Source organism: Lepisma saccharinum, unplaced genomic scaffold, assembly GCF_977018435.1.
Source record: "Lepisma saccharinum unplaced genomic scaffold, izLepSacc3.1 HAP1_SCAFFOLD_183, whole genome shotgun sequence".
In the NCBI taxonomy this organism is placed as follows: domain Eukaryota; kingdom Metazoa; phylum Arthropoda; class Insecta; order Zygentoma; family Lepismatidae; genus Lepisma; species Lepisma saccharinum.
In genome coordinates this window covers 291,427-363,515 of record NW_028142980.1, presented here as the reverse complement: position 1 = coordinate 363,515, position 72,089 = coordinate 291,427, and positions in this window count along the sequence as shown.

Here is a 72,089-nt window from a genome sequence, read left to right as displayed (position 1 = left end):
AATTTGACCAAAATCTTGATGTCCCCAATCCTATGTTTTGTATGTTTTTTCCACGTGTCTTGACATCCAATGTATCCCTGCAGAGTTTGGTGAAGATTTGAGTATGTCGTTTTTGACCTTATCTGGAACATCCTTTCTGAAAATTTGAAAATTCTTAAAAAATTCGTCCAAAATCTTGATGTCTCCAATCTCTTGTTTTGTACGTTTTTTCCACGTGTCTTGACATCCAATGTATCCCTGCAAAGTTTGGTGAAGATCTGAGTATGTAGTTTTTGACCTTATCTGGAACCTCCTATCTGAAAATTTGAAAATTCTTAAAAAATTCGTCCAAAATCTTGATGTCTCCAATCTCTTGTTTTGTACGTTTTTTCCACGTGTCTTGACATCCAATGTATACCTGCAAAGTTTGGTGAAGATCTGAGTATGTAGTTTTTGACGTTATATGGAACCTCCTATCTGAAAATTTGAAAATTCTTATAAAATTCGTCCAAATTCTTGATGTCTCCAATCTCTTGTTTTGTACGTTTTTTCCACGTGTCTTGACATCCAATGTATCCCTGCAATGTTTGGTGAAGATCTGAGTATGTAGTTTTTGACCTCATATGGAACCTCCTATCTGAAAATTTGAAAATTCTTAAAAAATTCGTCCAAAATCTTGATGTCTCCAATCTCTTGTTTTGTACGTTTTTTCCACGTGTCTTGACATCCAATGTATCCCTGCAATGTTTGGTGAAGATCTGAGTATGTAGTTTTTGACCTTATATGGAACCTCCTATCTGAAAATTTGAAAATTCTTAAAAAATTCGTCCAAAATCTTGATGTCTCCAATCTCTTGTTTTGTACGTTTTTCCACGTGTCTTGTTTTCCAATGTATCCCTGCAATGTTTGGTGAAGATCTGAGTATGTAGTTTTTGATCTTATATGGAACCCCCTATCTGAAAATTTGAAAATTCTTAAAAAATTTGACCAAAATCTTGATGTCCCCAATCCTATGTTTTGTATGTTTTTTCCACGTGTCTTGACATCCAATGTATCCCTGCAAAGTTTGGTGAAGATCTGAGTATGTCGTTTTTGACCTTATCTGGAACATCCTTTCTGAAAATTTGAAAATTCATAAAAAATTCGTCCAAAATCTTGATGTCTCCAATCTCTTGTTTTGTACGTTTTTTCCACGTGTCTTGACATCCAATGTATCCCTGCAAAGTTTGGTGAAGATCTGAGTATGTAGTTTTTGACCTTATCTGGAACCTCTCATCTGAAAATTTGAAAATTCCTAAAAAATCCGTCCAAAATCTTGATGAAACCAATCTCTTGTTTTGTACGTTTTTTCCACGTGTCTTGACATCCAATGTATCCCTGCAAAGTTTGGTGAAGATCTGAGTATGTAGTTTTTGACCTTATCTGGAACCTCATTTCTGAAAATTCGAAAATTCCTCAAAAATTCGTCCAAAATCTTGATGACTCCAATCTCTTGTTTTGTACGTTTTTTCCACGTGTCTTGACATCCAATGTATCCCTGCAAAGTTTGGTGAAGATCTGAGTATGTAGTTTTTGACCTTATATGGAACCTCCTATCTGAAAATTTGAAAATTCTTAAAATATTCGTCCAAAATCTTGATGTCTCCAATCTCTTGTTTTGTACGTTTTTCCCACGTGTCTTGACATCCAATGCATCCCTGCAAATTTTGGTGAAGATCTGAGTATGTCGTTTTTGACCTTATCTGGAACATCCTTTCTCAAAATTTGAAAATTCTTAAAAAATTCGTCCGAAATCTTGACGTCTCCAATCTCTTGTTTTGTACGTTTTTTCCACGTGTCTTGACATCCAATGTATCCCTGCAAAGTTTGGTGAAGATCCGAGTATGTAGTTTTTGACCTTATCTGGAACCTCCCATCTGAAAATTTGAAAATTCCTAAAAAATCCGTCCAAAATCTTGATGACCCCAATCTCTTGTTTTGTACGTCTTTTCCCCGTGTCTTGACATCCAATGTATCCCTGCAAAGTTTGGTGAAGATCTGAGTATGTAGTTTTTGACCTTATCTGGAACCTCCTATCTGAAAATTTGAAAATTCTTAAAAAATTCGTCCAAAACCTTGATGTCTCCAATCTCTTGTTTTGTACGTTTTTCCCACGTGTCTTGACATCCAATGTATCCCTGCAAAGTTTGGTGAAGATATGAGTATGTAGTTTTTGACCTTATCTGGAACCTCATTTCTGAAAATTTGAAAATTCCTCAAAAATTCGTCCAAAATCTTGATGTCTCCAATCTCTTGTTTTGTACGTTTTTCCCACGTGTCTTGACATCCAATGTATCCCTGCAAAGTTTGGTGAAGATCTGAGTATGTCGTTTTTGACCTTATCTGGAACCTCCTATCTGAAAATTTGAAAATTCTTAAAAAATTCGTCCAAAATCTTGATGTCTCCAATCTCTTGTTTTGTACGTTTTTCCCACGTGTCTTGACATCCAATGTATCCCTGCAAAGTTTGGTGAAGATCTGAGTATGTAGTTTTTGACCTTATCTGGAACCTCATTTCTGAAAATTTGAAAATTCCTCAAAAATTCGTCCAAAATCTTGATGTCTCCAATCTCTTGTTTTGTACGTTTTTTCCACGTGTCTTGACATCCAATGTATCCCTGCAAAGTTTGGTGAAGATCTGAGTATGTAGTTTTTGACCTTATCTGGAACCTCCTATCTGAAAATTTGAAAATTCTTAAAAAATTCGTCCAAAATCTTGATGTCTCCAATCTCTTGTTTTGTACGTTTTTTCCACGTGTCTTGACATTCAATGTATCCCTGCATAGTTTGGTGAAGATCTGAGTATGTAGTTTTTGACCTTATCTGGAACCTCCCATCTGAAAATTTGAAAATTCTTAAAAAATTCGTGGAAAATCTTGATGTCTCCAATCTCTTGTTTTGTACGTTTTTTCCACGTGTCTTGACATCCAATGTATCTATGCAATGTTTGGTGAAGGTCTGAGTATGTAGTTTTTGACCTTATATGGAACCTCCTATCTGAAAATTTGAAAATTCTTAAAAAATTTGACCAAAATCTTGATGTCCCCAATCCTATGTTTTGTATGTTTTTTCCACGTGTCTTGACATCCAATGTATCTCTGCAAAGTTTGGTGAAGATCTGAGTATGTCGCTTTTGACCTTATCTGGAACATCCTATCTGAAAATTTGAAAATTCTTAAAAAATTCGTCCAAAATCTTGATGTCTCCAATCTCTTGTTTTGTACGTTTTTCCACGTGTCTTGTTATCCAATGTATCCCTGCAATGTTTGGTGAAGATCTGAGTATGTAGTTTTTGACCTTATATGGAACCCCCTATCTGAAAATTTGAAAATTCTTAAAAAATTTGACCAAAATCTTGATGTCCCCAATCCTATGTTTTGTATGTTTTTTCCACGTGTCTTGACATCCAATGTATCCCTGCAAAGTTTGGTGAAGATCTGAGTATGTCGTTTTTGACCTTATCTGGAACATCCTTTCTGAAAATTTGAAAATTCATAAAAAATTCGTCCAAAATCTTGATGTCTCCAATCTCTTGTTTTGTACGTTTTTTCCACGTGTCTTGACATCCAATGTATCCCTGCAAAGTTTGGTGAAGATCTGAGTATGTAGTTTTTGACCTTATCTGGAACCTCTCATCTGAAAATTTGAAAATTCCTAAAAAATCCGTCCAAAATCTTGATGAAACCAATCTCTTGTTTTGTACGTTTTTTCCACGTGTCTTGACATCCAATGTATCCCTGCAAAGTTTTGTGAAGATCTGAGTATGTAGTTTTTGACCTTATCTGGAACCTACTTTCTGAAAATTTGAAAATTGTTAAAAAATTCGTCCAAAATCTTGATGTCTCCAATCTCTTGTTTTGTACGTTTTTCCCACGTGTCTTGAGATCCAATGTATCCCTGCAAAGTTTGGTGAAGACCTGAGTATGTAGTTTTTAACCTTATCTGGAACCTCATTTCTGAAAATTCGAAAATTCCTCAAAAATTCGTCCAAAATCTTGATGTCTCCAATCTCTTGTTTTGTACGTTTTTTCCACGTGTCTTGACATCCAATGTATCCCTGCAAAGTTTGGTGAAGATCTGAGTATGTAGTTTTTGACCTTATCTGGAACCTCCTATCTGAAAATTTGAAAATTCTTAAAATATTCGTCCAAAATCTTGATGTCTCCAATCTCTTCTTTTGTACGTTTTCTCCACGTGTCTAGACATCCAATGTATGCCTGCAAAGTTTGGTGAAGATCTGAGTATGTCGTTTTTGACCTTATCTGGATCCTCCTTTCTGAAAATTTGAAAATTCTTAAAAAATTCGTCCAAAATCTTGATGTCCCCAATCCTAAGTTTTGTATGTTTTTTCCACGTGTCTTGACATCCAATGTATCCCTGCAAAGTTTGGTGAAGATCTGAGTATGTAGTTTTTGACCTTTTCTGGAACCTCCTATCTGAAAATTTGAAAATTGTTAAAAAATTCGTCCAAAATCTTGATGTCTCCAATCTCTTGTTTTGTACGTTTTTCCCACGTGTCTTGACATCCAATGTATCCCTGCAATGTTTGGTGAAGATCTGAGTATGTAGTTTTTGACCTTATCTGGAACCTCATTTCTGAAAATTTGAAAATTCCTCAAAAATTCGTCCAAAATCATGATGTCTCCAATCTCTTGTTTTGTACGTTTTTCCCACGTGTCTTGACATCCAATGCATCCCTGCAAATTTTGGTGAAGATCTGAGTATGTCGTTTTTGACCTTATCTGGAACATCCTTTCTCAAAATTTGAAAATTCTTAAAAAATTCGTCCGAAATCTTGACGTCTCCAATCTCTTGTTTTGTACGTTTTTTCCACGTGTCTTGACATCCAATGTATCCCTGCAAAGTTTGGTGAAGATCCGAGTATGTAGTTTTTGACCTTATCTGGAACCTCCCATCTGAAAATTTGAAAATTCCTAAAAAATCCGTCCAAAATCTTGATGACCCCAATCTCTTGTTTTGTACGTCTTTTCCCCGTGTCTTGACATCCAATGTATCCCTGCAAAGTTTGGTGATGATCTGAGTATGTAGTTTTTGACCTTATCTGGAACCTCCTATCTGAAAATTTGAAAATTCTTAAAAAATTTGACCAAAATCTTGATGTCCCCAATCCTGTTTTGTATGTTTTTTCCACGTGTCTTGACATCCAATGTATCCCTGCAGAGTTTGGTGAAGATCTGAGTATGTCGTTTTTGACATTATCTGGAACATCCTTTCTGAAAATTTGAAAATTCTTAAAAAATTCGTCCAAAATCTTGATGTCTCCAATCTCTTGTTTTGTACGTTTTTTCCACGTGTCTTGACATCCAATGAATCCCTGCAAAGTTTGGTGAAGATCTGAGTATGTAGTTTTTGACCTTATCTGGAACCTCCTATCTGAAAATTTGAAAATTGTTAAAAAATTCGTCCAAAATCTTGATGTCTCCAATCTCTTGTTTTGAACGTTTTTCCCACGTGTCTTGACATCCAATGTATCCCTGCAAAGTTTGGTGAAGATCTGAGTATGTAGTTTTTGACCTTATCTGGAACCTCATTTCTGAAAATTTGAAAATTCCTCAAAAATTCGTCCAAAATCGTGATGTCTCCAATCTCTTGTTTTGTACGTTTTTTCCACGTGTCTTGACATCTAATGTATCCCTGCAAAGTTTGGTGAAGATCTGAGTATGTAGTTTTTGACCTTATCTGGAACCTCCTATCTGAAAATTTGAAAATTCTTAAAAAATTCGTCCAAAATCTTGATGTCTCCAATCTCTTGTTTTGTACGTTTTTTCCACGTGTCTTGACATGCAAAGTATCCCTGCAACGTTTGGTGAAGATCTGAGTATGTAGTTTTTGACCTTATCTGGAGCCTCCCATCTGAAAATTTGAAAATTCTTCAAAAATTCGTCCAAAATCTTGATGTCTCCAATCTCTTGGTTTGTACGTTTTTTCCACGTGTCTTGACATCCAATGTATCCCTGCAATGTTTGGTGAAGATCTGAGTATGTAGTTTTTGACTTTATATGGAACCTCCTATCTGAAAATTTGAAAATTCTTAAAAAATTTGACCAAAATCTTGATGTCCCCAATCCTATGTTTTGTATGTTTTTTCCACGTGTCGTGACATCCTATGTATCCCTGCAGAGTTTGGTGAAGATCTGAGTATGTCGTTTTTGACCTTATCTGGAACATCCTTTCTGAAAATTTGAAAATTGTTAAAAAATTCGTCCAAAATCTTCATGTCTCCAATCTCTTGTTTTGTACGTTTTTCCCACGTGTCTTGACATCCAATGCATCCCTGCAAATTTTGGTGAAGATCTGAGTATGTCGTTTTTGACCTTATCTGGAACATCCTTTCTCAAAATTTGAAAATTCTTAAAAAATTCGTCCGAAATCTTGACGTCTCCAATCTCTTGTTTTGTACGTTTTTTCCACGTGTCTTGACATCCAATGTATCCCTGCAAAGTTTGGTGAAGATCCGAGTATGTAGTTTTTGACCTTATCTGGAACCTCCCATCTGAAAATTTGAAAATTCCTAAAAAATCCGTCCAAAATCTTGATGACCCCAATCTCTTGTTTTGTACGTCTTTTCCCCGTGTCTTGACATCCAATGTATCCCTGCAAAGTTTGGTGAAGATCTGAGTATGTAGTTTTTGACCTTATCTGGAACCTCCTATCTGAAAATTTGAAAATTCTTAAAAAATTCGTCCAAAACCTTGATGTCTCCAATCTCTTGTTTTGTACGTTTTTCCCACGTGTCTTGACATCCAATGTATCCCTGCAAAGTTTGGTGAAGATATGAGTATGTAGTTTTTGACCTTATCTGGAACCTCATTTCTGAAAATTTGAAAATTCCTCAAAAATTCGTCCAAAATCTTGATGTCTCCAATCTCTTGTTTTGTACGTTTTTCCCACGTGTCTTGACATCCAATGTATCCCTGCAAAGTTTGGTGAAGATCTGAGTATGTCGTTTTTGACCTTATCTGGAACATCCTTTCTCAAAATTTGAAAATTCTTAAAAAATTCGTCCGAAATCTTGACGTCTCCAATCTCTTGTTTTGTACGTTTTTTCCACGTGTCTTGACATCCAATGTATCCCTGCAAAGTTTGGTGAAGATCCGAGTATGTAGTTTTTGACCTTATCTGGAACCTCCCATCTGAAAATTTGAAAATTCCTAAAAAATCCGTCCAAAATCTTGATGACCCCAATCTCTTGATTTGTACGTCTTTTCCCCGTGTCTTGACATCCAATGTATCCCTGCAAAGTTTGGTGAAGATCTGAGTATGTAGTTTTTGACCTTATCTGGAACCTCCTATCTGAAAATTTGAAAATTCTTAAAAAATTCGTCCAAAATCTTGATGTCTCCAATCTCTTGTTTTGTACGTTTTTCCCACGTGTCTTGACATCCAATGTATCCCTGCAAAGTTTGGTGAAGATCTGAGTATGTAGTTTTTGACCTTATCTGGAACCTCATTTCTGAAAATTTGAAAATTCCTCAAAAATTCGTCCAAAATCTTGATGTCTCCAATCTCTTGTTTTGTACGTTTTTTCCACGTGTCTTGACATCCAATGTATCCCTGCAAAGTTTGGTGAAGATCTGAGTATGTAGTTTTTGACCTTATCTGGAACCTCCTATCTGAAAATTTGAAAATTCTTAAAAAATTCGTCCAAAATCTTGATGTCTCCAATCTCTTGTTTTGTACGTTTTTTCCACGTGTCTTGACATTCAATGTATCCCTGCATAGTTTGGTGAAGATCTGAGTATGTAGTTTTTGACCTTATCTGGAACCTCCCATCTGAAAATTTGAAAATTCTTAAAAAATTCGTGGAAAATCTTGATGTCTCCAATCTCTTGTTTTGTACGTTTTTTCCACGTGTCTTGACATCCAATGTATCTATGCAATGTTTGGTGAAGGTCTGAGTATGTAGTTTTTGACCTTATATGGAACCTCCTATCTGAAAATTTGAAAATTCTTAAAAAATTTGACCAAAATCTTGATGTCCCCAATCCTATGTTTTGTATGTTTTTTCCACGTGTCTTGACATCCAATGTATCTCTGCAAAGTTTGGTGAAGATCTGAGTATGTCGCTTTTGACCTTATCTGGAACATCCTATCTGAAAATTTGAAAATTCTTAAAAAATTCGTCCAAAATCTTGATGTCTCCAATCTCTTGTTTTGTACGTTTTTCCACGTGTCTTGTTATCCAATGTATCCCTGCAATGTTTGGTGAAGATCTGAGTATGTAGTTTTTGACCTTATATGGAACCCCCTATCTGAAAATTTGAAAATTCTTAAAAAATTTGACCAAAATCTTGATGTCCCCAATCCTATGTTTTGTATGTTTTTTCCACGTGTCTTGACATCCAATGTATCCCTGCAAAGTTTGGTGAAGATCTGAGTATGTCGTTTTTGACCTTATCTGGAACATCCTTTCTGAAAATTTGAAAATTCATAAAAAATTCGTCCAAAATCTTGATGTCTCCAATCTCTTGTTTTGTACGTTTTTTCCACGTGTCTTGACATCCAATGTATCCCTGCAAAGTTTGGTGAAGATCTGAGTATGTAGTTTTTGACCTTATCTGGAACCTCTCATCTGAAAATTTGAAAATTCCTAAAAAATCCGTCCAAAATCTTGATGAAACCAATCTCTTGTTTTGTACGTTTTTTCCACGTGTCTTGACATCCAATGTATCCCTGCAAAGTTTTGTGAAGATCTGAGTATGTAGTTTTTGACCTTATCTGGAACCTACTTTCTGAAAATTTGAAAATTGTTAAAAAATTCGTCCAAAATCTTGATGTCTCCAATCTCTTGTTTTGTACGTTTTTCCCACGTGTCTTGAGATCCAATGTATCCCTGCAAAGTTTGGTGAAGACCTGAGTATGTAGTTTTTAACCTTATCTGGAACCTCATTTCTGAAAATTCGAAAATTCCTCAAAAATTCGTCCAAAATCTTGATGTCTCCAATCTCTTGTTTTGTACGTTTTTTCCACGTGTCTTGACATCCAATGTATCCCTGCAAAGTTTGGTGAAGATCTGAGTATGTAGTTTTTGACCTTATCTGGAACCTCCTATCTGAAAATTTGAAAATTCTTAAAATATTCGTCCAAAATCTTGATGTCTCCAATCTCTTCTTTTGTACGTTTTCTCCACGTGTCTAGACATCCAATGTATGCCTGCAAAGTTTGGTGAAGATCTGAGTATGTCGTTTTTGACCTTATCTGGATCCTCCTTTCTGAAAATTTGAAAATTCTTAAAAAATTCGTCCAAAATCTTGATGTCCCCAATCCTAAGTTTTGTATGTTTTTTCCACGTGTCTTGACATCCAATGTATCCCTGCAAAGTTTGGTGAAGATCTGAGTATGTAGTTTTTGACCTTTTCTGGAACCTCCTATCTGAAAATTTGAAAATTGTTAAAAAATTCGTCCAAAATCTTGATGTCTCCAATCTCTTGTTTTGTACGTTTTTCCCACGTGTCTTGACATCCAATGTATCCCTGCAATGTTTGGTGAAGATCTGAGTATGTAGTTTTTGACCTTATCTGGAACCTCATTTCTGAAAATTTGAAAATTCCTCAAAAATTCGTCCAAAATCATGATGTCTCCAATCTCTTGTTTTGTACGTTTTTCCCACGTGTCTTGACATCCAATGCATCCCTGCAAATTTTGGTGAAGATCTGAGTATGTCGTTTTTGACCTTATCTGGAACATCCTTTCTCAAAATTTGAAAATTCTTAAAAAATCCGTCCAAAATCTTGATGACCCCAATCTCTTGTTTTGTACGTCTTTTCCCCGTGTCTTGACATCCAATGTATCCCTGCAAAGTTTGGTGATGATCTGAGTATGTAGTTTTTGACCTTATCTGGAACCTCCTATCTGAAAATTTGAAAATTCTTAAAAAATTTGACCAAAATCTTGATGTCCCCAATCCTGTTTTGTATGTTTTTTCCACGTGTCTTGACATCCAATGTATCCCTGCAGAGTTTGGTGAAGATCTGAGTATGTCGTTTTTGACATTATCTGGAACATCCTTTCTGAAAATTTGAAAATTCTTAAAAAATTCGTCCAAAATCTTGATGTCTCCAATCTCTTGTTTTGTACGTTTTTCCACGTGTCTTGACATCCAATGAATCCCTGCAAAGTTTGGTGAAGATCTGAGTATGTAGTTTTTGACCTTATCTGGAACCTCCTATCTGAAAATTTGAAAATTGTTAAAAAATTCGTCCAAAATCTTGATGTCTCCAATCTCTTGTTTTGAACGTTTTTCCCACGTGTCTTGACATCCAATGTATCCCTGCAAAGTTTGGTGAAGATCTGAGTATGTAGTTTTTGACCTTATCTGGAACCTCATTTCTGAAAATTTGAAAATTCCTCAAAAATTCGTCCAAAATCGTGATGTCTCCAATCTCTTGTTTTGTACGTTTTTTCCACGTGTCTTGACATCTAATGTATCCCTGCAAAGTTTGGTGAAGATCTGAGTATGTAGTTTTTGACCTTATCTGGAACCTCCTATCTGAAAATTTGAAAATTCTTAAAAAATTCGTCCAAAATCTTGATGTCTCCAATCTCTTGTTTTGTACGTTTTTTCCACGTGTCTTGACATGCAAAGTATCCCTGCAACGTTTGGTGAAGATCTGAGTATGTAGTTTTTGACCTTATCTGGAGCCTCCCATCTGAAAATTTGAAAATTCTTCAAAAATTCGTCCAAAATCTTGATGTCTCCAATCTCTTGGTTTGTACGTTTTTTCCACGTGTCTTGACATCCAATGTATCCCTGCAATGTTTGGTGAAGATCTGAGTATGTAGTTTTTGACTTTATATGGAACCTCCTATCTGAAAATTTGAAAATTCTTAAAAAATTTGACCAAAATCTTGATGTCCCCAATCCTATGTTTTGTATGTTTTTTCCACGTGTCGTGACATCCTATGTATCCCTGCAGAGTTTGGTGAAGATCTGAGTATGTCGTTTTTGACCTTATCTGGAACATCCTTTCTGAAAATTTGAAAATTGTTAAAAAATTCGTCCAAAATCTTCATGTCTCCAATCTCTTGTTTTGTACGTTTTTCCACGTGTCTTGACATCCAATGTATCCCTGCAAAGTTTGGTGATGATCTGAGTATGTAGTTTTTGACCTTATCTGGAACCTCCTATCTGAAAATTTGAAAATTCTTAAAAAATTCGTCCAAAATCTTGATGTCTCCAATCTCTTGTTTTGTACGTTTTTTCCACGTGTCTTGACATCCAATGTATCCCTGCAAAGTTTGGTGAAGATCTGAGTATGTCGTTTTTGACCTTATCTGGACCATCCTTTCTGAAAATTTGAAAATTCTTAAAAAATTCGTCCAAAATCTTGACGTCTCCAATCTCTTGTTTTGTACGTTTTTTCCACGTGTCTTGACATCCAATGTATCCCTGCAAAGTTTGGTGAAGATCTGAGTATGTAGTTTTTGACCTTATCTGGAACCTCCCATCTGAAAATTTGAAAATTCCTAAAAAATCCGTCCAAAATCTTGATGACCCCAATCTCTTGTTTTGTACGTTTTTCCACGTGTATTGACATCCAATGTATCCCTGCAAAGTTTGGTGAAGATCTGAGTATGTAGTTTTTGACCTTATCTTGAACCTCCTATCTGAAAATTTGAAAATTCTTAAAAAATTCGTCCAAAATCTTGATGTCTCCAATCTCTTGTTTTGTACGTTTTTCCCACGTGTCTTGACATCCAATGCATCCCTGCAAATTTTGGTGAAGATCTGAGTATGTCGTTTTTGACCTTATCTGGAACATCCTTTCTCAAAATTTGAAAATTCTTAAAAAATTCGTCCGAAATCTTGACGTCTCCAATCTCTTGTTTTGTACGTTTTTTCCACGTGTCTTGACATCCAATGTATCCCTGCAAAGTTTGGTGAAGATCCGAGTATGTAGTTTTTGACCTTATCTGGAACCTCCCATCTGAAAATTTGAAAATTCCTAAAAAATCCGTCCAAAATCTTGATGACCCCAATCTCATGTTTTGTACGTCTTTTCCCCGTGTCTTGACATCCAATGTATCCCTGCAAAGTTTGGTGAAGATCTGAGTATGTAGTTTTTGACCTTATCTGGAACCTCCTATCTGAAAATTTGAAAATTCTTAAAAAATTCGTCCAAAACCTTGATGTCTCTAATCTCTTGTTTTGTACGTTTTTCCCACGTGTCTTGACATCCAATGTATCCCTGCAAAGTTTGGTGAAGATCTGAGTATGTAGTTTTTGACTTTATCTGGAACCTCATTTCTGAAAATTTGAAAATTCCTAAAAAATTCGTCCAAAATCTTGATGTCTCCAGTCTCTTGTTTTGTACGTTTTTCCCACGTGTCTTGACATCCAATGTATCCCTGCAAAGTTTGGTGAAGATCTGAGTATGTCGTTTTTGACCTTATCTGGAACATCCTTTCTCAAAATTTGAAAATTCTTAAAAAATTCGTCCGAAATCTTGACGTCTCCAATCTCTTGTTTTGTACGTTTTTTCCACGTGTCTTGACATCCAATGTATCCCTGCAAAGTTTGGTGAAGATCCGAGTATGTAGTTTTTGACCTTATCTGGAACCTCCCATCTGAAAATTTGAAAATTCCTAAAAAATCAGTCCAAAATCTTGATGACCCCAATCTCTTGATTTGTACGTCTTTTCCCCGTGTCTTGACATCCAATGTAACCCTGCAAAGTTTGGTGAAGATCTGAGTATGTAGTTTTTGACCTTATCTGGAACCTCCTATCTGAAAATTTGAAAATTCTTAAAAAATTCGTCCAAAATCTTGATGTCTCCAATCTCTTGTTTTGTACGTTTTTCCCACGTGTCTTGACATCCAATGTATCCCTGCAAAGTTTGGTGAAGATCTGAGTATGTAGTTTTTGACCTTATCTGGAACCTCATTTCTGAAAATTTGAAAATTCCTCAAAAATTCGTCCAAAATCTTGATGTCTCCAATCTCTTGTTTTGTACGTTTTTTCCACGTGTCTTGACATCCAATGTATCCCTGCAAAGTTTCGTGAAGATCTGAGTATGTACTTTTTGACCTTATCTGGAACCTCCTATCTGAAAATTTGAAAATTCTTAAAAAATTCGTCCAAAATCTTGATGTCTCCAATCTCTTGTTTTGTACGTTTTTTCCACGTGTCTTGACATTCAATGTATCCCTGCATAGTTTGGTGAAGATCTGAGTATGTAGTTTTTGACCTTATCTGGAACCTCCCATCTGAAAATTTGAAAATTCTTAAAAAATTCGTGGAAAATCTTGATGTCTCCAATCTCTTGTTTTGTACGTTTTTTCCACGTGTCTTGACATCCAATGTATCTATGCAATGTTTGGTGAAGGTCTGAGTATGTAGTTTTTGACCTTATATGGAACCTCCTATCTGAAAATTTGAAAATTCTTAAAAAATTTGACCAAAATCTTGATGTCCCCAATCCTATGTTTTGTATGTTTTTTCCACGTGTCTTGACATCCAATGTATCTCTGCAAAGTTTGGTGAAGATCTGAGTATGTCGCTTTTGACCTTATCTGGAACATCCTATCTGAAAATTTGAAAATTCTTAAAAAATTCGTCCAAAATCTTGATGTCTCCAATCTCTTGTTTTGTACGTTTTTCCACGTGTCTTGTTATCCAATGTATCCCTTCAATGTTTGGTGAAGATCTGAGTATGTAGTTTTTGACCTTATATGGAACCCCCTATCTGAAAATTTGAAAATTCTTAAAAAATTTGACCAAAATCTTGATGTCCCCAATCCTATGTTTTGTATGTTTTTTCCACGTGTCTTGACATCCAATGTATCCCTGCAAAGTTTGGTGAAGATCTGAGTATGTCGTTTTTGACCTTATCTGGAACATCCTTTCTGAAAATTTGAAAATTCTTAAAAAATTCGTCCAAAATCTTGATGTCTCCAATCTCTTGTTTTGTACGTTTTTTCCACGTGTCTTGACATCCAATGTATCCCTGCAATGTTTGGTGAAGATCTGAGTATGTAGTTTTTGACCTTATCTGGAACCTCCCATCTGAAAATTTGAAAATTCCTAAAAAATCCGTCCAAAATCTTGATGACCCCAATCTCTTGTTTTGTACGTTTTTTCCACGTGTCTTGACATCCAATGTATCACTGCAAAGTTTGGTGAAGATCTGAGTATGTAGTTTTTGACCTTATCTGGAACCTCTCATCTGAAAATTTGAAAATTCCTAAAAAATCCGTCCAAAATCTTGATGACACCAATCTCTTGTTTTGTACGTTTTTCCCACGTGTCTTGAGATCCAATGTATCCCTGCAAAGTTTGGTGAAGACCTGAGTATGTAGTTTTTGACCTTATCTGGAACCTCCTATCTGAAAATTTGAAAATTGTTAAAAAATTCGTCCAAAATCTTGATGTCTCCAATCTCTTGTTTTGTACGTTTTTCCCACGTGTCTTGAGATCCAATGTATCCCTGCAAAGTTTGGTGAAGACCTGAGTAGGTAGTTTTTGACCTTATCTGGAACCTCATTTCTGAAAATTCGAAAATTCCTCAAAAATTCGTCCAAAATCTTGATGTCTCCAATCTCTTGTTTTGTACGTTTTTTCCACGTGTCTTGACATCCAATGTATCCCTGCAAAGTTTGGTGAAGATCTGAGTATGTAGTTTTTGACCTTATCTGGAACCTCCTATCTGAAAATTTGAAAATTCTTAAAATATTCGTCCAAAATCTTGATGTCTCCAATCTCTTCTTTTGTACGTTTTTTCCACGTGTCTTGACATCCAATGTATGCCTGCAAAGTTTGGTGAAGATCTGAGTATGTCGTTTTTGACCTTATCTGGAACCTCCTTTCTGAAAATTTGAAAATTCTTAAAAAATTCGTCCAAAATCTTGATGTCCCCAATCCTATGTTTTGTATGTTTTTTCCACGTGTCTTGACATTCAATGTATCCATGCAAAGTTTGGTGAAGATCTGAGTATGTCGTTTTTGACCTCATCTGGAACCTCTGATCTGAAAATTTGAAAATTCTTAAAAAATTCGTCGAAAATCTTGATGTCTCCAATCTCTTGTTTTGTACGTTTTTCCCACGTGTCTTGACATCCAATGTATCCCTGCAAAGTTTGGTGAAGATCTGAGTATGTCGTTTTTGACCGTATCTGGAACATCCTTTCTCAAAATTTGAAAATTCTTAAAAAATTCGTCCGAAATCTTGACGTCTCCAATCTCTTGTTTTGTACGTTTTTTCCACGTGTCTTGACATCCAATGTATCCCTGCAAAGTTTGGTGAAGATCCGAGTATGTAGTTTTTGACCTTATCTGGAACCTCCCAAATTCTTAAAAAATTCGTCCAAAATCTTGATGTCCCCAATCCTATGTTTTGTATGTTTTTTCCCCGTGTCTTGACATCCAATGTATCCCTGCAAAGTTTGGTGAAGATCTGAGTATGTAGTTTTTGACCTTATCTGGAACCTCCCATCTGAAAATTTGAAAATTCCTAAAAAATCCGTCCAAAATCTTGATGACCCCAATCTCTTCTTTTGTACGTTTTTTCCACGTGTCTTGACATCCAATGTATCACTGCAAAGTTTGGTGAAGATCTGAGTATGTAGTTTTTGACCTTATCTGGAACCTCTCATCTGAAAATTTGAAAATTCCTCAAAAATTCGTCCAAAATCTTGATGTCTCCAATCTCTTGTTTTGTACGTTTTTTCCACGTGTCTTGACATTCAATGTATCCCTGCATAGTTTGGTGAAGATCTGAGTATGTAGTTTTTGACCTTATCTGGAACCTCCCACCTGAAAATTTGAAAATTCTTAAAAAATTCGTGGAAAATCTTGATGTCTCCAATCTCTTGTTTTGTACGTTTTTTCCACGTGTCTTGACATCCAATGTATCTATGCAATGTTTGGTGAAGGTCTGAGTATGTAGTTTTTGACCTTATATGGAACCTCCTATCTGAAAATTTGAAAATTCTTAAAAAATTTGACCAAAATCTTGATGTCCCCAATCCTATGTTTTGTATGTTTTTTCCACGTGTCTTGACATCCAATGTATCTCTGCAAAGTTTGGTGAAGATCTGAGTATGTCGCTTTTGACCTTATCTGGAACATCCTATCTGAAAATTTGAAAATTCTTAAAAAATTCGTCCAAAATCTTGATGTCTCCAATCTCTTGTTTTGTACGTTTTTCCACGTGTCTTGTTATCCAATGTATCCCTTCAATGTTTGGTGAAGATCTGAGTATGTAGTTTTTGACCTTATATGGAACCCCCTATCTGAAAATTTGAAAATTCTTAAAAAATTTGACCAAAATCTTGATGTCCCCAATCCTATGTTTTGTATGTTTTTTCCACGTGTCTTGACATCCAATGTATCCCTGCAAAGTTTGGTGAAGATCTGAGTATGTCGTTTTTGACCTTATCTGGAACATCCTTTCTGAAAATTTGAAAATTCTTAAAAAATTCGTCCAAAATATTGATGTCTCCAATCTCTTGTTTTGTACGTTTTTTCCACGTGTCTTGACATCCAATGTATCCCTGCAATGTTTGGTGAAGATCTGAGTATGTAGTTTTTGACCTTATCTGGAACCTCCCATCTGAAAATTTGAAAATTCCTAAAAAATCCGTCCAAAATCTTGATGACCCCAATCTCTTGTTTTGTACGTTTTTTCCACGTGTCTTGACATCCAATGTATCACTGCAAAGTTTGGTGAAGATCTGAGTATGTAGTTTTTGACCTTATCTGGAACCTCTCATCTGAAAATTTGAAAATTCCTAAAAAATCCGTCCAAAATCTTGATGTCTCCAATCTCTTGTTTTGTACGTTTTTTCCACGTGTCTTGACATCCAATGTATCTCTGCAAAGTTTGGTGAAGATCTGAGTATGTAGTTTTTGACCTTATCTGGAACCTCCTATCTGAAAATTTGAAAATTGCTAAAAAATTCGTCCAAAATCTTGATGTCTCCAATCTCTTGTTTTGTACGTTTTTTCCACGTGTCTTGACATCCAATGTATCTATGCAATGTTTGGTGAAGGTCTGAGTATGTAGTTTTTGACCTTATCTGGAACCTCCTATCTGAAAATTTGAAAATTCTTAAAAAATTTGACCAAAATCTTGATGTCCCCAATCCTATGTTTTGTATGTTTTTTCCACGTGTCTTGACATCCAATGTATCTCTGCAAAGTTTGGTGAAGATCTGAGTATGTCGCTTTTGACCTTATCTGGAACATCCTTTCTGAAAATTTGAAAATTCTTAAAGAATTCGTCCAAAATCTTGATGTCTCCAATCTCTTGTTTTGTACGTTTTTTCCACGTGTCTTGACATCCAATGTATCCCTGCAATGTTTGGTGAAGATCTGAGTATGTAGTTTTTGACCTTATCTGGAACCTCCCATCTGAAAATTTGAAAATTCCTAAAAAATCCGTCCAAAATCTTGATGACCCCAATCTCTTGTTTTGTACGTTTTTTCCACGTGTCTTGACATCCAATGTATCACTGCAAAGTTTGGTGAAGATCTGAGTATGTAGTTTTTGACCTTATCTGGAACCTCTCATCTGAAAATTTGAAAATTCCTAAAAAATCCGTCCAAAATCTTGATGACACCAATCTCTTGTTTTGTACGTTTTTTCCACGTGTCTTGACATCCAATGTATCCCTGCAAAGTTTGGTGAAGATCTGAATATGTAGTTTTTGACCTTATCTGGAACCTCCTATCTGAAAATTTGAAAATTGTTAAAAAATTCGTCCAAAATCTTGATGTCTCCAATCTCTTGTTTTGTACGTTTTTCCCACGTGTCTTGAGATCCAATGTATCCCTGCAAAGTTTGGTGAAGACCTGAGTAGGTAGTTTTTGACCTTATCTGGAACCTCATTTCTGAAAATTCGAAAATTCCTCAAAAATTCGTCCAAAATCTTGATGTCTCCAATCTCTTGTTTTGTTTTTGACCTTATCTGGAACCTCATTTCTGAAAATTTGAAAATTCCTCAAAAATTCGTCCAAAATCATGATGTCTCCAATCTCTTGTTTTGTACGTTTTTCCCACGTGTCTTGACATCCAATGCATCCCTGCAAATTTTGGTGAAGATCTGAGTATGTCGTTTTTGACCTTATCTGGAACATCCTTTCTCAAAATTTGAAAATTCTTAAAAAATTCTTCCGAAATCTTGACGTCTCCAATCTCTTGTTTTGTACGTCTTTTCCCCGTGTCTTGACATCCAATGTATCCCTGCAAAGTTTGGTGATGATCTGAGTATGTAGTTTTTGACCTTATCTGGAACCTCCCATCTGAAAATTTGAAAATTCCTAAAAAATCCGTCCAAAATCTTGATGACCCCAATCTCATGTTTTGTACGTCTTTTCCCCGTGTCTTGACATCCAATGTATCCCTGCAAAGTTTGGTGAAGATCTGAGTATGTAGTTTTTGACCTTATCTGGAACCTCCTATCTGAAAATTTGAAAATTCTTAAAAAATTCGTCCAAAACCTTGATGTCTCTAATCTCTTGTTTTGTACGTTTTTCCCACGTGTCTTGACATCCAATGTATCCCTGCAAAGTTTGGTGAAGATCTGAGTATGTAGTTTTTGACTTTATCTGGAACCTCATTTCTGAAAATTTGAAAATTCCTCAAAAATTCGTCCAAAATCTTGATGTCTCCAATCTCTTGTTTTGTACGTTTTTCCCACGTGTCTTGACATCCAATGTATCCCTGCAAAGTTTGGTGAAGATCTGAGTATGTCGTTTTTGACCTTATCTGGAACATCCTTTCTCAAAATTTGAAAATTCTTAAAAAATTCGTCCGAAATCTTGACGTCTCCAATCTCTTGTTTTGTACGTTTTTTCCACGTGTCTTGACATCCAATGTATCCCTGCAAAGTTTGGTGAAGATCCGAGTATGTAGTTTTTGACCTTATCTGGAACCTCCCATCTGAAAATTTGAAAATTCCTAAAAAATCAGTCCAAAATCTTGATGACCCCAATCTCTTGATTTGTACGTCTTTTCCCCGTGTCTTGACATCCAATGTATCCCTGCAAAGTTTGGTGAAGATCTGAGTATGTAGTTTTTGAACTTATCTGGAACCTCCTATCTGAAAATTTGAAAATCCTTAAAAAATTCGTCCAAAATCTTGATGTCTCCAATCTCTTGTTTTGTACGTTTTTCCCACGTGTCTTGACATCCAATGTATCCCTGCAAAGTTTGGTGAAGATCTGAGTATGTAGTTTTTGACCTTATCTGGAACCTCATTTCTGAAAATTTGAAAATTCCTCAAAAATTCGTCCAAAATCTTGATGTCTCCAATCTCTTGTTTTGTACGTTTTTTCCACGTGTCTTGACATTCAATGTATCCCTGCATAGTTTGGTGAAGATCTGAGTATGTAGTTTTTGACCTTATCTGGAACCTCCCACCTGAAAATTTGAAAATTCTTAAAAAATTCGTGGAAAATCTTGATGTCTCCAATCTCTTGTTTTGTACGTTTTTTCCACGTGTCTTGACATCCAATGTATCTATGCAATGTTTGGTGAAGGTCTGAGTATGTAGTTTTTGACCTTATATGGAACCTCCTATCTGAAAATTTGAAAATTCTTAAAAAATTTGACCAAAATCTTGATGTCCCCAATCCTATGTTTTGTATGTTTTTTCCACGTGTCTTGACATCCAATGTATCTCTGCAAAGTTTGGTGAAGATCTGAGTATGTCGCTTTTGACCTTATCTGGAACATCCTATCTGAAAATTTGAAAATTCTTAAAAAATTCGTCCAAAATCTTGATGTCTCCAATCTCTTGTTTTGTACGTTTTTCCACGTGTCTTGTTATCCAATGTATCCCTTCAATGTTTGGTGAAGATCTGAGTATGTAGTTTTTGACCTTATATGGAACCCCCTATCTGAAAATTTGAAAATTCTTAAAAAATTTGACCAAAATCTTGATGTCCCCAATCCTATGTTTTGTATGTTTTTTCCACGTGTCTTGACATCCAATGTATCCCTGCAAAGTTTGGTGAAGATCTGAGTATGTCGTTTTTGACCTTATCTGGAACATCCTTTCTGAAAATTTGAAAATTCTTAAAAAATTCGTCCAAAATATTGATGTCTCCAATCTCTTGTTTTGTACGTTTTTTCCACGTGTCTTGACATCCAATGTATCCCTGCAATGTTTGGTGAAGATCTGAGTATGTAGTTTTTGACCTTATCTGGAACCTCCCATCTGAAAATTTGAAAATTCCTAAAAAATCCGTCCAAAATCTTGATGACCCCAATCTCTTGTTTTGTACGTTTTTTCCACGTGTCTTGACATCCAATGTATCACTGCAAAGTTTGGTGAAGATCTGAGTATGTAGTTTTTGACCTTATCTGGAACCTCTCATCTGAAAATTTGAAAATTCCTCAAAAATTCGTCCAAAATCTTGATGTCTCCAATCTCTTGTTTTGTACGTTTTTTCCACGTGACTTGACATTCAATGTATCCCTGCATAGTTTGGTGAAGATCTGAGTATGTAGTTTTTGACCTTATCTGGAACCTCCCACCTGAAAATTTGAAAATTCTTAAAAAATTCGTGGAAAATCTTGATGTCTCCAATCTCTTGTTTTGTACGTTTTTTCCACGTGTCTTGACATCCAATGTATCTATGCAATGTTTGGTGAAGGTCTGAGTATGTAGTTTTTGACCTTATATGGAACCTCCTATCTGAAAATTTGAAAATTCTTAAAAAATTTGACCAAAATCTTGATGTCCCCAATCCTATGTTTTGTATGTTTTTTCCACGTGTCTTGACATCCAATGTATCTCTGCAAAGTTTGGTGAAGATCTGAGTATGTCGCTTTTGACCTTATCTGGAACATCCTATCTGAAAATTTGAAAATTCTTAAAAAATTCGTCCAAAATCTTGATGTCTCCAATCTCTTGTTTTGTACGTTTTTCCACGTGTCTTGTTATCCAATGTATCCCTTCAATGTTTGGTGAAGATCTGAGTATGTAGTTTTTGACCTTATATGGAACCCCCTATCTGAAAATTTGAAAATTCTTAAAAAATTTGACCAAAATCTTGATGTCCCCAATCCTATGTTTTGTATGTTTTTTCCACGTGTCTTGACATCCAATGTATCCCTGCAAAGTTTGGTGAAGATCTGAGTATGTCGTTTTTGACCTTATCTGGAACATCCTTTCTGAAAATTTGAAAATTCTTAAAAAATTCGTCCAAAATATTGATGTCTCCAATCTCTTGTTTTGTACGTTTTTTCCACGTGTCTTGACATCCAATGTATCCCTGCAATGTTTGGTGAAGATCTGAGTATGTAGTTTTTGACCTTATCTGGAACCTCCCATCTGAAAATTTGAAAATTCCTAAAAAATCCGTCCAAAATCTTGATGACCCCAATCTCTTGTTTTGTACGTTTTTTCCACGTGTCTTGACATCCAATGTATCACTGCAAAGTTTGGTGAAGATCTGAGTATGTAGTTTTTGACCTTATCTGGAACCTCTCATCTGAAAATTTGAAAATTCCTAAAAAATCCGTCCAAAATCTTGATGACCCCAATCTCTTGTTTTGTACGTCTTTTCCCCGTGTCTTGACATCCAATGTATCCCTGCAAAGTTTGGTGATGATCTGAGTATGTAGTTTTTGACCTTATCTGGAACCTCCCATCTGAAAATTTGAAAATTCCTAAAAAATCCGTCCAAAATCTTGATGACCCCAATCTCATGTTTTGTTCGTCTTTTCCCCGTGTCTTGACATCCAATGTATCCCTGCAAAGTTTGGTGAAGATCTGAGTATGTAGTTTTTGACCTTATCTGGAACCTCCTATCTGAAAATTTGAAAATTCTTAAAAAATTCGTCCAAAACCTTGATGTCTCTAATCTCTTGTTTTGTACGTTTTTCCCACGTGTCTTGACATCCAATGTATCCCTGCAAAGTTTGGTGAAGATCTGAGTATGTAGTTTTTGACTTTATCTGGAACCTCATTTCTGAAAATTTGAAAATTCCTCAAAAATTCGTCCAAAATCTTGATGTCTCCAATCTCTTGTTTTGTACGTTTTTCCCACGTGTCTTGACATCCAATGTATCCCTGCAAAGTTTGGTGAAGATCTGAGTATGTCGTTTTTGACCTTATCTGGAACATCCTTTCTCAAAATTTGAAAATTCTTAAAAAATTCGTCCGAAATCTTGACGTCTCCAATCTCTTGTTTTGTACGTTTTTTCCACGTGTCTTGACATCCAATGTATCCCTGCAAAGTTTGGTGAAGATCCGAGTATGTAGTTTTTGACCTTATCTGGAACCTCCCATCTGAAAATTTGAAAATTCCTAAAAAATCAGTCCAAAATCTTGATGACCCCAATCTCTTGATTTGTACGTCTTTTCCCCGTGTCTTGACATCCAATGTATCCCTGCAAAGTTTGGTGAAGATCTGAGTATGTAGTTTTTGACCTTATCTGGAACCTCCTATCTGAAAATTTGAAAATTCTTAAAAAATTCGTCCAAAATCTTGATGTCTCCAATCTCTTGTTTTGTACGTTTTTCCCACGTGTCTTGACATCCAATGTATCCCTGCAAAGTTTGGTGAAGATCTGAGTATGTAGTTTTTGACCTTATCTGGAACCTCATTTCTGAAAATTTGAAAATTCCTCAAAAATTCGTCCAAAATCTTGATGTCTCCAATCTCTTGTTTTGTACGTTTTTTCCACGTGTCTTGACATTCAATGTATCCCTGCATAGTTTGGTGAAGATCTGAGTATGTAGTTTTTGACCTTATCTGTAACCTCCCATCTGAAAATTTGAAAATTCTTAAAAAATTCGTGGAAAATCTTGATGTCTCCAATCTCTTGTTTTGTACGTTTTTTCCACGTGTCTTGACATCCAATGTATCTATGCAATGTTTGGTGAAGGTCTGAGTATGTAGTTTTTGACCTTATCTGGAACATCCTATCTGAAAATTTGAAAATTCTTAAAAAATTTGACCAAAATCTTGATGTCCCCAATCCTATGTTTTGTATGTTTTTTCCACGTGTCTTGACATCCAATGTATCTCTGCAAAGTTTGGTGAAGATCTGAGTATGTCGCTTTTGACCTTATATGGAACCCCCTATCTGAAAATTTGAAAATTCTTAAAAAATTTGACCAAAATCTTGATGTCTCCAATCTCTTGTTTTGTACGTTTTTTCCACGTGTCTTGACATCCAATGTATCCCTGCAATGTTTGGTGAAGATCTGAGTATGTAGTTTTTGACCTTATCTGGAACCTCCCATCTGAAAATTTGAAAATTCCTAAAAAATCCGTCCAAAATCTTGATGACCCCAATCTCTTGTTTTGTACGTTTTTTCCACGTGTCTTGACATCCAATGTATCACTGCAAAGTTTGGTGAAGATCTGAGTATGTAGTTTTTGACCTTATCTGGAACCTCTCATCTGAAAATTTGAAAATTCCTAAAAAATCCGTCCAAAATCTTGATGACACCAATCTCTTGTTTTGTACGTTTTTTCCACGTGTCTTGACATCCAATGTATCCCTGCAAAGTTTGGTGAAGATCTGAGTATGTAGTTTTTGACCTTATCTGGAACCTCCTATCTGAAAATTTGAAAATTGTTAAAAAATTCGTCCAAAATCTTGATGTCTCCAATCTCTTGTTTTGTACGTTTTTCCCACGTGTCTTGAGATCCAATGTATCCCTGCAAAGTTTGGTGAAGACCTGAGTAGGTAGTTTTTGACCTTATCTGGAACCTCTTTCTGAAAATTCGAAAATTCCTCAAAAATTCGTCCAAAATCTTGATGTCTCCAATCTCTTGTTTTGTACGTTTTTTCCACGTGTCTTGACATCCAATGTATCCCTGCAAAGTTTGGTGAAGATCTGAGTATGTAGTTTTTGACCTTATCTGGAACCTCCTATCTGAAAATTTGAAAATTCTTAAAATATTCGTCCAAAATCTTGATGTCTCCAATCTCTTCTTTTGTACGTTTTTTCCACGTGTCTTGACATCCAATGTATGCCTGCAAAGTTTGGTGAAGATCTGAGTATGTCGTTTTTGACCTTATCTGGAACCTCCTTTCTGAAAATTTGAAAATTCTTAAAAAATTCGTCCAAAATCTTGATGTCCCCAATCCTATGTTTTGTATGTTTTTTCCACGTGTCTTGACATCCAATGTATCCCTGCAAAGTTTGGTGAAGATCTGAGTATGTAGTTTTTGACCTTTTCTGAAACCTCCTATCTGAAAATTTGAAAATTGTTAAAAAATTCGTCCAAAATCTTGATGTCTCCAATCTCTTGTTTTGTACGTTTTTCCCACGTGTCTTGACATCCAATGTATCCCTGCAATGTTTGGTGAAGATCTGAGTATGTAGTTTTTGACCTTATCTGGAACCTCATTTCTGAAAATTTGAAAATTCCTCAAAAATTCGTCCAAAATCTTGATGTCTCCAATCTCTTGTTTTGTACGTTTTTTCCACGTGTATTGACATCCAATGTATCCCTGCAAAGTTTGGTGAAGATCTGAGTATGTAGTTTTTGACCTTATCTGGAACCTCCTATCTGAAAATTTGAAAATTCTTAAAAAATTCGTCCAAAATCTTGATGTCTCCAATCTCTTGTTTTGTACGATTTTTCCACGTGTCTTGACATCCAATGTATCCCTGCAAAGTTTGGTGAAGATCTGAGTATGTCGTTTTTGACCTTATCTGGAAACTCCTTTCTGAAAATTTGAAAATTCTTAAAAAATTCGTCCAAAATCTTGATGTCCCCAATCCTATGTTTTGTATGTTTTTTCCACGTGTCTTGACATTCAATGTATCCATGCAAAGTTTGGTGAAGATCTGAGTATGTCGTTTTTGACCTCATCTGGAACCTCTGATCTGAAAATTTGAAAATTCTTAAAAAATTCGTCGAAAATCTTGATGTCTCCAATCTCTTGTTTTGTACGTTTTTCCCACGTGTCTTGACATCCAATGTATCCCTGCAAAGTTTGGTGAAGATCTGAGTATGTCGTTTTTGACCTTATCTGGAACCTCCCATCTGAAAATTTGAAAATTCCTAAAAAATCTGTCCAAAACCTTTATGACCCCAATCTCTTGATTTGTACGTCTTTTCCCCGTGTCTTGACATCCAATGTATCCCTGCAAAGTTTGGTGAAGATCTGAGTATGTAGTTTTTGACCTTATCTGGAACCTCCTATCTGAAAATTTGAAAATTCCTCAAAAATTCGTCCAAAATCTTGATGTCTCCAATCTCTTGTTTTGTACGTTTTTTCCACGTGTCTTGACATCCAATGTATCCCTGCAAAGTTTGGTGAAGATCTGAGTATGTAGTTTTTGACCTTATCTGGAACCTCCTATCTGAAAATTTGAAAATTGTTAAAAAATTCGTCCAAAATCTTGATGTCTCCAATCTCTTGTTTTGTACGTTTTTTCCACGTGTCTTGACATTCAATGTATCCCTGCATAGTTTGGTGAAGATCTGAGTATGTAGTTTTTGACCTTATCTGGAACCTCCCATCTGAAAATTTGAAAATTCTAAAAAAATTCGTGGAAAATCTTGATGTCTCCAATCTCTTGTTTTGTACGTTTTTTCCACGTGTCTTGACATCCAATGTATCTATGCAATGTTTGGTGAAGGTCTGAGTATGTAGTTTTTGACCTTATATGGAACCTCCTATCTGAAAATTTGAAAATTCTTAAAAAATTTGACCAAAATCTTGATGTCCCCAATCCTATGTTTTGTATGTTTTTTCCACGTGTCTTGACATCCAATGTATCTCTGCAAAGTTTGGTGAAGATCTGAGTATGTCGCGTTTGACCTTATATGGAACCCCCTATCTGAAAATTTGAAAATTCTTAAAAAATTTGACCAAAATCTTGATGTCTCCAATCTCTTGTTTTGTACGTTTTTTCCACGTGTCTTGACATCCAATGTATCCCTGCAATGTTTGGTGAAGATCTGAGTATGTAGTTTTTGACCTTATCTGGAACCTCCCATCTGAAAATTTGAAAATTCCTAAAAAATCCGTCCAAAATCTTGATGACCCCAATCTCTTGTTTTGTACGTTTTTTCCACGTGTCTTGACATCCAATGTATCACTGCAAAGTTTGGTGAAGATCTGAGTATGTAGTTTTTGACCTTATCTGGAACCTCTCATCTGAAAATTTGAAAATTCCTAAAAAATCCGTCCAAAATCTTGATGACACCAATCTCTTGTTTTGTACGTTTTTTCCACGTGTCTTGACATCCAATGTATCCCTGCAAAGTTTGGTGAAGATCTGAGTATGTAGTTTTTGACCTTATCTGGAACCTCCTATCTGAAAATTTGAAAATTGTTAAAAAATTCGTCCAAAATCTTGATGTCTCCAATCTCTTGTTTTGTACGTTTTTCCCACGTGTCTTGAGATCCAATGTATCCCTGCAAAGTTTGGTGAAGACCTGAGTAGGTAGTTTTTGACCTTATCTGGAACCTCTTTCTGAAAATTCGAAAATTCCTCAAAAATTCGTCCAAAATCTTGATGTCTCCAATCTCTTGTTTTGTACGTTTTTTCCACGTGTCTTGACATCCAATGTATCCCTGCAAAGTTTGGTGAAGATCTGAGTATGTAGTTTTTGACCTTATCTGGAACCTCCTATCTGAAAATTTGAAAATTCTTAAAATATTCGTCCAAAATCTTGATGTCTCCAATCTCTTCTTTTGTACGTTTTTTCCACGTGTCTTGACATCCAATGTATGCCTGCAAAGTTTGGTGAAGATCTGAGTATGTCGTTTTTGACCTTATCTGGAACCTCCTTTCTGAAAATTTGAAAATTCTTAAAAAATTCGTCCAAAATCTTGATGTCCCCAATCCTATGTTTTGTATGTTTTTTCCACGTGTCTTGACATCCAATGTATCCCTGCAAAGTTTGGTGAAGATCTGAGTATGTAGTTTTTGACCTTTTCTGAAACCTCCTATCTGAAAATTTGAAAATTGTTAAAAAATTCGTCCAAAATCTTGATGTCTCCAATCTCTTGTTTTGTACGTTTTTCCCACGTGTCTTGACATCCAATGTATCCCTGCAATGTTTGGTGAAGATCTGAGTATGTAGTTTTTGACCTTATCTGGAACCTCATTTCTGAAAATTTGAAAATTCCTCAAAAATTCGTCCAAAATCTTGATGTCTCCAATCTCTTGTTTTGTACGTTTTTTCCACGTGTATTGACATCCAATGTATCCCTGCAAAGTTTGGTGAAGATCTGAGTATGTAGTTTTTGACCTTATCTGGAACCTCCTATCTGAAAATTTGAAAATTCTTAAAAAATTCGTCCAAAATCTTGATGTCTCCAATCTCTTGTTTTGTACGATTTTTCCACGTGTCTTGACATCCAATGTATCCCTGCAAAGTTTGGTGAAGATCTGAGTATGTCGTTTTTGACCTTATCTGGAACCTCCTTTCTGAAAATTTGAAAATTCTTAAAAAATTCGTCCAAAATCTTGATGTCCCCAATCCTATGTTTTGTATGTTTTTTCCACGTGTCTTGACATTCAATGTATCCATGCAAAGTTTGGTGAAGATCTGAGTATGTCGTTTTTGACCTCATCTGGAACCTCTGATCTGAAAATTTGAAAATTCTTAAAAAATTCGTCGAAAATCTTGATGTCTCCAATCTCTTGTTTTGTACGTTTTTCCCACGTGTCTTGACATCCAATGTATCCCTGCAAAGTTTGGTGAAGATCTGAGTATGTCGTTTTTGACCTTATCTGGAACCTCCCATCTGAAAATTTGAAAATTCCTAAAAAATCCGTCCAAAACCTTTATGACCCCAATCTCTTGATTTGTACGTCTTTTCCCCGTGTCTTGACATCCAATGTATCCCTGCAAAGTTTGGTGAAGATCTGAGTATGTAGTTTTTGACCTTATCTGGAACCTCCTATCTGAAAATTTGAAAATTCCTCAAAAATTCGTCCAAAATCTTGATGTCTCCAATCTCTTGTTTTGTACGTTTTTTCCACGTGTCTTGACATCCAATGTATCCCTGCAAAGTTTGGTGAAGATCTGAGTATGTAGTTTTTGACCTTATCTGGAACCCCCTATCTGAAAATTTGAAAATTCTTAAAAAATTCGTCCAAAATCTTGATGTCCCCAATCCTATGTTTTGTATGTTTTTTCCACGTGTCTTGACATCCAATGTATCTCTGCAAAGTTTGGTGAAGATCCGAGTATGTAGTTTTTGACCTTATCTGGAACCTCCCATCTGAAAATTTGAAAATTCCTAAAAAATCAGTCCAAAATCTTGATGACCCCAATCTCTTGATTTGTACGTCTTTTCCCCGTGTCTTGACATCCAATGTATCCCTGCAAAGTTTGGTGAAGATCTGAGTATGTAGTTTTTGAACTTATCTGGAACCTCCTATCTGAAAATTTGAAAATTCTTAAAAAATTCGTCCAAAATCTTGATGTCTCCAATCTCTTGTTTTGTACGTTTTTCCCACGTGTCTTGACATCCAATGTATCCCTGCAAAGTTTGGTGAAGATCTGAGTATGTAGTTTTTGACCTTATCTGGAACCTCATTTCTGAAAATTTGAAAATTCCTCAAAAATTCGTCCAAAATCTTGATGTCTCCAATCTCTTGTTTTGTACGTTTTTTCCACGTGTCTTGACATTCAATGTATCCCTGCATAGTTTGGTGAAGATCTGAGTATGTAGTTTTTGACCTTATCTGGAACCTCCCACCTGAAAATTTGAAAATTCTTAAAAAATTCGTGGAAAATCTTGATGTCTCCAATCTCTTGTTTTGTACGTTTTTTCCACGTGTCTTGACATCCAATGTATCTATGCAATGTTTGGTGAAGGTCTGAGTATGTAGTTTTTGACCTTATATGGAACCTCCTATCTGAAAATTTGAAAATTCTTAAAAAATTTGACCAAAATCTTGTAGTCCCCAATCCTATGTTTTGTATGTTTTTTCCACGTGTCTTGACATCCAATGTATCTCTGCAAAGTTTGGTGAAGATCTGAGTATGTCGCTTTTGACCTTATCTGGAACATCCTATCTGAAAATTTGAAAATTCTTAAAAAATTCGTCCAAAATCTTGATGTCTCCAATCTCTTGTTTTGTACGTTTTTCCACGTGTCTTGTTATCCAATGTATCCCTTCAATGTTTGGTGAAGATCTGAGTATGTAGTTTTTGACCTTATATGGAACCCCCTATCTGAAAATTTGAAAATTCTTAAAAAATTTGACCAAAATCTTGATGTCCCCAATCCTATGTTTTGTATGTTTTTTCCACGTGTCTTGACATCCAATGTATCCCTGCAAAGTTTGGTGAAGATCTGAGTATGTCGTTTTTGACCTTATCTGGAACATCCTTTCTGAAAATTTGAAAATTCTTAAAAAATTCGTCCAAAATATTGATGTCTCCAATCTCTTGTTTTGTACGTTTTTTCCACGTGTCTTGACATCCAATGTATCCCTGCAATGTTTGGTGAAGATCTGAGTATGTAGTTTTTGACCTTATCTGGAACCTCCCATCTGAAAATTTGAAAATTCCTAAAAAATCCGTCCAAAATCTTGATGACCCCAATCTCTTGTTTTGTACGTTTTTTCCACGTGTCTTGACATCCAATGTATCACTGCAAAGTTTGGTGAAGATCTGAGTATGTAGTTTTTGACCTTATCTGGAACCTCTCATCTGAAAATTTGAAAATTCCTAAAAAATCCGTCCAAAATCTTGATGACACCAATCTCTTGTTTTGTACGTTTTTTCCACGTGTCTTGACATCCAATGTATCCCTGCAAAGTTTGGTGAAGATCTGAGTATGTAGTTTTTGACCTTATCTGGAACCTCCTATCTGAAAATTTGAAAATTGCTAAAAAATTCGTCCAAAATCTTGATGTCTCCAATCTCTTGTTTTGTACGTTTTTCCCACGTGTCTTGAGATCCAATGTATCCCTGCAAAGTTTGGTGAAGACCTGAGTAGGTAGTTTTTGACCTTATCTGGAACCTCATTTCTGAAAATTCGAAAATTCCTCAAAAATTCGTCCAAAATCTTGATGTCTCCAATCTCTTGTTTTGTACGTTTTTTCCACGTGTCTTGACATCCAATGTATCCCTGCAAAGTTTGGTGAAGATCTGAGTATGTAGTTTTTGACCTTATCTGGAACCTCCTATCTGAAAATTTGAAAATTCTTAAAATATTCGTCCAAAATCTTGATGTCTCCAATCTCTTCTTTTGTACGTTTTTTCCACGTGTCTTGACATCCAATGTATGCCTGCAAAGTTTGGTGAAGATCTGAGTATGTCGTTTTTGACCTTATCTGGAACCTCCTTTCTGAAAATTTGAAAATTCTTAAAAAATTCGTCCAAAATCTTGATGTCCCCAATCCTATGTTTTGTATGTTTTTTCCACGTGTCTTGACATCCAATGTATCCCTGCAAAGTTTGGTGAAGATCTGAGTATGTAGTTTTTGACCTTTTCTGGAACCTCCTATCTGAAAATTTGAAAATTGTTAAAAAATTCGTCCAAAATCTTGATGTCTCCAATCTCTTGTTTTGTACGTTTTTCCCACGTGTCTTGACATCCAATGTATCCCTGCAATGTTTGGTGAAGATCTGAGTATGTAGTTTTTGACCTTATCTGGAACCTCATTTCTGAAAATTTGAAAATTCCTCAAAAATTCGTCCAAAATCATGATGTCTCCAATCTCTTGTTTTGTACGTTTTTCCCACGTGTCTTGACATCCAATGCATCCCTGCAAATTTTGGTGAAGATCTGAGTATGTCGTTTTTGACCTTATCTGGAACATCCTTTCTCAAAATTTGAAAATTCTTAAAAAATTCGTCCGAAATCTTGACGTCTCCAATCTCTTGTTTTGTACGTTTTTTCCACGTGTCTTGACATCCAATGTATCCCTGCAAAGTTTGGTGAAGATCCGAGTATGTAGTTTTTGACCTTATCTGGAACCTCCCATCTGAAAATTTGAAAATTCCTAAAAAATCCGTCCAAAATCTTGATGACCCCAATCTCTTGTTTTGTACGTCTTTTCCCCGTGTCTTGACATCCAATGTATCCCTGCAAAGTTTGGTGATGATCTGAGTATGTAGTTTTTGACCTTATCTGGAACCTCCCATCTGAAAATTTGAAAATTCCTAAAAAATCCGTCCAAAATCTTGATGACCCCAATCTCATGTTTTGTTCGTCTTTTCCCCGTGTCTTGACATCCAATGTATCCCTGCAAAGTTTGGTGAAGATCTGAGTATGTAGTTTTTGACCTTATCTGGAACCTCCTATCTGAAAATTTGAAAATTCTTAAAAAATTCGTCCAAAACCTTGATGTCTCTAATCTCTTGTTTTGTACGTTTTTCCCACGTGTCTTGACATCCAATGTATCCCTGCAAAGTTTGGTGAAGATCTGAGTATGTAGTTTTTGACTTTATCTGGAACCTCATTTCTGAAAATTTGAAAATTCCTCAAAAATTCGTCCAAAATCTTGATGTCTCCAATCTCTTGTTTTGTACGTTTTTCCCACGTGTCTTGACATCCAATGTATCCCTGCAAAGTTTGGTGAAGATCTGAGTATGTCGTTTTTGACCTTATCTGGAACATCCTTTCTCAAAATTTGAAAATTCTTAAAAAATTCGTCCGAAATCTTGACGTCTCCAATCTCTTGTTTTGTACGTTTTTTCCACGTGTCTTGACATCCAATGTATCCCTGCAAAGTTTGGTGAAGATCCGAGTATGTAGTTTTTGACCTTATCTGGAACCTCCCATCTGAAAATTTGAAAATTCCTAAAAAATCAGTCCAAAATCTTGATGACCCCAATCTCTTGATTTGTACGTCTTTTCCCCGTGTCTTGACATCCAATGTATCCCTGCAAAGTTTGGTGAAGATCTGAGTATGTAGTTTTTGACCTTATCTGGAACCTCCTATCTGAAAATTTGAAAATTCTTAAAAAATTCGTCCAAAATCTTGATGTCTCCAATCTCTTGTTTTGTACGTTTTTCCCACGTGTCTTGACATCCAATGTATCCCTGCAAAGTTTGGTGAAGATCTGAGTATGTAGTTTTTGACCTTATCTGGAACCTCATTTCTGAAAATTTGAAAATTCCTCAAAAATTCGTCCAAAATCTTGATGTCTCCAATCTCTTGTTTTGTACGTTTTTTCCACGTGTCTTGACATTCAATGTATCCCTGCATAGTTTGGTGAAGATCTGAGTATGTAGTTTTTGACCTTATCTGTAACCTCCCATCTGAAAATTTGAAAATTCTTAAAAAATTCGTGGAAAATCTTGATGTCTCCAATCTCTTGTTTTGTACGTTTTTTCCACGTGTCTTGACATCCAATGTATCTATGCAATGTTTGGTGAAGGTCTGAGTATGTAGTTTTTGACCTTATCTGGAACATCCTATCTGAAAATTTGAAAATTCTTAAAAAATTTGACCAAAATCTTGATGTCCCCAATCCTATGTTTTGTATGTTTTTTCCACGTGTCTTGACATCCAATGTATCTCTGCAAAGTTTGGTGAAGATCTGAGTATGTCGCTTTTGACCTTATATGGAACCCCCTATCTGAAAATTTGAAAATTCTTAAAAAATTTGACCAAAATCTTGATGTCTCCAATCTCTTGTTTTGTACGTTTTTTCCACGTGTCTTGACATCCAATGTATCCCTGCAATGTTTGGTGAAGATCTGAGTATGTAGTTTTTGACCTTATCTGGAACCTCCCATCTGAAAATTTGAAAATTCCTAAAAAATCCGTCCAAAATCTTGATGACCCCAATCTCTTGTTTTGTACGTTTTTTCCACGTGTCTTGACATCCAATGTATCACTGCAAAGTTTGGTGAAGATCTGAGTATGTAGTTTTTGACCTTATCTGGAACCTCTCATCTGAAAATTTGAAAATTCCTAAAAAATCCGTCCAAAATCTTGATGACACCAATCTCTTGTTTTGTACGTTTTTTCCACGTGTCTTGACATCCAATGTATCCCTGCAAAGTTTGGTGAAGATCTGAGTATGTAGTTTTTGACCTTATCTGGAACCTCCTATCTGAAAATTTGAAAATTGTTAAAAAATTCGTCCAAAATCTTGATGTCTCCAATCTCTTGTTTTGTACGTTTTTCCCACGTGTCTTGAGATCCAATGTATCCCTGCAAAGTTTGGTGAAGACCTGAGTAGGTAGTTTTTGACCTTATCTGGAACCTCTTTCTGAAAATTCGAAAATTCCTCAAAAATTCGTCCAAAATCTTGATGTCTCCAATCTCTTGTTTTGTACGTTTTTTCCACGTGTCTTGACATCCAATGTATCCCTGCAAAGTTTGGTGAAGATCTGAGTATGTAGTTTTTGACCTTATCTGGAACCTCCTATCTGAAAATTTGAAAATTCTTAAAATATTCGTCCAAAATCTTGATGTCTCCAATCTCTTCTTTTGTACGTTTTTTCCACGTGTCTTGACATCCAATGTATGCCTGCAAAGTTTGGTGAAGATCTGAGTATGTCGTTTTTGACCTTATCTGGAACCTCCTTTCTGAAAATTTGAAAATTCTTAAAAAATTCGTCCAAAATCTTGATGTCCCCAATCCTATGTTTTGTATGTTTTTTCCACGTGTCTTGACATCCAATGTATCCCTGCAAAGTTTGGTGAAGATCTGAGTATGTAGTTTTTGACCTTTTCTGAAACCTCCTATCTGAAAATTTGAAAATTGTTAAAAAATTCGTCCAAAATCTTGATGTCTCCAATCTCTTGTTTTGTACGTTTTTCCCACGTGTCTTGACATCCAATGTATCCCTGCAATGTTTGGTGAAGATCTGAGTATGTAGTTTTTGACCTTATCTGGAACCTCATTTCTGAAAATTTGAAAATTCCTCAAAAATTCGTCCAAAATCTTGATGTCTCCAATCTCTTGTTTTGTACGTTTTTTCCACGTGTATTGACATCCAATGTATCCCTGCAAAGTTTGGTGAAGATCTGAGTATGTAGTTTTTGACCTTATCTGGAACCTCCTATCTGAAAATTTGAAAATTCTTAAAAAATTCGTCCAAAATCTTGATGTCTCCAATCTCTTGTTTTGTACGATTTTTCCACGTGTCTTGACATCCAATGTATCCCTGCAAAGTTTGGTGAAGATCTGAGTATGTCGTTTTTGACCTTATCTGGAACCTCCTTTCTGAAAATTTGAAAATTCTTAAAAAATTCGTCCAAAATCTTGATGTCCCCAATCCTATGTTTTGTATGTTTTTTCCACGTGTCTTGACATTCAATGTATCCATGCAAAGTTTGGTGAAGATCTGAGTATGTCGTTTTTGACCTCATCTGGAACCTCTGATCTGAAAATTTGAAAATTCTTAAAAAATTCGTCGAAAATCTTGATGTCTCCAATCTCTTGTTTTGTACGTTTTTCCCACGTGTCTTGACATCCAATGTATCCCTGCAAAGTTTGGTGAAGATCTGAGTATGTCGTTTTTGACCTTATCTGGAACCTCCCATCTGAAAATTTGAAAATTCCTAAAAAATCCGTCCAAAACCTTTATGACCCCAATCTCTTGATTTGTACGTCTTTTCCCCGTGTCTTGACATCCAATGTATCCCTGCAAAGTTTGGTGAAGATCTGAGTATGTAGTTTTTGACCTTATCTGGAACCTCCTATCTGAAAATTTGAAAATTCCTCAAAAATTCGTCCAAAATCTTGATGTCTCCAATCTCTTGTTTTGTACGTTTTTTCCACGTGTCTTGACATCCAATGTATCCCTGCAAAGTTTGGTGAAGATCTGAGTATGTAGTTTTTGACCTTATCTGGAACCTCCTATCTGAAAATTTGAAAATTCTTAAAAAATTCGTCCAAAATCTTGATGTCTCCAATCTCTTGTTTTGTACGTTTTTTCCACGTGTCTTGACATTCAATGTATCCCTGCATAGTTTGGTGAAGATCTGAGTATGTAGTTTTTGACCTTATCTGGAACCTCCCATCTGAAAATTTGAAAATTCTAAAAAAATTCGTGGAAAATCTTGATGTCTCCAATCTCTTGTTTTGTACGTTTTTTCCACGTGTCTTGACATCCAATGTATCTATGCAATGTTTGGTGAAGGTCTGAGTATGTAGTTTTTGACCTTATATGGAACCTCCTATCTGAAAATTTGAAAATTCTTAAAAAATTTGACCAAAATCTTGATGTCCCCAATCCTATGTTTTGTATGTTTTTTCCACGTGTCTTGACATCCAATGTATCTCTGCAAAGTTTGGTGAAGATCTGAGTATGTCGCTTTTGACCTTATCTGGAACATCCTATCTGAAAATTTGAAAATTCTTAAAAAATTCGTCCAAAATCTTGATGTCTCCAATCTCTTGTTTTGTACGTTTTTCCACGTGTCTTGTTATCCAATGTATCCCTGCAATGTTTGGTGAAGATCTGAGTATGTAGTTTTTGACCTTATATGGAACCCCCTATCTGAAAATTTGAAAATTCTTAAAAAATTTGACCAAAATCTTGATGTCCCCAATCCTATGTTTTGTATGTTTTTTCCACGTGTCTTGACATCCAATGTATCCCTGCAAAGTTTGGTGAAGATCTGAGTATGTCGTTTTTGACCTTATCTGGAACATCCTTTCTGAAAATTTGAAAATTCATAAAAAATTCGTCCAAAATCTTGATGTCTCCAATCTCTTGTTTTGTACGTTTTTTCCACGTGTCTTGACATCCAATGTATCCCTGCAAAGTTTGGTGAAGATCTGAGTATGTAGTTTTTGACCTTATCTGGAACCTCTCATCTGAAAATTTGAAAATTCCTAAAAAATCCGTCCAAAATCTTGATGAAACCAATCTCTTGTTTTGTACGTTTTTTCCACGTGTCTTGACATCCAATGTATCCCTGCAAAGTTTTGTGAAGATCTGAGTATGTAGTTTTTGACCTTATCTGAAACCTACTTTCTGAAAATTTGAAAATTGTTAAAAAATTCGTCCAAAATCTTGATGTCTCCAATCTCTTGTTTTGTACGTTTTTCCCACGTGTCTTGAGATCCAATGTATCCCTGCAAAGTTTGGTGAAGACCTGAGTATGTAGTTTTTGACCTTATCTGGAACCTCCTTTCTGAAAATTTGAAAATTCTTAAAAAATTCTTCCAAAATCTTGATGTCCCCAATCCTATGTTTTGTATGTTTTTTCCACGTGTCTTGACATCCAATGTATCCCTGCAAAGTTTGGTGAAGATCTGAGTATGTAGTTTTTGACCTTATCTGGAACATCCTTTCTCAAAATTTGAAAATTCTTAAAAAATTCGTCCAAAATCTTGATGTCTCCAATCTCTTGTTTTGTACGTTTTTCCACGTGTCTTGTTATCCAATGTATCCCTTCAATGTTTGGTGAAGATCTGAGTATGTAGTTTTTGACCTTATATGGAACCCCCTATCTGAAAATTTGAAAATTGTTAAAAAATTCGTCCAAAATCTTGATGTCTCCAATCTCTTGTTTTGTACGTTTTTCCCACGTGTCTTGACATCCAATGTATCCCTGCAATGTTTGGTGAAGATCTGAGTATGTAGTTTTTGACCTTATCTGGAACCTCATTTCTGAAAATTTGAAAATTCCTCAAAAATTCGTCCAAAATCATGATGTCTCCAATCTCTTGTTTTGTACGTTTTTCCCACGTGTCTTGACATCCAATGCATCCCTGCAAATTTTGGTGAAGATCTGAGTATGTCGTTTTTGACCTTATCTGGAACATCCTTTCTCAAAATTTGAAAATTCTTAAAAAATTCGTCCGAAATCTTGACGTCTCCAATCTCTTGTTTTGTACGTTTTTTCCACGTGTCTTGACATCCAATGTATCCCTGCAAAGTTTGGTGAAGATCCGAGTATGTAGTTTTTGACCTTATCTGGAACCTCCCATCTGAAAATTTGAAAATTCCTAAAAAATCCGTCCAAAATCTTGATGACCCCAATCTCTTGTTTTGTACGTCTTTTCCCCGTGTCTTGACATCCAATGTATCCCTGCAAAGTTTGGTGATGATCTGAGTATGTAGTTTTTGACCTTATCTGGAACCTCCCATCTGAAAATTTGAAAATTCCTAAAAAATCCGTCCAAAATCTTGATGACCCCAATCTCATGTTTTGTACGTCTTTTCCCCGTGTCTTGACATCCAATGTATCCCTGCAAAGTTTGGTGAAGATCTGAGTATGTAGTTTTTGACCTTATCTGGAACCTCCTATCTGAAAATTTGAAAATTCTTAAAAAATTCGTCCAAAACCTTGATGTCTCTAATCTCTTGTTTTGTACGTTTTTCCCACGTGTCTTGACATCCAATGTATCCCTGCAAAGTTTGGTGAAGATCTGAGTATGTAGTTTTTGACTTTATCTGGAACCTCATTTCTGAAAATTTGAAAATTCCTCAAAAATTCGTCCAAAATCTTGATGTCTCCAATCTCTTGTTTTGTACGTTTTTCCCACGTGTCTTGACATCCAATGTATCCCTGCAAAGTTTGGTGAAGATCTGAGTATGTCGTTTTTGACCTTATCTGGAACATCCTTTCTCAAAATTTGAAAATTCTTAAAAAATTCGTCCGAAATCTTGACGTCTCCAATCTCTTGTTTTGTACGTTTTTTCCACGTGTCTTGACATCCAATGTATCCCTGCAAAGTTTGGTGAAGATCCGAGTATGTAGTTTTTGACCTTATCTGGAACCTCCCATCTGAAAATTTGAAAATTCCTAAAAAATCAGTCCAAAATCTTGATGACCCCAATCTCTTGATTTGTACGTCTTTTCCCCGTGTCTTGACATCCAATGTATCCCTGCAAAGTTTGGTGAAGATCTGAGTATGTAGTTTTTGACCTTATCTGGAACCTCCTATCTGAAAATTTGAAAATTCTTAAAAAATTCGTCCAAAATCTTGATGTCTCCAATCTCTTGTTTTGTACGTTTTTCCCACGTGTCTTGACATCCAATGTATCCCTGCAAAGTTTGGTGAAGATCTGAGTATGTAGTTTTTGACCTTATCTGGAACCTCATTTCTGAAAATTTGAAAATTCCTCAAAAATTCGTCCAAAATCTTGATGTCTCCAATCTCTTGTTTTGTACGTTTTTTCCACGTGTCTTGACATTCAATGTATCCCTGCATAGTTTGGTGAAGATCTGAGTATGTAGTTTTTGACCTTATCTGGAACCTCCCACCTGAAAATTTGAAAATTCTTAAAAAATTCGTGGAAAATCTTGATGTCTCCAATCTCTTGTTTTGTACGTTTTTTCCACGTGTCTTGACATCCAATGTATCTATGCAATGTTTGGTGAAGGTCTGAGTATGTAGTTTTTGACCTTATATGGAACCTCCTATCTGAAAATTTGAAAATTCTTAAAAAATTTGACCAAAATCTTGATGTCCCCAATCCTATGTTTTGTATGTTTTTTCCACGTGTCTTGACATCCAATGTATCTCTGCAAAGTTTGGTGAAGATCTGAGTATGTCGCTTTTGACCTTATCTGGAACATCCTATCTGAAAATTTGAAAATTCTTAAAAAATTCGTCCAAAATCTTGATGTCTCCAATCTCTTGTTTTGTACGTTTTTCCACGTGTCTTGTTATCCAATGTATCCCTTCAATGTTTGGTGAAGATCTGAGTATGTAGTTTTTGACCTTATATGGAACCCCCTATCTGAAAATTTGAAAATTCTTAAAAAATTTGACCAAAATCTTGATGTCCCCAATCCTATGTTTTGTATGTTTTTTCCACGTGTCTTGACATCCAATGTATCCCTGCAAAGTTTGGTGAAGATCTGAGTATGTCGTTTTTGACCTTATCTGGAACATCCTTTCTGAAAATTTGAAAATTCTTAAAAAATTCGTCCAAAATATTGATGTCTCCAATCTCTTGTTTTGTACGTTTTTTCCACGTGTCTTGACATCCAATGTATCCCTGCAATGTTTGGTGAAGATCTGAGTATGTAGTTTTTGACCTTATCTGGAACCTCCCATCTGAAAATTTGAAAATTCCTAAAAAATCCGTCCAAAATCTTGATGACCCCAATCTCTTGTTTTGTACGTTTTTTCCACGTGTCTTGACATCCAATGTATCACTGCAAAGTTTGGTGAAGATCTGAGTATGTAGTTTTTGACCTTATCTGGAACCTCTCATCTGAAAATTTGAAAATTCCTAAAAAATCCGTCCAAAATCTTGATGACACCAATCTCTTGTTTTGTACGTTTTTTCCACGTGTCTTGACATCCAATGTATCCCTGCAAAGTTTGGTGAAGATCTGAGTATGTAGTTTTTGACCTTATCTGGAACCTCCTATCTGAAAATTTGAAATTTGTTAAAAAATTCGTCCAAAATCTTGATGTCTCCAATCTCTTGTTTTGTACGTTTTTCCCACGTGTCTTGAGATCCAATGTATCCCTGCAAAGTTTGGTGAAGACCTGAGTAGGTAGTTTTTGACCTTATCTGGAACCTCATTTCTGAAAATTCGAAAATTCCTCAAAAATTCGTCCAAAATCTTGATGTCTCCAATCTCTTGTTTTGTACGTTTTTTCCACGTGTCTTGACATCCAATGTATCCCTGCAAAGTTTGGTGAAGATCTGAGTATGTAGTTTTTGACCTTATCTGGAACCTCCTATCTGAAAATTTGAAAATTCTTAAAATATTCGTCCAAAATCTTGATGTCTCCAATCTCTTCTTTTGTACGTTTTTTCCACGTGTCTTGACATCCAATGTATGCCTGCAAAGTTTGGTGAAGATCTGAGTATGTCGTTTTTGACCTTATCTGGAACCTCCTTTCTGAAAATTTGAAAATTCTTAAAAAATTCGTCCAAAATCTTGATGTCCCCAATCCTATGTTTTGTATGTTTTTTCCACGTGTCTTGACATCCAATGTATCCCTGCAAAGTTTGGTGAAGATCTGAGTATGTAGTTTTTGACCTTTTCTGGAACCTCCTATCTGAAAATTTGAAAATTGTTAAAAAATTCGTCCAAAATCTTGATGTCTCCAATCTCTTGTTTTGTACGTTTTTCCCACGTGTCTTGACATCCAATGTATCCCTGCAATGTTTGGTGAAGATCTGAGTATGTAGTTTTTGACCTTATCTGGAACCTCATTTCTGAAAATTTGAAAATTCCTCAAAAATTCGTCCAAAATCTTGATGTCTCCAATCTCTTGTTTTGTACGTTTTTTCCACGTGTCTTGACATCCAATGTATCCCTGCAAAGTTTGGTGAAGATCTGAGTATGTAGTTTTTGACCTTATCTGGAACCTCCTATCTGAAAATTTGAAAATTCTTAAAAAATTCGTCCAAAATCTTGATGTCTCCAATCTCTTGTTTTGTACGTTTTTTCCACGTGTCTTGACATTCAATGTATCCCTGCATAGTTTGGTGAAGATCTGAGTATGTAGTTTTTGACCTTATCTGGAACCTCCCATCTGAAAATTTGAAAATTCTAAAAAAATTCGTGGAAAATCTTGATGTCTCCAATCTCTTGTTTTGTACGTTTTTTCCACGTGTCTTGACATCCAATGTATCTATGCAATGTTTGGTGAAGGTCTGAGTATGTAGTTTTTGACCTTATATGGAACCTCCTATCTGAAAATTTGAAAATTCTTAAAAAATTTGACCAAAATCTTGATGTCCCCAATCCTATGTTTTGTATGTTTTTTCCACGTGTCTTGACATCCAATGTATCTCTGCAAAGTTTGGTGAAGATCTGAGTATGTCGCTTTTGACCTTATCTGGAACATCCTATCTGAAAATTTGAAAATTCTTAAAAAATTCGTCCAAAATCTTGATGTCTCCAATCTCTTGTTTTGTACGTTTTTCCACGTGTCTTGTTATCCAATGTATCCCTGCAATGTTTGGTGAAGATCTGAGTATGTAGTTTTTGACCTTATATGGAACCCCCTATCTGAAAATTTGAAAATTCTTAAAAAATTTGACCAAAATCTTGATGTCCCCAATCCTATGTTTTGTATGTTTTTTCCACGTGTCTTGACATCCAATGTATCCCTGCAAAGTTTGGTGAAGATCTGAGTATGTCGTTTTTGACCTTATCTGGAACATCCTTTCTGAAAATTTGAAAATTCATAAAAAATTCGTCCAAAATCTTGATGTCTCCAATCTCTTGTTTTGTACGTTTTTTCCACGTGTCTTGACATCCAATGTATCCCTGCAAAGTTTGGTGAAGATCTGAGTATGTAGTTTTTGACCTTATCTGGAACCTCTCATCTGAAAATTTGAAAATTCCTAAAAAATCCGTCCAAAATCTTGATGAAACCAATCTCTTGTTTTGTACGTTTTTTCCACGTGTCTTGACATCCAATGTATCCCTGCAAAGTTTTGTGAAGATCTGAGTATGTAGTTTTTGACCTTATCTGAAACCTACTTTCTGAAAATTTGAAAATTGTTAAAAAATTCGTCCAAAATCTTGATGTCTCCAATCTCTTGTTTTGTACGTTTTTCCCACGTGTCTTGAGATCCAATGTATCCCTGCAAAGTTTGGTGAAGACCTGAGTATGTAGTTTTTGACCTTATCTGGAACCTCATTTCTGAAAATTCGAAAATTCCTCAAAAATTCGTCCAAAATCTTGATGACACCAATCTCTTGTTTTGTACGTTTTTTCCACGTGTCTTGACATCCAATGTATCCCTGCAAAGTTTGGTGAAGATCTGAGTATGTAGTTTTTGACCTTATCTGGAACCTCCTATCTGAAAATTTGAAAATTGTTAAAAAATTCGTCCAAAATCTTGATGTCTCCAATCTCTTGTTTTGTACGTTTTTCCCACGTGTCTTGAGATCCAATGTATCCCTGCAAAGTTTGGTGAAGACCTGAGTAGGTAGTTTTTGACCTTATCTGGAACCTCATTTCTGAAAATTCGAAAATTCCTCAAAAATTCGTCCAAAATCTTGATGTCTCCAATCTCTTGTTTTGTACGTTTTTTCCACGTGTCTTGACATCCAATGTATCCCTGCAAAGTTTGGTGAAGATCTGAGTATGTAGTTTTTGACCTTATCTGGAACCTCATTTCTGAAAATTTGAAAATTCCTCAAAAATTCGTCCAAAATCTTGATGTCTCCAATCTCTTGTTTTGTACGTTTTTTCCACGTGTATTGACATCCAATGTATCCCTGCAAAGTTTGGTGAAGATCTGAGTATGTAGTTTTTGACCTTATCTGGAACCTCCTATCTGAAAATTTGAAAATTCTTAAAAAATTCGTCCAAAATCTTGATGTCTCCAATCTCTTGTTTTGTACGATTTTTCCACGTGTCTTGACATCCAATGTATCCCTGCAAAGTTTGGTGAAGATCTGAGTATGTCGTTTTTGACCTTATCTGGAACCTCCTTTCTGAAAATTTGAAAATTCTTAAAAAATTCGTCCAAAATCTTGATGTCCCCAATCCTATGTTTTGTATGTTTTTTCCACGTGTCTTGACATTCAATGTATCCATGCAAAGTTTGGTGAAGATCTGAGTATGTCGTTTTTGACCTCATCTGGAACCTCTGATCTGAAAATTTGAAAATTCTTAAAAAATTCGTCGAAAATCTTGATGTCTCCAATCTCTTGTTTTGTACGTTTTTCCCACGTGTCTTGACATCCAATGTATCCCTGCAAAGTTTGGTGAAGATCTGAGTATGTCGTTTTTGACCTTATCTGGAACCTCCCATCTGAAAATTTGAAAATTCCTAAAAAATCCGTCCAAAACCTTTATGACCCCAATCTCTTGATTTGTACGTCTTTTCCCCGTGTCTTGACATCCAATGTATCCCTGCAAAGTTTGGTGAAGATCTGAGTATGTAGTTTTTGACCTTATCTGGAACCTCCTATCTGAAAATTTGAAAATTCCTCAAAAATTCGTCCAAAATCTTGATGTCTCATATCTCTTGTTTTGTACGTTTTTTCCACGTGTCTTGACATCCAATGTATCCCTGCAAAGTTTGGTGAAGATCTGAGTATGTAGTTTTTGACCTTATCTGGAACCCCCTATCTGAAAATTTGAAAATTCTTAAAAAATTCGTCCAAAATCTTGATGTCCCCAATCCTATGTTTTGTATGTTTTTTCCACGTGTCTTGACATCCAATGTATCTCTGCAAAGTTTGGTGAAGATCCGAGTATGTAGTTTTTGACCTTATCTGGAACCTCCCATCTGAAAATTTGAAAATTCCTAAAAAATCAGTCCAAAATCTTGATGACCCCAATCTCTTGATTTGTACGTCTTTTCCCCGTGTCTTGACATCCAATGTATCCCTGCAAAGTTTGGTGAAGATCTGAGTATGTAGTTTTTGAACTTATCTGGAACCTCCTATCTGAAAATTTGAAAATTCTTAAAAAATTCGTCCAAAATCTTGATGTCTCCAATCTCTTGTTTTGTACGTTTTTCCCACGTGTCTTGACATCCAATGTATCCCTGCAAAGTTTGGTGAAGATCTGAGTATGTAGTTTTTGACCTTATCTGGAACCTCATTTCTGAAAATTTGAAAATTCCTCAAAAATTCGTCCAAAATCTTGATGTCTCCAATCTCTTGTTTTGTACGTTTTTTCCACGTGTCTTGACATTCAATGTATCCCTGCATAGTTTGGTGAAGATCTGAGTATGTAGTTTTTGACCTTATCTGGAACCTCCCACCTGAAAATTTGAAAATTCTTAAAAAATTCGTGGAAAATCTTGATGTCTCCAATCTCTTGTTTTGTACGTTTTTTCCACGTGTCTTGACATCCAATGTATCTATGCAATGTTTGGTGAAGGTCTGAGTATGTAGTTTTTGACCTTATATGGAACCTCCTATCTGAAAATTTGAAAATTCTTAAAAAATTTGACCAAAATCTTGTAGTCCCCAATCCTATGTTTTGTATGTTTTTTCCACGTGTCTTGACATCCAATGTATCTCTGCAAAGTTTGGTGAAGATCTGAGTATGTCGCTTTTGACCTTATCTGGAACATCCTATCTGAAAATTTGAAAATTCTTAAAAAATTCGTCCAAAATCTTGATGTCTCCAATCTCTTGTTTTGTACGTTTTTCCACGTGTCTTGTTATCCAATGTATCCCTTCAATGTTTGGTGAAGATCTGAGTATGTAGTTTTTGACCTTATATGGAACCCCCTATCTGAAAATTTGAAAATTCTTAAAAAATTTGACCAAAATCTTGATGTCCCCAATCCTATGTTTTGTATGTTTTTTCCACGTGTCTTGACATCCAATGTATCCCTGCAAAGTTTGGTGAAGATCTGAGTATGTCGTTTTTGACCTTATCTGGAACATCCTTTCTGAAAATTTGAAAATTCTTAAAAAATTCGTCCAAAATATTGATGTCTCCAATCTCTTGTTTTGTACGTTTTTTCCACGTGTCTTGACATCCAATGTATCCCTGCAATGTTTGGTGAAGATCTGAGTATGTAGTTTTTGACCTTATCTGGAACCTCCCATCTGAAAATTTGAAAATTCCTAAAAAATCCGTCCAAAATCTTGATGACCCCAATCTCTTGTTTTGTACGTTTTTTCCACGTGTCTTGACATCCAATGTATCACTGCAAAGTTTGGTGAAGATCTGAGTATGTAGTTTTTGACCTTATCTGGAACCTCTCATCTGAAAATTTGAAAATTCCTAAAAAATCCGTCCAAAATCTTGATGACACCAATCTCTTGTTTTGTACGTTTTTTCCACGTGTCTTGACATCCAATGTATCCCTGCAAAGTTTGGTGAAGATCTGAGTATGTAGTTTTTGACCTTATCTGGAACCTCCTATCTGAAAATTTGAAAATTCTTAAAAAATTCGTCCAAAATCTTGATGTCTCCAATCTCTTGTTTTGTACGTTTTTCCCACGTGTCTTGACATCCAATGTATCCCTGCAAAGTTTGGTGAAGATCTGAGTATGTAGTTTTTGACCTTATCTGGAACCTCATTTCTGAAAATTTGAAAATTCCTCAAAAATTCGTCCAAAATCTTGATGTCTCCAATCTCTTGTTTTGTACGTTTTTTCCACGTGTCTTGACATTCAATGTATCCCTGCATAGTTTGGTGAAGATCTGAGTATGTAGTTTTTGACCTTATCTGGAACCTCCCACCTGAAAATTTGAAAATTCTTAAAAAATTCGTGGAAAATCTTGATGTCTCCAATCTCTTGTTTTGTACGTTTTTTCCACGTGTCTTGACATCCAATGTATCTATGCAATGTTTGGTGAAGGTCTGAGTATGTAGTTTTTGACCTTATATGGAACCTCCTATCTGAAAATTTGAAAATTCTTAAAAAATTTGACCAAAATCTTGTAGTCCCCAATCCTATGTTTTGTATGTTTTTTCCACGTGTCTTGACATCCAATGTATCTCTGCAAAGTTTGGTGAAGATCTGAGTATGTCGCTTTTGACCTTATCTGGAACATCCTATCTGAAAATTTGAAAATTCTTAAAAAATTCGTCCAAAATCTTGATGTCTCCAATCTCTTGTTTTGTACGTTTTTCCACGTGTCTTGTTATCCAATGTATCCCTTCAATGTTTGGTGAAGATCTGAGTATGTAGTTTTTGACCTTATATGGAACCCCCTATCTGAAAATTTGAAAATTCTTAAAAAATTTGACCAAAATCTTGATGTCCCCAATCCTATGTTTTGTATGTTTTTTCCACGTGTCTTGACATCCAATGTATCCCTGCAAAGTTTGGTGAAGATCTGAGTATGTCGTTTTTGACCTTATCTGGAACATCCTTTCTGAAAATTTGAAAATTCTTAAAAAATTCGTCCAAAATATTGATGTCTCCAATCTCTTGTTTTGTACGTTTTTTCCACGTGTCTTGACATCCAATGTATCCCTGCAATGTTTGGTGAAGATCTGAGTATGTAGTTTTTGACCTTATCTGGAACCTCCCATCTGAAAATTTGAAAATTCCTAAAAAATCCGTCCAAAATCTTGATGACCCCAATCTCTTGTTTTGTACGTTTTTTCCACGTGTCTTGACATCCAATGTATCACTGCAAAGTTTGGTGAAGATCTGAGTATGTAGTTTTTGACCTTATCTGGAACCTCTCATCTGAAAATTTGAAAATTCCTAAAAAATCCGTCCAAAATCTTGATGACACCAATCTCTTGTTTTGTACGTTTTTTCCACGTGTCTTGACATCCAATGTATCCCTGCAAAGTTTGGTGAAGATCTGAGTATGTAGTTTTTGACCTTATCTGGAACCTCCTATCTGAAAATTTGAAAATTGCTAAAAAATTCGTCCAAAATCTTGATGTCTCCAATCTCTTGTTTTGTACGTTTTTCCCACGTGTCTTGAGATCCAATGTATCCCTGCAAAGTTTGGTGAAGACCTGAGTAGGTAGTTTTTGACCTTATCTGGAACCTCATTTCTGAAAATTCGAAAATTCCTCAAAAATTCGTCCAAAATCTTGATGTCTCCAATCTCTTGTTTTGTACGTTTTTTCCACGTGTCTTGACATCCAATGTATCCCTGCAAAGTTTGGTGAAGATCTGAGTATGTAGTTTTTGACCTTATCTGGAACCTCCTATCTGAAAATTTGAAAATTCTTAAAATATTCGTCCAAAATCTTGATGTCTCCAATCTCTTCTTTTGTACGTTTTTTCCACGTGTCTTGACATCCAATGTATGCCTGCAAAGTTTGGTGAAGATCTGAGTATGTCGTTTTTGACCTTATCTGGAACCTCCTTTCTGAAAATTTGAAAATTCTTAAAAAATTCGTCCAAAATCTTGATGTCCCCAATCCTATGTTTTGTATGTTTTTTCCACGTGTCTTGACATCCAATGTATCCCTGCAAAGTTTGGTGAAGATCTGAGTATGTAGTTTTTGACCTTTTCTGGAACCTCCTATCTGAAAATTTGAAAATTGTTAAAAAATTCGTCCAAAATCTTGATGTCTCCAATCTCTTGTTTTGTACGTTTTTCCCACGTGTCTTGACATCCAATGTATCCCTGCAATGTTTGGTGAAGATCTGAGTATGTAGTTTTTGACCTTATCTGGAACCTCATTTCTGAAAATTTGAAAATTCCTCAAAAATTCGTCCAAAATCATGATGTCTCCAATCTCTTGTTTTGTACGTTTTTCCCACGTGTCTTGACATCCAATGCATCCCTGCAAATTTTGGTGAAGATCTGAGTATGTCGTTTTTGACCTTATCTGGAACATCCTTTCTCAAAATTTGAAAATTCTTAAAAAATTCGTCCGAAATCTTGACGTCTCCAATCTCTTGTTTTGTACGTTTTTTCCACGTGTCTTGACATCCAATGTATCCCTGCAAAGTTTGGTGAAGATCCGAGTATGTAGTTTTTGACCTTATCTGGAACCTCCCATCTGAAAATTTGAAAATTCCTAAAAAATCCGTCCAAAATCTTGATGACCCCAATCTCTTGTTTTGTACGTCTTTTCCCCGTGTCTTGACATCCAATGTATCCCTGCAAAGTTTGGTGATGATCTGAGTATGTAGTTTTTGACCTTATCTGGAACCTCCCATCTGAAAATTTGAAAATTCCTAAAAAATCCGTCCAAAATCTTGATGACCCCAATCTCATGTTTTGTTCGTCTTTTCCCCGTGTCTTGACATCCAATGTATCCCTGCAAAGTTTGGTGAAGATCTGAGTATGTAGTTTTTGACCTTATCTGGAACCTCCTATCTGAAAATTTGAAAATTCTTAAAAAATTCGTCCAAAACCTTGATGTCTCTAATCTCTTGTTTTGTACGTTTTTCCCACGTGTCTTGACATCCAATGTATCCCTGCAAAGTTTGGTGAAGATCTGAGTATGTAGTTTTTGACTTTATCTGGAACCTCATTTCTGAAAATTTGAAAATTCCTCAAAAATTCGTCCAAAATCTTGATGTCTCCAATCTCTTGTTTTGTACGTTTTTCCCACGTGTCTTGACATCCAATGTATCCCTGCAAAGTTTGGTGAAGATCTGAGTATGTCGTTTTTGACCTTATCTGGAACATCCTTTCTCAAAATTTGAAAATTCTTAAAAAATTCGTCCGAAATCTTGACGTCTCCAATCTCTTGTTTTGTACGTTTTTTCCACGTGTCTTGACATCCAATGTATCCCTGCAAAGTTTGGTGAAGATCCGAGTATGTAGTTTTTGACCTTATCTGGAACCTCCCATCTGAAAATTTGAAAATTCCTAAAAAATCAGTCCAAAATCTTGATGACCCCAATCTCTTGATTTGTACGTCTTTTCCCCGTGTCTTGACATCCAATGTATCCCTGCAAAGTTTGGTGAAGATCTGAGTATGTAGTTTTTGACCTTATCTGGAACCTCCTATCTGAAAATTTGAAAATTCTTAAAAAATTCGTCCAAAATCTTGATGTCTCCAATCTCTTGTTTTGTACGTTTTTCCCACGTGTCTTGACATCCAATGTATCCCTGCAAAGTTTGGTGAAGATCTGAGTATGTAGTTTTTGACCTTATCTGGAACCTCATTTCTGAAAATTTGAAAATTCCTCAAAAATTCGTCCAAAATCTTGATGTCTCCAATCTCTTGTTTTGTACGTTTTTTCCACGTGTCTTGACATTCAATGTATCCCTGCATAGTTTGGTGAAGATCTGAGTATGTAGTTTTTGACCTTATCTGTAACCTCCCATCTGAAAATTTGAAAATTCTTAAAAAATTCGTGGAAAATCTTGATGTCTCCAATCTCTTGTTTTGTACGTTTTTTCCACGTGTCTTGACATCCAATGTATCTATGCAATGTTTGGTGAAGGTCTGAGTATGTAGTTTTTGACCTTATCTGGAACATCCTATCTGAAAATTTGAAAATTCTTAAAAAATTTGACCAAAATCTTGATGTCCCCAATCCTATGTTTTGTATGTTTTTTCCACGTGTCTTGACATCCAATGTATCTCTGCAAAGTTTGGTGAAGATCTGAGTATGTCGCTTTTGACCTTATATGGAACCCCCTATCTGAAAATTTGAAAATTCTTAAAAAATTTGACCAAAATCTTGATGTCTCCAATCTCTTGTTTTGTACGTTTTTTCCACGTGTCTTGACATCCAATGTATCCCTGCAATGTTTGGTGAAGATCTGAGTATGCAGTTTTTGACCTTATCTGGAACCTCCCATCTGAAAATTTGAAAATTCCTAAAAAATCCGTCCAAAATCTTGATGACCCCAATCTCTTGTTTTGTACGTTTTTTCCACGTGTCTTGACATCCAATGTATCACTGCAAAGTTTGGTGAAGATCTGAGTATGTAGTTTTTGACCTTATCTGGAACCTCTCATCTGAAAATTTGAAAATTCCTAAAAAATCCGTCCAAAATCTTGATGACACCAATCTCTTGTTTTGTACGTTTTTTCCACGTGTCTTGACATCCAATGTATCCCTGCAAAGTTTGGTGAAGATCTGAGTATGTAGTTTTTGACCTTATCTGGAACCTCCTATCTGAAAATTTGAAAATTGTTAAAAAATTCGTCCAAAATCTTGATGTCTCCAATCTCTTGTTTTGTACGTTTTTCCCACGTGTCTTGAGATCCAATGTATCCCTGCAAAGTTTGGTGAAGACCTGAGTAGGTAGTTTTTGACCTTATCTGGAACCTCTTTCTGAAAATTCGAAAATTCCTCAAAAATTCGTCCAAAATCTTGATGTCTCCAATCTCTTGTTTTGTACGTTTTTTCCACGTGTCTTGACATCCAATGTATCCCTGCAAAGTTTGGTGAAGATCTGAGTATGTAGTTTTTGACCTTATCTGGAACCTCCTATCTGAAAATTTGAAAATTCTTAAAATATTCGTCCAAAATCTTGATGTCTCCAATCTCTTCTTTTGTACGTTTTTTCCACGTGTCTTGACATCCAATTTATGCCTGCAAAGTTTGGTGAAGATCTGAGTATGTCGTTTTTGACCTTATCTGGAACCTCCTTTCTGAAAATTTGAAAATTCTTAAAAAATTCGTCCAAAATCTTGATGTCCCCAATCCTATGTTTTGTATGTTTTTTCCACGTGTCTTGACATCCAATGTATCCCTGCAAAGTTTGGTGAAGATCTGAGTATGTAGTTTTTGACCTTTTCTGAAACCTCCTATCTGAAAATTTGAAAATTGTTAAAAAATTCGTCCAAAATCTTGATGTCTCCAATCTCTTGTTTTGTACGTTTTTCCCACGTGTCTTGACATCCAATGTATCCCTGCAATGTTTGGTGAAGATCTGAGTATGTAGTTTTTGACCTTATCTGGAACCTCATTTCTGAAAATTTGAAAATTCCTCAAAAATTCGTCCAAAATCTTGATGTCTCCAATCTCTTGTTTTGTACGTTTTTTCCACGTGTATTGACATCCAATGTATCCCTGCAAAGTTTGGTGAAGATCTGAGTATGTAGTTTTTGACCTTATCTGGAACCTCCTATCTGAAAATTTGAAAATTCTTAAAAAATTCGTCCAAAATCTTGATGTCTCCAATCTCTTGTTTTGTACGATTTTTCCACGTGTCTTGACATCCAATGTATCCCTGCAAAGTTTGGTGAAGATCTGAGTATGTCGTTTTTGACCTTATCTGGAACCTCCTTTCTGAAAATTTGAAAATTCTTAAAAAATTCGTCCAAAATCTTGATGTCCCCAATCCTATGTTTTGTATGTTTTTTCCACGTGTCTTGACATTCAATGTATCCATGCAAAGTTTGGTGAAGATCTGAGTATGTCGTTTTTGACCTCATCTGGAACCTCTGATCTGAAAATTTGAAAATTCTTAAAAAATTCGTCGAAAATCTTGATGTCTCCAATCTCTTGTTTTGTACGTTTTTCCCACGTGTCTTGACATCCAATGTATCCCTGCAAAGTTTGGTGAAGATCTGAGTATGTCGTTTTTGACCTTATCTGGAACCTCCCATCTGAAAATTTGAAAATTCCTAAAAAATCCGTCCAAAACCTTTATGACCCCAATCTCTTGATTTGTACGTCTTTTCCCCGTGTCTTGACATCCAATGTATCCCTGCAAAGTTTGGTGAAGATCTGAGTATGTAGTTTTTGACCTTATCTGGAACCTCCTATCTGAAAATTTGAAAATTCCTCAAAAATTCGTCCAAAATCTTGATGTCTCCAATCTCTTGTTTTGTACGTTTTTTCCACGTGTCTTGACATCCAATGTATCCCTGCAAAGTTTGGTGAAGATCTGAGTATGTAGTTTTTGACCTTATCTGGAACCCCCTATCTGAAAATTTGAAAATTCTTAAAAAATTCGTCCAAAATCTTGATGTCCCCAATCCTATGTTTTGTATGTTTTTTCCACGTGTCTTGACATCCAATGTATCTCTGCAAAGTTTGGTGAAGATCCGAGTATGTAGTTTTTGACCTTATCTGGAACCTCCCATCTGAAAATTTGAAAATTCCTAAAAAATCAGTCCAAAATCTTGATGACCCCAATCTCTTGATTTGTACGTCTTTTCCCCGTGTCTTGACATCCAATGTATCCCTGCAAAGTTTGGTGAAGATCTGAGTATGTAGTTTTTGAACTTATCTGGAACCTCCTATCTGAAAATTTGAAAATTCTTAAAAAATTCGTCCAAAATCTTGATGTCTCCAATCTCTTGTTTTGTACGTTTTTCCCACGTGTCTTGACATCCAATGTATCCCTGCAAAGTTTGGTGAAGATCTGAGTATGTAGTTTTTGACCTTATCTGGAACCTCATTTCTGAAAATTTGAAAATTCCTCAAAAATTCGTCCAAAATCTTGATGTCTCCAATCTCTTGTTTTGTACGTTTTTTCCACGTGTCTTGACATTCAATGTATCCCTGCATAGTTTGGTGAAGATCTGAGTATGTAGTTTTTGACCTTATCTGGAACCTCCCACCTGAAAATTTGAAAATTCTTAAAAAATTCGTGGAAAATCTTGATGTCTCCAATCTCTTGTTTTGTACGTTTTTTCCACGTGTCTTGACATCCAATGTATCTATGCAATGTTTGGTGAAGGTCTGAGTATGTAGTTTTTGACCTTATATGGAACCTCCTATCTGAAAATTTGAAAATTCTTAAAAAATTTGACCAAAATCTTGTAGTCCCCAATCCTATGTTTTGTATGTTTTTTCCACGTGTCTTGACATCCAATGTATCTCTGCAAAGTTTGGTGAAGATCTGAGTATGTCGCTTTTGACCTTATCTGGAACATCCTATCTGAAAATTTGAAAATTCTTAAAAAATTCGTCCAAAATCTTGATGTCTCCAATCTCTTGTTTTGTACGTTTTTCCACGTGTCTTGTTATCCAATGTATCCCTTCAATGTTTGGTGAAGATCTGAGTATGTAGTTTTTGACCTTATATGGAACCCCCTATCTGAAAATTTGAAAATTCTTAAAAAATTTGACCAAAATCTTGATGTCCCCAATCCTATGTTTTGTATGTTTTTTCCACGTGTCTTGACATCCAATGTATCCCTGCAAAGTTTGGTGAAGATCTGAGTATGTCGTTTTTGACCTTATCTGGAACATCCTTTCTGAAAATTTGAAAATTCTTAAAAAATTCGTCCAAAATATTGATGTCTCCAATCTCTTGTTTTGTACGTTTTTTCCACGTGTCTTGACATCCAATGTATCCCTGCAATGTTTGGTGAAGATCTGAGTATGTAGTTTTTGACCTTATCTGGAACCTCCCATCTGAAAATTTGAAAATTCCTAAAAAATCCGTCCAAAATCTTGATGACCCCAATCTCTTGTTTTGTACGTTTTTTCCACGTGTCTTGACATCCAATGTATCACTGCAAAGTTTGGTGAAGATCTGAGTATGTAGTTTTTGACCTTATCTGGAACCTCTCATCTGAAAATTTGAAAATTCCTAAAAAATCCGTCCAAAATCTTGATGACACCAATCTCTTGTTTTGTACGTTTTTTCCACGTGTCTTGACATCCAATGTATCCCTGCAAAGTTTGGTGAAGATCTGAGTATGTAGTTTTTGACCTTATCTGGAACCTCCTATCTGAAAATTTGAAATTTGTTAAAAAATTCGTCCAAAATCTTGATGTCTCCAATCTCTTGTTTTGTACGTTTTTCCCACGTGTCTTGAGATCCAATGTATCCCTGCAAAGTTTGGTGAAGACCTGAGTAGGTAGTTTTTGACCTTATCTGGAACCTCATTTCTGAAAATTCGAAAATTCCTCAAAAATTCGTCCAAAATCTTGATGTCTCCAATCTCTTGTTTTGTACGTTTTTTCCACGTGTCTTGACATCCAATGTATCCCTGCAAAGTTTGGTGAAGATCTGAGTATGTAGTTTTTGACCTTATCTGGAACCTCCTATCTGAAAATTTGAAAATTCTTAAAATATTCGTCCAAAATCTTGATGTCTCCAATCTCTTCTTTTGTACGTTTTTTCCACGTGTCTTGACATCCAATGTATGCCTGCAAAGTTTGGTGAAGATCTGAGTATGTCGTTTTTGACCTTATCTGGAACCTCCTTTCTGAAAATTTGAAAATTCTTAAAAAATTCGTCCAAAATCTTGATGTCCCCAATCCTATGTTTTGTATGTTTTTTCCACGTGTCTTGACATCCAATGTATCCCTGCAAAGTTTGGTGAAGATCTGAGTATGTAGTTTTTGACCTTTTCTGGAACCTCCTATCTGAAAATTTGAAAATTGTTAAAAAATTCGTCCAAAATCTTGATGTCTCCAATCTCTTGTTTTGTACGTTTTTCCCACGTGTCTTGACATCCAATGTATCCCTGCAATGTTTGGTGAAGATCTGAGTATGTAGTTTTTGACCTTATCTGGAACCTCATTTCTGAAAATTTGAAAATTCCTCAAAAATTCGTCCAAAATCATGATGTCTCCAATCTCTTGTTTTGTACGTTTTTCCCACGTGTCTTGACATCCAATGCATCCCTGCAAATTTTGGTGAAGATCTGAGTATGTCGTTTTTGACCTTATCTGGAACATCCTTTCTCAAAATTTGAAAATTCTTAAAAAATTCGTCCGAAATCTTGACGTCTCCAATCTCTTGTTTTGTACGTTTTTTCCACGTGTCTTGACATCCAATGTATCCCTGCAAAGTTTGGTGAAGATCCGAGTATGTAGTTTTTGACCTTATCTGGAACCTCCCATCTGAAAATTTGAAAATTCCTAAAAAATCCGTCCAAAATCTTGATGACCCCAATCTCTTGTTTTGTACGTCTTTTCCCCGTGTCTTGACATCCAATGTATCCCTGCAAAGTTTGGTGATGATCTGAGTATGTAGTTTTTGACCTTATCTGGAACCTCCCATCTGAAAATTTGAAAATTCCTAAAAAATCCGTCCAAAATCTTGATGACCCCAATCTCATGTTTTGTTCGTCTTTTCCCCGTGTCTTGACATCCAATGTATCCCTGCAAAGTTTGGTGAAGATCTGAGTATGTAGTTTTTGACCTTATCTGGAACCTCCTATCTGAAAATTTGAAAATTCTTAAAAAATTCGTCCAAAACCTTGATGTCTCTAATCTCTTGTTTTGTACGTTTTTCCCACGTGTCTTGACATCCAATGTATCCCTGCAAAGTTTGGTGAAGATCTGAGTATGTAGTTTTTGAATTTATCTGGAACCTCATTTCTGAAAATTTGAAAATTCCTCAAAAATTCGTCCAAAATCTTGATGTCTCCAATCTCTTGTTTTGTACGTTTTTCCCACGTGTCTTGACATCCAATGTATCCCTGCAAAGTTTGGTGAAGATCTGAGTATGTCGTTTTTGACCTTATCTGGAACATCCTTTCTCAAAATTTGAAAATTCTTAAAAAATTCGTCCGAAATCTTGACGTCTCCAATCTCTTGTTTTGTACGTTTTTTCCACGTGTCTTGACATCCAATGTATCCCTGCAAAGTTTGGTGAAGATCCGAGTATGTAGTTTTTGACCTTATCTGGAACCTCCCATCTGAAAATTTGAAAATTCCTAAAAAATCAGTCCAAAATCTTGATGACCCCAATCTCTTGATTTGTACGTCTTTTCCCCGTGTCTTGACATCCAATGTATCCCTGCAAAGTTTGGTGAAGATCTGAGTATGTAGTTTTTGACCTTATCTGGAACCTCCTATCTGAAAATTTGAAAATTCTTAAAAAATTCGTCCAAAATCTTGATGTCTCCAATCTCTTGTTTTGTACGTTTTTCCCACGTGTCTTGACATCCAATGTATCCCTGCAAAGTTTGGTGAAGATCTGAGTATGTAGTTTTTGACCTTATCTGGAACCTCATTTCTGAAAATTTGAAAATTCCTCAAAAATTCGTCCAAAATCTTGATGTCTCCAATCTCTTGTTTTGTACGTTTTTTCCACGTGTCTTGACATTCAATGTATCCCTGCATAGTTTGGTGAAGATCTGAGTATGTAGTTTTTGACCTTATCTGTAACCTCCCATCTGAAAATTTGAAAATTCTTAAAAAATTCGTGGAAAATCTTGATGTCTCCAATCTCTTGTTTTGTACGTTTTTTCCGCGTGTCTTGACATCCAATGTATCTATGCAATGTTTGGTGAAGGTCTGAGTATGTAGTTTTTGACCTTATCTGGAACATCCTATCTGAAAATTTGAAAATTCTTAAAAAATTTGACCAAAATCTTGATGTCCCCAATCCTATGTTTTGTATGTTTTTTCCACGTGTCTTGACATCCAATGTATCTCTGCAAAGTTTGGTGAAGATCTGAGTATGTCGCTTTTGACCTTATATGGAACCCCCTATCTGAAAATTTGAAAATTCTTAAAAAATTTGACCAAAATCTTGATGTCTCCAATCTCTTGTTTTGTACGTTTTTTCCACGTGTCTTGACATCCAATGTATCCCTGCAATGTTTGGTGAAGATCTGAGTATGTAGTTTTTGACCTTATCTGGAACCTCCCATCTGAAAATTTGAAAATTCCTAAAAAATCCGTCCAAAATCTTGATGACCCCAATCTCTTGTTTTGTACGTTTTTTCCACGTGTCTTGACATCCAATGTATCACTGCAAAGTTTGGTGAAGATCTGAGTATGTAGTTTTTGACCTTATCTGGAACCTCTCATCTGAAAATTTGAAAATTCCTAAAAAATCCGTCCAAAATCTTGATGACACCAATCTCTTGTTTTGTACGTTTTTTCCACGTGTCTTGACATCCAATGTATCCCTGCAAAGTTTGGTGAAGATCTGAGTATGTAGTTTTTGACCTTATCTGGAACCTCCTATCTGAAAATTTGAAAATTGTTAAAAAATTCGTCCAAAATCTTGATGTCTCCAATCTCTTGTTTTGTACGTTTTTCCCACGTGTCTTGAGATCCAATGTATCCCTGCAAAGTTTGGTGAAGACCTGAGTAGGTAGTTTTTGACCTTATCTGGAACCTCTTTCTGAAAATTCGAAAATTCCTCAAAAATTCGTCCAAAATCTTGATGTCTCCAATCTCTTGTTTTGTACGTTTTTTCCACGTGTCTTGACATCCAATGTATCCCTGCAAAGTTTGGTGAAGATCTGAGTATGTAGTTTTTGACCTTATCTGGAACCTCCTATCTGAAAATTTGAAAATTCTTAAAATATTCGTCCAAAATCTTGATGTCTCCAATCTCTTCTTTTGTACGTTTTTTCCACGTGTCTTGACATCCAATGTATGCCTGCAAAGTTTGGTGAAGATCTGAGTATGTCGTTTTTGACCTTATCTGGAACCTCCTTTCTGAAAATTTGAAAATTCTTAAAAAATTCGTCCAAAATCTTGATGTCCCCAATCCTATGTTTTGTATGTTTTTTCCACGTGTCTTGACATCCAATGTATCCCTGCAAAGTTTGGTGAAGATCTGAGTATGTAGTTTTTGACCTTTTCTGAAACCTCCTATCTGAAAATTTGAAAATTGTTAAAAAATTCGTCCAAAATCTTGATGTCTCCAATCTCTTGTTTTGTACGTTTTTCCCACGTGTCTTGACATCCAATGTATCCCTGCAATGTTTGGTGAAGATCTGAGTATGTAGTTTTTGACCTTATCTGGAACCTCATTTCTGAAAATTTGAAAATTCCTCAAAAATTCGTCCAAAATCTTGATGTCTCCAATCTCTTGTTTTGTACGTTTTTTCCACGTGTATTGACATCCAATGTATCCCTGCAAAGTTTGGTGAAGATCTGAGTATGTAGTTTTTGACCTTATCTGGAACCTCCTATCTGAAAATTTGAAAATTCTTAAAAAATTCGTCCAAAATCTTGATGTCTCCAATCTCTTGTTTTGTACGATTTTTCCACGTGTCTTGACATCCAATGTATCCCTGCAAAGTTTGGTGAAGATCTGAGTATGTCGTTTTTGACCTTATCTGGAACCTCCTTTCTGAAAATTTGAAAATTCTTAAAAAATTCGTCCAAAATCTTGATGTCCCCAATCCTATGTTTTGTATGTTTTTTCCACGTGTCTTGACATTCAATGTATCCATGCAAAGTTTGGTGAAGATCTGAGTATGTCGTTTTTGACCTCATCTGGAACCTCTGATCTGAAAATTTGAAAATTCTTAAAAAATTCGTCGAAAATCTTGATGTCTCCAATCTCTTGTTTTGTACGTTTTTCCCACGTGTCTTGACATCCAATGTATCCCTGCAAAGTTTGGTGAAGATCTGAGTATGTCGTTTTTGACCTTATCTGGAACCTCCCATCTGAAAATTTGAAAATTCCTAAAAAATCCGTCCAAAACCTTTATGACCCCAATCTCTTGATTTGTACGTCTTTTCCCCGTGTCTTGACATCCAATGTATCCCTGCAAAGTTTGGTGAAGATCTGAGTATGTAGTTTTTGACCTTATCTGGAACCTCCTATCTGAAAATTTGAAAATTCCTCAAAAATTCGTCCAAAATCTTGATGTCTCCAATCTCTTGTTTTGTACGTTTTTTCCACGTGTCTTGACATCCAATGTATCCCTGCAAAGTTTGGTGAAGATCTGAGTATGTAGTTTTTGACCTTATCTGGAACCTCCTATCTGAAAATTTGAAAATTCTTAAAAAATTCGTCCAAAATCTTGATGTCTCCAATCTCTTGTTTTGTACGTTTTTTCCACGTGTCTTGACATTCAATGTATCCCTGCATAGTTTGGTGAAGATCTGAGTATGTAGTTTTTGACCTTATCTGGAACCTCCCATCTGAAAATTTGAAAATTCTAAAAAAATTCGTGGAAAATCTTGATGTCTCCAATCTCTTGTTTTGTACGTTTTTTCCACGTGTCTTGACATCCAATGTATCTATGCAATGTTTGGTGAAGGTCTGAGTATGTAGTTTTTGACCTTATATGGAACCTCCTATCTGAAAATTTGAAAATTCTTAAAAAATTTGACCAAAATCTTGATGTCCCCAATCCTATGTTTTGTATGTTTTTTCCACGTGTCTTGACATCCAATGTATCTCTGCAAAGTTTGGTGAAGATCTGAGTATGTCGCTTTTGACCTTATCTGGAACATCCTATCTGAAAATTTGAAAATTCTTAAAAAATTCGTCCAAAATCTTGATGTCTCCAATCTCTTGTTTTGTACGTTTTTCCACGTGTCTTGTTATCCAATGTATCCCTGCAATGTTTGGTGAAGATCTGAGTATGTAGTTTTTGACCTTATATGGAACCCCCTATCTGAAAATTTGAAAATTCTTAAAAAATTTGACCAAAATCTTGATGTCCCCAATCCTATGTTTTGTATGTTTTTTCCACGTGTCTTGACATCCAATGTATCCCTGCAAAGTTTGGTGAAGATCTGAGTATGTCGTTTTTGACCTTATCTGGAACATCCTTTCTGAAAATTTGAAAATTCATAAAAAATTCGTCCAAAATCTTGATGTCTCCAATCTCTTGTTTTGTACGTTTTTTCCACGTGTCTTGACATCCAATGTATCCCTGCAAAGTTTGGTGAAGATCTGAGTATGTAGTTTTTGACCTTATCTGGAACCTCTCATCTGAAAATTTGAAAATTCCTAAAAAATCCGTCCAAAATCTTGATGAAACCAATCTCTTGTTTTGTACGTTTTTTCCACGTGTCTTGACATCCAATGTATCCCTGCAAAGTTTTGTGAAGATCTGAGTATGTAGTTTTTGACCTTATCTGAAACCTACTTTCTGAAAATTTGAAAATTGTTAAAAAATTCGTCCAAAATCTTGATGTCTCCAATCTCTTGTTTTGTACGTTTTTCCCACGTGTCTTGAGATCCAATGTATCCCTGCAAAGTTTGGTGAAGACCTGAGTATGTAGTTTTTGACCTTATCTGGAACCTCCTTTCTGAAAATTTGAAAATTCTTAAAAAATTCTTCCAAAATCTTGATGTCCCCAATCCTATGTTTTGTATGTTTTTTCCACGTGTCTTGACATCCAATGTATCCCTGCAAAGTTTGGTGAAGATCTGAGTATGTAGTTTTTGACCTTATCTGGAACATCCTTTCTCAAAATTTGAAAATTCTTAAAAAATTCGTCCAAAATCTTGATGTCTCCAATCTCTTGTTTTGTACGTTTTTCCACGTGTCTTGTTATCCAATGTATCCCTTCAATGTTTGGTGAAGATCTGAGTATGTAGTTTTTGACCTTATATGGAACCCCCTATCTGAAAATTTGAAAATTGTTAAAAAATTCGTCCAAAATCTTGATGTCTCCAATCTCTTGTTTTGTACGTTTTTCCCACGTGTCTTGACATCCAATGTATCCCTGCAATGTTTGGTGAAGATCTGAGTATGTAGTTTTTGACCTTATCTGGAACCTCATTTCTGAAAATTTGAAAATTCCTCAAAAATTCGTCCAAAATCATGATGTCTCCAATCTCTTGTTTTGTACGTTTTTCCCACGTGTCTTGACATCCAATGCATCCCTGCAAATTTTGGTGAAGATCTGAGTATGTCGTTTTTGACCTTATCTGGAACATCCTTTCTCAAAATTTGAAAATTCTTAAAAAATTCGTCCGAAATCTTCACGTCTCCAATCTCTTGTTTTGTACGTTTTTTCCACGTGTCTTGACATCCAATGTATCCCTGCAAAGTTTGGTGAAGATCCGAGTATGTAGTTTTTGACCTTATCTGGAACCTCCCATCTGAAAATTTGAAAATTCCTAAAAAATCCGTCCAAAATCTTGATGACCCCAATCTCTTGTTTTGTACGTCTTTTCCCCGTGTCTTGACATCCAATGTATCCCTGCAAAGTTTGGTGATGATCTGAGTATGTAGTTTTTGACCTTATCTGGAACCTCCCATCTGAAAATTTGAAAATTCCTAAAAAATCCGTCCAAAATCTTGATGACCCCAATCTCATGTTTTGTACGTCTTTTCCCCGTGTCTTGACATCCAATGTATCCCTGCAAAGTTTGGTGAAGATCTGAGTATGTAGTTTTTGACCTTATCTGGAACCTCCTATCTGAAAATTTGAAAATTCTTAAAAATTCGTCCAAAACCTTGATGTCTCTAATCTCTTGTTTTGTACGTTTTTCCCACGTGTCTTGACATCCAATGTATCCCTGCAAAGTTTGGTGAAGATCTGAGTATGTAGTTTTTGACTTTATCTGGAACCTCATTTCTGAAAATTTGAAAATTCCTCAAAAATTCGTCCAAAATCTTGATGTCTCCAATCTCTTGTTTTGTACGTTTTTCCCACGTGTCTTGACATCCAATGTATCCCTGCAAAGTTTGGTGAAGATCTGAGTATGTCGTTTTTGACCTTATCTGGAACATCCTTTCTCAAAATTTGAAAATTCTTAAAAAATTCGTCCGAAATCTTGACGTCTCCAATCTCTTGTTTTGTACGTTTTTTCCACGTGTCTTGACATCCAATGTATCCCTGCAAAGTTTGGTGAAGATCCGAGTATGTAGTTTTTGACCTTATCTGGAACCTCCCATCTGAAAATTTGAAAATTCCTAAAAAATCAGTCCAAAATCTTGATGACCCCAATCTCTTGATTTGTACGTCTTTTCCCCGTGTCTTGACATCCAATGTATCCCTGCAAAGTTTGGTGAAGATCTGAGTATGTAGTTTTTGACCTTATCTGGAACCTCCTATCTGAAAATTTGAAAATTCTTAAAAAATTCGTCCAAAATCTTGATGTCTCCAATCTCTTGTTTTGTACGTTTTTCCCACGTGTCTTGACATCCAATGTATCCCTGCAAAGTTTGGTGAAGATCTGAGTATATAGTTTTTGACCTTATCTGGAACCTCATTTCTGAAAATTTGAAAATTCCTCAAAAATTCGTCCAAAATCTTGATGTCTCCAATCTCTTGTTTTGTACGTTTTTTCCACGTGTCTTGACATTCAATGTATCCCTGCATAGTTTGGTGAAGATCTGAGTATGTAGTTTTTGACCTTATCTGGAACCTCCCACCTGAAAATTTGAAAATTCTTAAAAAATTCGTGGAAAATCTTGATGTCTCCAATCTCTTGTTTTGTACGTTTTTTCCACGTGTCTTGACATCCAATGTATCTATGCAATGTTTGGTGAAGGTCTGAGTATGTAGTTTTTGACCTTATATGGAACCTCCTATCTGAAAATTTGAAAATTCTTAAAAAATTTGACCAAAATCTTGATGTCCCCAATCCTATGTTTTGTATGTTTTTTCCACGTGTCTTGACATCCAATGTATCTCTGCAAAGTTTGGTGAAGATCTGAGTATGTCGCTTTTGACCTTATCTGGAACATCCTATCTGAAAATTTGAAAATTCTTAAAAAATTCGTCCAAAATCTTGATGTCTCCAATCTCTTGTTTTGTACGTTTTTCCACGTGTCTTGTTATCCAATGTATCCCTTCAATGTTTGGTGAAGATCTGAGTATGTAGTTTTTGACCTTATATGGAACCCCCTATCTGAAAATTTGAAAATTCTTAAAAAATTTGACCAAAATCTTGATGTCCCCAATCCTATGTTTTGTATGTTTTTTCCACGTGTCTTGACATCCAATGTATCCCTGCAAAGTTTGGTGAAGATCTGAGTATGTCGTTTTTGACCTTATCTGGAACATCCTTTCTGAAAATTTGAAAATTCTTAAAAAATTCGTCCAAAATATTGATGTCTCCAATCTCTTGTTTTGTACGTTTTTTCCACGTGTCTTGACATCCAATGTATCCCTGCAATGTTTGGTGAAGATCTGAGTATGTAGTTTTTGACCTTATCTGGAACCTCCCATCTGAAAATTTGAAAATTCCTAAAAAATCCGTCCAAAATCTTGATGACCCCAATCTCTTGTTTTGTACGTTTTTTCCACGTGTCTTGACATCCAATGTATCACTGCAAAGTTTGGTGAAGATCTGAGTATGTAGTTTTTGACCTTATCTGGAACCTCTCATCTGAAAATTTGAAAATTCCTAAAAAATCCGTCCAAAATCTTGATGACACCAATCTCTTGTTTTGTACGTTTTTTCCACGTGTCTTGACATCCAATGTATCCCTGCAAAGTTTGGTGAAGATCTGAGTATGTAGTTTTTGACCTTATCTGGAACCTCCTATCTGAAAATTTGAAATTTGTTAAAAAATTCGTCCAAAATCTTGATGTCTCCAATCTCTTGTTTTGTACGTTTTTCCCACGTGTCTTGAGATCCAATGTATCCCTGCAAAGTTTGGTGAAGACCTGAGTAGGTAGTTTTTGACCTTATCTGGAACCTCATTTCTGAAAATTCGAAAATTCCTCAAAAATTCGTCCAAAATCTTGATGTCTCCAATCTCTTGTTTTGTACGTTTTTTCCACGTGTCTTGACATCCAATGTATCCCTGCAAAGTTTGGTGAAGATCTGAGTATGTAGTTTTTGACCTTATCTGGAACCTCCTATCTGAAAATTTGAAAATTCTTAAAATATTCGTCCAAAATCTTGATGTCTCCAATCTCTTCTTTTGTACGTTTTTTCCACGTGTCTTGACATCCAATGTATGCCTGCAAAGTTTGGTGAAGATCTGAGTATGTCGTTTTTGACCTTATCTGGAACCTCCTTTCTGAAAATTTGAAAATTCTTAAAAAATTCGTCCAAAATCTTGATGTCCCCAATCCTATGTTTTGTATGTTTTTTCCACGTGTCTTGACATCCAATGTATCCCTGCAAAGTTTGGTGAAGATCTGAGTATGTAGTTTTTGACCTTTTCTGGAACCTCCTATCTGAAAATTTGAAAATTGTTAAAAAATTCGTCCAAAATCTTGATGTCTCCAATCTCTTGTTTTGTACGTTTTTCCCACGTGTCTTGACATCCAATGTATCCCTGCAATGTTTGGTGAAGATCTGAGTATGTAGTTTTTGACCTTATCTGGAACCTCATTTCTGAAAATTTGAAAATTCCTCAAAAATTCGTCCAAAATCTTGATGTCTCCAATCTCTTGTTTTGTACGTTTTTTCCACGTGTCTTGACATCCAATGTATCCCTGCAAAGTTTGGTGAAGATCTGAGTATGTAGTTTTTGACCTTATCTGGAACCTCCTATCTGAAAATTTGAAAATTCTTAAAAAATTCGTCCAAAATCTTGATGTCTCCAATCTCTTGTTTTGTACGTTTTTTCCACGTGTCTTGACATTCAATGTATCCCTGCATAGTTTGGTGAAGATCTGAGTATGTAGTTTTTGACCTTATCTGGAACCTCCCATCTGAAAATTTGAAAATTCTAAAAAAATTCGTGGAAAATCTTGATGTCTCCAATCTCTTGTTTTGTACGTTTTTTCCACGTGTCTTGACATCCAATGTATCTATGCAATGTTTGGTGAAGGTCTGAGTATGTAGTTTTTGACCTTATATGGAACCTCCTATCTGAAAATTTGAAAATTCTTAAAAAATTTGACCAAAATCTTGATGTCCCCAATCCTATGTTTTGTATGTTTTTTCCACGTGTCTTGACATCCAATGTATCTCTGCAAAGTTTGGTGAAGATCTGAGTATGTCGCTTTTGACCTTATCTGGAACATCCTATCTGAAAATTTGAAAATTCTTAAAAAATTCGTCCAAAATCTTGATGTCTCCAATCTCTTGTTTTGTACGTTTTTCCACGTGTCTTGTTATCCAATGTATCCCTGCAATGTTTGGTGAAGATCTGAGTATGTAGTTTTTGACCTTATATGGAACCTCCTATCTGAAAATTTGAAAATTCTTAAAAAATTTGACCAAAATCTTGATGTCCCCAATCCTATGTTTTGTATGTTTTTTCCACGTGTCTTGACATCCAATGTATCCCTGCAAAGTTTGGTGAAGATCTGAGTATGTCGTTTTTGACCTTATCTGGAACATCCTTTCTGAAAATTTGAAAATTCATAAAAAATTCGTCCAAAATCTTGATGTCTCCAATCTCTTGTTTTGTACGTTTTTTCCACGTGTCTTGACATCCAATGTATCCCTGCAAAGTTTGGTGAAGATCTGAGTATGTAGTTTTTGACCTTATCTGGAACCTCTCATCTGAAAATTTGAAAATTCCTAAAAAATCCGTCCAAAATCTTGATGAAACCAATCTCTTGTTTTGTACGTTTTTTCCACGTGTCTTGACATCCAATGTATCCCTGCAAAGTTTTGTGAAGATCTGAGTATGTAGTTTTTGACCTTATCTGAAACCTACTTTCTGAAAATTTGAAAATTGTTAAAAAATTCGTCCAAAATCTTGATGTCTCCAATCTCTTGTTTTGTACGTTTTTCCCACGTGTCTTGAGATCCAATGTATCCCTGCAAAGTTTGGTGAAGACCTGAGTATGTAGTTTTTGACCTTATCTGGAACCTCATTTCTGAAAATTCGAAAATTCCTCAACAATTCGTCCAAAATCTTGATGACACCAATCTCTTGTTTTGTACGTTTTTTCCACGTGTCTTGACATCCAATGTATCCCTGCAAAGTTTGGTGAAGATCTGAGTATGTAGTTTTTGACCTTATCTGGAACCTCCTATCTGAAAATTTGAAAATTGTTAAAAAATTCGTCCAAAATCTTGATGTCTCCAATCTCTTGTTTTGTACGTTTTTCCCACGTGTCTTGAGATCCAATGTATCCCTGCAAAGTTTGGTGAAGACCTGAGTAGGTAGTTTTTGACCTTATCTGGAACCTCATTTCTGAAAATTCGAAAATTCCTCAAAAATTCGTCCAAAATCTTGATGTCTCCAATCTCTTGTTTTGTACGTTTTTTCCACGTGTCTTGACATCCAATGTATCCCTGCAAAGTTTGGTGAAGATCTGAGTATGTAGTTTTTGACCTATTCTGGAACCTCCTATCTGAAAATTTGAATCTTGTTAAAAAATTCGTCCAAAATCTTGATGTCTCCAATCTCTTGTTTTGTACGTTTTTCCCACGTGTCTTGACATCCAATGTATCCCTGCAATGTTTGGTGAAGATCTGAGTATGTAGTTTTTGACCTTATCTGGAACCTCATTTCTGAAAATTTGAAAATTCCTCAAAAATTCGTCCAAAATCTTGATGTCTCCAATCTCTTGTTTTGTACGTTTTTTCCACGTGTCTTGACATCCAATGTATCCCTGCAAAGTTTGGTGAAGATCTGAGTATGTAGTTTTTGACCTTATCTGGAACCTCCTATCTGAAAATTTGAAAATTCTTAAAAAATTCGTCCAAAATCTTGATGTCTCCAATCTCTTGTTTTGTACGTTTTTTCCACGTGTCTTGACATTCAATGTATCCCTGCATAGTTTGGTGAAGATCTGAGTATGTAGTTTTTGACCTTATCTGGAACCTCCCATCTGAAAATTTGAAAATTCTAAAAAAATTCGTGGAAAATCTTGATGTCTCCAATCTCTTGTTTTGTACGTTTTTTCCACGTGTCTTGACATCCAATGTATCTATGCAATGTTTGGTGAAGGTCTGAGTATGTAGTTTTTGACCTTATATGGAACCTCCTATCTGAAAATTTGAAAATTCTTAAAAAATTTGACCAAAATCTTGATGTCCCCAATCCTATGTTTTGTATGTTTTTTCCACGTGTCTTGACATCCAATGTATCTCTGCAAAGTTTGGTGAAGATCTGAGTATGTCGCTTTTGACCTTATCTGGAACATCCTATCTGAAAATTTGAAAATTCTTAAAAAATTCGTCCAAAATCTTGATGTCTCCAATCTCTTGTTTTGTACGTTTTTCCACGTGTCTTGTTATCCAATGTATCCCTGCAATGTTTGGTGAAGATCTGAGTATGTAGTTTTTGACCTTATATGGAACCCCCTATCTGAAAATTTGAAAATTCTTAAAAAATTTGACCAAAATCTTGATGTCCCCAATCCTATGTTTTGTATGTTTTTTCCACGTGTCTTGACATCCAATGTATCCCTGCAAAGTTTGGTGAAGATCTGAGTATGTCGTTTTTGACCTTATCTGGAACATCCTTTCTGAAAATTTGAAAATTCATAAAAAATTCGTCCAAAATCTTGATGTCTCCAATCTCTTGTTTTGTACGTTTTTTCCACGTGTCTTGACATCCAATGTATCCCTGCAAAGTTTGGTGAAGATCTGAGTATGTAGTTTTTGACCTTATCTGGAACCTCTCATCTGAAAATTTGAAAATTCCTAAAAAATCCGTCCAAAATCTTGATGAAACCAATCTCTTGTTTTGTACGTTTTTTCCACGTGTCTTGACATCCAATGTATCCCTGCAAAGTTTTGTGAAGATCTGAGTATGTAGTTTTTGACCTTATCTGAAACCTACTTTCTGAAAATTTGAAAATTGTTAAAAAATTCGTCCAAAATCTTGATGTCTCCAATCTCTTGTTTTGTACGTTTTTCCCACGTGTCTTGAGATCCAATGTATCCCTGCAAAGTTTGGTGAAGACCTGAGTATGTAGTTTTTGACCTTATCTGGAACCTCATTTCTGAAAATTCGAAAATTCCTCAAAAATTCGTCCAAAATCTTGATGACACCAATCTCTTGTTTTGTACGTTTTTTCCACGTGTCTTGACATCCAATGTATCCCTGCAAAGTTTGGTGAAGATCTGAGTATGTAGTTTTTGACCTTATCTGGAACCTCCTATCTGAAAATTTGAAAATTGTTAAAAAATTCGTCCAAAATCTTGATGTCTCCAATCTCTTGTTTTGTACGTTTTTCCCACGTGTCTTGAGATCCAATGTATCCCTGCAAAGTTTGGTGAAGACCTGAGTAGGTAGTTTTTGACCTTATCTGGAACCTCATTTCTGAAAATTCGAAAATTCCTCAAAAATTCGTCCAAAATCTTGATGTCTCCAATCTCTTGTTTTGTACGTTTTTTCCACGTGTCTTGACATCCAATGTATCCCTGCAAAGTTTGGTGAAGATCTGAGTATGTAGTTTTTGACCTTATCTGGAACCTCCTATCTGAAAATTTGAAAATTCTTAAAATATTCGTCCAAAATCTTGATGTCTCCAATCTCTTCTTTTGTACGTTTTTTCCACGTGTCTTGACATCCAATGTATGCCTGCAAAGTTTGGTGAAGATCTGAGTATGTCGTTTTTTACCTTATCTGGAACCTCCTTTCTGAAAATTTGAAAATTCTTAAAAAATTCGTCCAAAATCTTGATGTCCCCAATCCTATGTTTTGTATGTTTTTTCCACGTGTCTTGACATCCAATGTATCCCTGCAAAGTTTGGTGAAGATCTGAGTATGTAGTTTTTGACCTTTTCTGGAACCTCCTATCTGAAAATTTGAAAATTGTTAAAAAATTCGTCCAAAATCTTGATGTCTCCAATCTCTTGTTTTGTACGTTTTTCCCACGTGTCTTGACATCCAATGTATCCCTGCAATGTTTGGTGAAGATCTGAGTATGTAGTTTTTGACCTTATCTGGAACCTCATTTCTGAAAATTTGAAAATTCCTCAAAAATTCGTCCAAAATCTTGATGTCTCCAATCTCTTGTTTTGTACGTTTTTTCCACGTGTCTTGACATCCAATGTATCCCTGCAAAGTTTGGTGAAGATCTGAGTATGTAGTTTTTGACCTTATCTGGAACCTCCTATCTGAAAATTTGAAAATTCTTAAAAAATTCGTCCAAAATCTTGATGTCTCCAATCTCTTGTTTTGTACGTTTTTTCCACGTGTCTTGACATTCAATGTATCCCTGCATAGTTTGGTGAAGATCTGAGTATGTAGTTTTTGACCTTATCTGGAACCTCCCATCTGAAAATTTGAAAATTCTAAAAAAATTCGTGGAAAATCTTGATGTCTCCAATCTCTTGTTTTGTACGTTTTTTCCACGTGTCTTGACATCCAATGTATCTATGCAATGTTTGGTGAAGGTCTGAGTATGTAGTTTTTGACCTTATATGGAACCTCCTATCTGAAAATTTGAAAATTCTTAAAAAATTTGACCAAAATCTTGATGTCCCCAATCCTATGTTTTGTATGTTTTTTCCACGTGTCTTGACATCCAATGTATCTCTGCAAAGTTTGGTGAAGATCTGAGTATGTCGCTTTTGACCTTATCTGGAACATCCTATCTGAAAATTTGAAAATTCTTAAAAAATTCGTCCAAAATCTTGATGTCTCCAATCTCTTGTTTTGTACGTTTTTTCCACGTGTCTTGACATCCAATGTATCCCTGCAAAGTTTGGTGAAGATCTGAGTATGTAGTTTTTGACCTTATCTGGAACCTCTCATCTGAAAATTTGAAAATTCCTAAAAAATCCGTCCAAAATCTTGATGAAACCAATCTCTTGTTTTGTACGTTTTTTCCACGTGTCTTGACATCCAATGTATCCCTGCAAAGTTTTGTGAAGATCTGAGTATGTAGTTTTTGACCTTATCTGAAACCTACTTTCTGAAAATTTGAAAATTGTTAAAAAATTCGTCCAAAATCTTGATGTCTCCAATCTCTTGTTTTGTACGTTTTTCCCACGTGTCTTGACATCCAATGTATCCCTGCAATGTTTGGTGAAGATCTGAGTATGTAGTTTTTGACCTTATCTGGAACCTCATTTCTGAAAATTTGAAAATTCCTCAAAAATTCGTCCAAAATCTTGATGTCTCCAATCTCTTGTTTTGTACGTTTTTTCCACGTGTCTTGACATCCAATGTATCCCTGCAAAGTTTGGTGAAGATCTGAGTATGTAGTTTTTGACCTTATCTGGAACCTCCTATCTGAAAATTTGAAAATTCTTAAAAAATTCGTCCAAAATCTTGATGTCTCCAATCTCTTGTTTTGTACGTTTTTTCCACGTGTCTTGACATTCAATGTATCCCTGCATAGTTTGGTGAAGATCTGAGTATGTAGTTTTTGACCTTATCTGGAACCTCCCATCTGAAAATTTGAAAATTCTAAAAAAATTCGTGGAAAATCTTGATGTCTCCAATCTCTTGTTTTGTACGTTTTTTCCACGTGTCTTGACATCCAATGTATCTATGCAATGTTTGGTGAAGGTCTGAGTATGTAGTTTTTGACCTTATATGGAACCTCCTATCTGAAAATTTGAAAATTCTTAAAAAATTTGACCAAAATCTTGATGTCCCCAATCCTATGTTTTGTATGTTTTTTCCACGTGTCTTGACATCCAATGTATCTCTGCAAAGTTTGGTGAAGATCTGAGTATGTCGCTTTTGACCTTATCTGGAACATCCTATCTGAAAATTTGAAAATTCTTAAAAAATTCGTCCAAAATCTTGATGTCTCCAATCTCTTGTTTTGTACGTTTTTTCCACGTGTCTTGACATCCAATGTATCCCTGCAAAGTTTGGTGAAGATCTGAGTATGTAGTTTTTGACCTTATCTGGAACCTCTCATCTGAAAATTTGAAAATTCCTAAAAAATCCGTCCAAAATCTTGATGAAACCAATCTCTTGTTTTGTACGTTTTTTCCACGTGTCTTGACATCCAATGTATCCCTGCAAAGTTTTGTGAAGATCTGAGTATGTAGTTTTTGACCTTATCTGAAACCTACTTTCTGAAAATTTGAAAATTGTTAAAAAATTCGTCCAAAATCTTGATGTCTCCAATCTCTTGTTTTGTACGTTTTTCCCACGTGTCTTGAGATCCAATGTATCCCTGCAAAGTTTGGTGAAGACCTGAGTATGTAGTTTTTGACCTTATCTGGAACCTCATTTCTGAAAATTCGAAAATTCCTCAAAAATTCGTCCAAAATCTTGATGTCTCCAATCTCTTGTTTTGTACGTTTTTTCCACGTGTCTTGACATCCAATGTATCCCTGCAAAGTTTGGTGAAGATCTGAGTATGTAGTTTTTGACCTTATCTGGAACCTCCTATCTGAAAATTTGAAAATTCTTAAAATATTCGTCCAAAATCTTGATGTCTCCAATCTCTTCTTTTGTACGTTTTTTCCACGTGTCTTGACATCCAATGTATGCCTGCAAAGTTTGGTGAAGATCTGAGTATGTCGTTTTTGACCTTATCTGGAACCTCCTATCTGAAAATTTGAAAATTCTTAAAAAATTCGTCCAAAATCTTGATGTCCCCAATCCTATGTTTTGTATGTTTTTTCCACGTGTCTTGACATCCAATGTATCCCTGCAAAGTTTGGTGAAGATCTGAGTATGTCGTTTTTGACCTTATCTGGAACATCCTTTCTGAAAATTTGAAAATTCATAAAAAATTCGTCCAAAATCTTGATGTCTCCAATCTCTTGTTTTGTACGTTTTTTCCACGTGTCTTGACATCCAATGTATCCCTGCAAAGTTTGGTGAAGATCTGAGTATGTAGTTTTTGACCTTATCTGGAACCTCTCATCTGAAAATTTGAAAATTCCTAAAAAATCCGTCCAAAATCTTGATGAAACCAATCTCTTGTTTTGTACGTTTTTTCCACGTGTCTTGACATCCAATGTATCCCTGCAAAGTTTTGTGAAGATCTGAGTATGTAGTTTTTGACCTTATCTGAAACCTACTTTCTGAAAATTTGAAAATTGTTAAAAAATTCGTCCAAAATCTTGATGTCTCCAATCTCTTGTTTTGTACGTTTTTCCCACGTGTCTTGAGATCCAATGTATCCCTGCAAAGTTTGGTGAAGACCTGAGTATGTAGTTTTTGACCTTATCTGGAACCTCATTTCTGAAAATTCGAAAATTCCTCAAAAATTCGTCCAAAATCTTGATGACACCAATCTCTTGTTTTGTACGTTTTTTCCACGTGTCTTGACATCCAATGTATCCCTGCAAAGTTTGGTGAAGATCTGAGTATGTAGTTTTTGACCTTATCTGGAACCTCCTATCTGAAAATTTGAAAATTGTTAAAAAATTCTTCCAAAATCTTGATGTCTCCAATCTCTTGTTTTGTACGTTTTTCCCACGTGTCTTGAGATCCAATGTATCCCTGCAAAGTTTGGTGAAGACCTGAGTAGGTAGTTTTTGACCTTATCTGGAACCTCATTTCTGAAAATTCGAAAATTCCTCAAAAATTCGTCCAAAATCTTGATGTCTCCAATCTCTTGTTTTGTACGTTTTTTCCACGTGTCTTGACATCCAATGTATCCCTGCAAAGTTTGGTGAAGATCTGAGTATGTAGTTTTTGACCTTATCTGGAACCTCCTATCTGAAAATTTGAAAATTCTTAAAATATTCGTCCAAAATCTTGATGTCTCCAATCTCTTCTTTTGTACGTTTTTTCCACGTGTCTTGACATCCAATGTATGCCTGCAAAGTTTGGTGAAGATCTGAGTATGTCGTTTTTGACCTTATCTGGAACCTCCTTTCTGAAAATTTGAAAATTCTTAAAAAATTCGTCCAAAATCTTGATGTCCCCAATCCTATGTTTTGTATGTTTTTTCCACGTGTCTTGACATCCAATGTATCCCTGCAAAGTTTGGTGAAGATCTGAGTATGTAGTTTTTGACCTTTTCTGGAACCTCCTATCTGAAAATTTGAAAATTGTTAAAAAATTCGTCCAAAATCTTGATGTCTCCAATCTCTTGTTTTGTACGTTTTTCCCACGTGTCTTGACATCCAATGTATCCCTGCAATGTTTGGTGAAGATCTGAGTATGTAGTTTTTGACCTTATCTGGAACCTCATTTCTGAAAATTTGAAAATTCCTCAAAAATTCGTCCAAAATCTTGATGTCTCCAATCTCTTGTTTTGTACGTTTTTTCCACGTGTCTTGACATCCAATGTATCCCTGCAAAGTTTGGTGAAGATCTGAGTATGTAGTTTTTGACCTTATCTGGAACCTCCTATCTGAAAATTTGAAAATTCTTAAAAAATTCGTCCAAAATCTTGATGTCTCCAATCTCTTGTTTTGTACGTTTTTTCCACGTGTCTTGACATTCAATGTATCCCTGCATAGTTTCGTGAAGATCTGAGTATGTAGTTTTTGACCTTATCTGGAACCTCCCATCTGAAAATTTGAAAATTCTAAAAAAATTCGTGGAAAATCTTGATGTCTCCAATCTCTTGTTTTGTACGT